The following is a 71,211-nucleotide window of genomic DNA, read 5'->3' as shown; positions in this document are numbered from 1 at the left end:
GGGAGATAGAGCTGCCACGAGACTCCCCAGGGCTTCAGGGTAGAGGGTAGGAGTCAGTTTTGTGGGTCCCTAGTGTACCCAATGATGACTCTGGCCAGTGTCTCGAATGCTTCTTTGGGCGATTGGTCACCAGGTGGCAGTACAGCTGCCTTGTCCTCTTTAAGTCTGGGTTGGGATAATCTCACCTTCAGAGGTAAAGGAGGAGGGCTTTCTTTTTTTCCATCCACTTAACTCTAATTATATTCTTAATGCAGATTGAAAGGAGGGGAAATGGGTAACCCTATCATCTGGTGCAGCTCACTGTCGCCTATAGAAAATTAACATTCTGTGTGGGTACAGTAGGATGCTTTAGAGTGGGTACCTTGGAATGGAACTGGCATCACCTGGACCCAGCTGTGGGGCTACATCCCCAGACTGAAACTTCTCCCTGATTTCTAACTGTAAAATCAAGTGATGTGAACCTTCTCAGCTCTGCCCCCTGTCGAGCAACCCCAAGCTTCACTCTTTTCCTTTTTGACTCGCTGTGGGATGGACCATGTGTTGTATTAGGGGGTGAGGAGAGCATTTCAGGATAACAGCCATGCTTAAGGAGGAATGACTGTGAGGTGCTTCCACACCCCTCTTTTGCTTTATCAGCCCTTTAGTTAGAGCCTATTTCTCTGTTGCCTTGGTAACTAGCTTGGCAAGAAGAAACCCAAGCTCAGCAAAGCCCCTAGCTTTCAGCACCTTCCGAGTGTGGTGTCTCAGCAAAAAGAATTGAGGGGATTTGTGGATGGTCAGTTAGCCTTAGGTAATCATGTCCAAACTCCTTTGGGAAATCTAAGGGCTGAGCCTTTAGGTATGGTAATTTGGGGATTTGGCATATCCTAGGAATGTACCTCCTTGAAACCATTTTGTCACTACTATCAAGTGAGGGGCAGGCTGCCCATTTGGGCTAGGCTATTCCTAGAGTTAGGAGTAAGAGGGATCCATTTTCTCCAGGTTATAGAATTGTCCTATTCTCCAGGCTCTCTGCCTTTCCTAAACCAATTTCTATCCCTATCCTTTGCCCTCCGCAGCTGACAGCCCCAAATCCTGCCCGGGGACGTTGTCAAGGCAACTAGATTAATCTGGTAACAGCCTCATGTGAAGGGAGGAGCTCTCCCTCACTTTGCTTACACAGAGCTGCTGCCTCCAGAGCTTCAGCCCACTCCAGCTGCCCCATTGCAGCCATTGTCCTTGGGTGTTCTGGTGTCCTATGGAAGGGATCCAGGAGACCAACCTGCACATTGCTGCTGGAGCTCCTTGACCACAGATGCTCACTTCTACTCTCCTCCCTCAAAAATTCACTTAACACATGGTTGTGCATGACTGTGTTTGTGTGAACACATTCTACCACCACTCCTTGCTTTTCCCCAGCCCCACCCTAGACCATGGCACAGTAAACAGGGGTGGGGCGTTGCCTCTCCCACAGAGCACAACCTAGGAATGCCCATCCCCACACTTTACCCTGTGCACAACCCAAGTCTACCGTTCATAATTTACCTTAGGGGCAGAATTTCAGTTTGGGCATCAGGTCTCTAGTGTGTAGAAGACTTATGGAACCAATCAGAGTGCAAGACTGCAGTGTCCAGACAGCCCTTTCTGCCTGATAACTAATGGGTGTTCCAAATCCTGTGCCCTCAGCTGCTGTTGCCAGCTACAGACAGGTAACTCTTGAATACTCACCGATATTCGGGATCCCAGCTTCTGTTGCCAGCTGGGCCCAGGTGCCTTTGAGCTGTTGGTCTGTTCCACCTGGCTGCTGCTGCTCCTTACCCAGCCCAACCTGCCAAAACTTGTTCATCTGCTCATACCTGCCCTAGAGAGGGCAACCAGGCACTACCTTATTGTGTCCTGTCAGGCTTATGAGAGCAAGCAGGCACCACCCCACTGTACTGCTGCTGGACAGCACCAACATAGCCAAGAGATTATTGCACAGAGATCTCAGGAGGGTGTGGAGTGGTGATAGAACCTGCCCATGCCATTTTTCCTAAGGTGCATACTCTTGGAAGTAGAAAATAGTGACGGAGACGATAATATCCAGTCAGTTATCTGCTCTGGACGGATAGAGTGAGACGAGAGTTGGATAGATGTCTGCCACAGATTACCCTTGAAATGAAGTCTGACTAGGCTCACGGGTCAAGGTTGGGAAAGAGACAAATTCTGGCCTCTGTAGTGTACCTTGCCACCCCCACTCCATTTATTTCTGAACATCTTTTCTTGTCCGCATTGACCCCGCTTCAGTCCCAGATCTCTCCTAGGGGCTACATCTTGGCCCCGCGCAGCCCGTGGGCGGGTCCAAGGATGGGGGCCGAACCTGGGAGGGAACAGGGGTGGGTCTCTGCCCGAAGGGGCGTGGCCTCAACTCTGCCACCTTCCCGGGGGCCGGGAGCGCAGCCGTCGCCGCCTCCTCTTTGGTGTCCTCGGCTCTTGCTATCCGCCTGCCGCCTCTGCTGCAACAGCCGGGCCCCGGGCCCATGAGCTAAGCGGCACCGGATCTGCACCCGGGCCACCCGCCTGGGCCCGACACCGTTTGAAGAGGCATGGGGGGCTGCTGAGAGCTTGTCTCTCTTCCTGCTGGCATCTCCTGGGGGCACTGGACATTGGATTCAAGCCAGCTGCCAACCAGCCGCGGGTACTACTACTCCCTGGTCTCGGCGCCTGACACAACCCTTCGATCTGCCCTATTTCGGTTCTAAGCATCCCTGCGCTACCCCCCGCCCGTGGCCCGGACACCTGGGTCCTCCCGGCGGTCCCGGCGGGGGCGGGGGGGTTGGGGTATGAAGCCGCTGGAAAAATTTTTGAAGAAGCAGACGTCGCAGCTGGCTGGGCGGGCTGTAGGAACAGGACCCGGAGGGGGTACTGGGGGGTGTGGCGGACCTGGGGGCGGAGGGGGAGGAGGGCCTGCGGGAGGTAGTGGCCCAGTGGGGGGACCCCGACAGCTGCAGAGACGCCAAAGTGTATCTCGCTTGCTGCTCCCTTCTTTTCTCCGGGAACCCCCGGCCGAACCCGAGCTGGAGCCGCCTACGGAGGAGGAAGAGGGAGAACCTGGCAGGACCGCTGGGGAGCCAGTTGGAGGGGCACCCTGCTGGTTGCAGCTGGATGAAGCACCGGCGCCCGGCCCACTTGGAGTAGGGGGGGCCTCTTCGCTCCCCTTCCTCCTACTCATCGGACGAGCTGTCCCCAGGGGAGCCCCTCACTCCACCTCCCTGGCTGCCCCTGGGGGCCCTCGACCAGCCGGAGCATCTACTGAACCGAATCCTAGAGCGGCTGGCTGGAGGGGCTCCAAGGGACAGTGGGACCTCAGGTAAGCAACTGGCCAAGGCTGCTGCACCAGTCCTGAGGCAGGAGAAAAGAAGGGAGAATGTGTGTGCTTCTCTTCTTTGGCTGGGGGTGGAGGGTGGGGGGGGGAGGTGAGGAACATCCGTAGTGAGAATGAAGCCTCAGGATGGATCATGAATGGGGGTATGAGGGTATAGGTTACTATAGGCATGTTGTGTCTTCTGGGAGGCTTGTGTTAATAGGAAGATTGTATAGTGTGTTCCTGGACAAGAGAAGTTGGCATGCCTCTACCTGTATCCCTTCACGAATGGTCTACTCCAGTTATTAAAGATAAGGGTCTGATACCATCCTACCTGGCTATCACCCCAATGCCATTCAGAATTTAGCCTTCCTCTTCCACTGAGGCATTCCATCTGCAGAGCCTTAGGAGTCCTTGATTTTGAGTCACCCCCACCCCCACCCCAGAGCTAGGGCCTAGCATCTAAAAATGCCGTTTAGGATGGGACTTAGTGAGAATCAGGCCAATGCAACCCCCAGAGGAGAAAATAAAGACCCCCTTGAAAGTGAACTTCACAGAAGAATTCATAGCTCAGTCTAGCAATTCCCAAAACTGATGCCTAGGGCTGTGCCTTTGGATGGTCACTGTCAGATGGCCATAAGTGATGGCCAAGCTGCCTGAAAGGTCCCTGATGGAGAGAGGTATCCTCATTGATGCATATAAGAAGTGGTGGGGATGGACTTGCTTATGGACATAGGTGGTATGTAAGTGGGAGGCTTGGAGTGTCAAATAGACCTCTCCACTTGATTCCACTCCCCCCCAAGTCCCAGGCCTCCGCATAAAGCCTCATTAATATAAATATACCCAAGGAAGTCTTTATTTGACTAATTATGGTGTTCTTCCTACCACCCCTACCTCTAATAACAGTTTAGGAAACTGAGGCCCCAGAAACAATAAGGTGTTAGGTCACTGGGGTGTAAAACCCAGGGTGGCATTGGGTTAAGTAAGGAAGCCTTCTGGCAGGCAAAGGAAGTCCAGAAAATGAGGAAGGGAATCAGGAATATGGGAAAAGGAATGAAGAAGCATCAGTCTCCTCCTTTCCTTCATCCTTTCCCAGGGGACCCCAAGTAGGGGGAATGTAATTCCTTTCCTAGATTTCCTGGACACCTAAGTCCCCTCCTTTTGGCTCAGGTTGTAGATGCCCCGGGGAGCTGACACCTTTTTGATTTAATTAGAAAAATATCAGAGAGACACACAGCTCCCCTAACTGCAACTTCTCGCTTACACCACACACCCTGTATGCATGTATATGACACATCCCCTTTTGCAGACAGACAGCAATCTATAGCCCCTACCCCACGTATACGCTCTTCTCTATTTCTCTCTCCCTGGTTCCCTTACAAATTCAACAGTCTGGATGGACTGTTATGCTGTTCTTGGTATCTGTCCTAGGGAAGCCCAAGGAATTCCCTTTTCCTTCGTTTTTCTCCCGGAGTTCAGCAGAGTAGCTGGGGCCACTGAGATAGGAAAGGAAGGAGATGCCGACTTTTTTTTTTTTCCTACACCTGAGCTTGGTCAACAGACACTGTATCGGGTCTGTACCCTTTGACTTTGGGCCTCCTGTCAAGCTAATTCCTCTGAGTATGTATGTGTTGGAGGTGAGAAGACAGTAAAATAGCAAGGGATCATGGCAGCCAAGCATGAGCTCTGCAGATCTATAGGAGGGAGGGAGTTGGGCAAAGATGAATCAGTATGTCATGGAGGGGTGGCTGCTGTAGCAGCCTTAACATAATGACAGAAAGGGGAGGTGTAGAGGACCCCCGACCTGATGTACAACTGTCTTGGGTTCTTTAGCCCTTAGTGCTATAACCATCCTGGGTTATTTGGGGGGGGGGCAGCAATGAGGCGAGCACCTCTGTAAATCAACAGAAACTTCCTAGTCCTCAGGCTCTTTGAGGGGTCATTATCCAGCTTAATGAAATTCTGGGAGTGCAGTAGAGAAAACACTACTGAAGTTAAGAGACCTCTTTCCACTCCTGGCTCTTTTACTAACTAGCTGTGGAGCTTTAGGCAGTTAAAAAAAAGGGGGGGGGGGAGTTTTAGGCTCTCTGAGCCTCTCTTTCTATCCTCAGAACACAGCACAGTGCCAGAAAGACAATAGGAATTTAATAAATGTTTCTTGGATTAAAATGAGGGCATTAGACTAGATCTTTACAGTCCCTTACAGCTTTGATTCTATGACTCTACTTGTCCTAGGAACTGTGACCCAGCAGCACAAATGACCCAGGGCCCCTGTGTGGGTATTCCAGGAGCCATCTTATGGGTTGATTTCTCCCTGGAGCAATGTCTGAAGACCCACCCTGAACCTGCCCCAGCTAGGACACTTGGCTCCCTCCCTGCTTCCTGTCAGTGTGCCAAGTGGCCCTGCCCTATCACCAAACTGGCTGCAAGTCAGGGCGACCTTGTACCTGGTTGACTGGCTGAGCCAGGCCTAGGATGGGGAGGAAGAAGGGCCACTCCTCCTCCCCTCCCTCATTAACCCTTCCCTCCTGTGGCACCCAGAGGCAATGGGACTTCTACTCAGTGCTTTGGGATCAAAGAGGCCAGACAGGCTCCTGCTTCTGCCTTTTGTACAGGGCTGGTCCTGGCCTGCCTGACTGTGACTGGAATATGTTTTTAAAGTATGGGAAGGGGAGAAAGGATAGAAGGAGATAGAAGAGAAAGACAATGAGTTGGTATTTTAAAGAAGCTAGCTGGTACAATGGATGGAATGCTATACTTCAAGCCAAAAAGACCTGAGTTCAAATTCTGCCTCAAACACTTATTAGTTGTATGACCTCAAACAGATCACTTCACCTTTCTTTGCCTCAGTTTCTCCAGCTGTAAAATGGAGATAATAGTAGCATCTACTTCACAAGGTTGTTAGGATCAGTGAAAGAAAGCACCACATAACTGCTAGCTGGTTATTTTGTCCCCTCTCTTTTCACTATGGGGTCTCTCTGGTCCAGAGATTTCCTTTCTTGGTACTGGTGGGGGTTTCTATGGCTTAAAGAAGGTTAGATTATATTTCATTCCTAGGACCCTCTCTGATTTCTCATTCCCCTCTCAGGCTTGATTTCCATCAATGAGTGGAAGAGTTAGTTGGGAAATGTTCTATAGGAGAAGTAAATGAAAGTGCCATAGCCCCTCCCCCCCTTCCTCCCCCAGCCACTGCAGTGATTACTAACCCAGGCAATAGTGTTCATACATGTGACTTGGTGTGCCCAACATGTTCAGGCAGGTGGCTGGGACTCTGACCTAGAGTGGGAGGGGGGATATAGAGAGGGAGAACTTGGCCCCCTGGCAGGTGGGGCAGCACTGAGCTGGTAGCATTCTCAGTCTGGGGCATTCCTGGGCCAGGCGGTGCCTTTCTGACACCTGCCCTGCCAATCTCTGTACAGACATTCTGCTGGATGATTTTGTCCTCACTCACTCGCTCTTCCTCCCTACTGAGCGCTTCCTGCAGGAGCTCTACCAGTAATATCCTTTCTTTGGGAGTTTTGGGGAGGGTCTGGAAGCAGTTCCCAGCCAGCCAGGGGTAGACGTGCTGCCTAACATTGGGCACTTCCCCAACACCAAGAAGTCACTACAGTTAATATCAGGCCACCTGCTGGGTTATTGTGAGGTTTGCTATAAATATTGGACCACCTGGTATGTCATTTTAGGGTCTGCTATAAGCAATGAGACACCAACTAGCCTGTTGGAGATTTTGTCACCAGGAGCTGGGCTGTCAGAGTCTAACCCAGGGGTTTTCCCTGAGGCAACCCAAAGATTCTGGGGACAGAGTTCCCTGAAAAAAATTGCTTCTTTATTTTGAATTATCATGTAACTGAAATCTAACATTTCCTTCAGTTATTGAAAACCATTGTTCTGAGAAAAAGCCAAAGACTTCACTAGACCTCCAAAGGAGTCTATGCCATAAAACAGGGGAAGAGCCCCTGATCTAAGTGAATTCCTAAGTGAGGTGGGTAGAGTCAGGGTAGCCTGCAGTGGAACTCAAATTGGTAGTGACTGGATGGTGTAAAAACTTAGAATGCCCCCCCCCACCCCGAGCAAGTTGCTGAGGCTAGGGAAGGGATGATATCCTGGCCCCAAGTGAAGGGAACCTCTTCTGACCCTCTTTCTCTCCCACCCACCAAGACCCAAGGTAAGGTGCAGGAGGACTGTGAAGTTAATTATCTATCCTCTTCTCCCCAATAACCTAGTTCATTGAAGGGTGGGCAAAGAATCTAAGACAGAAAGGAGTAGAACCCCTGGGTCTGGTCTCGTAGTACTATTTTCCTTAACTTTAGGGTCAGCTTTGTTCAATCAGACGGTACTGAGGGGGCTGAGGGGCTAGGCCGGAAACAGGCATGCTTAGCTGTGCTCCTCCACTTTCTGGAGACATATCAAGGACTACTGCAGGAGGAAGAGTGCGCTGGTCGAATCATTAAGGTGGGTGCCACCCCACTTAGAAGTATAGTAAAGGAGACTGGGTTTAGGAGGCTCCAGGGTCTCTGAGGAAGGGAGACTATTCCTATTGAAGAAATATCCTCTGAGCTGAGGACTCAGGGAAAAAAAAATACTTGGGGAAAAAAGTGCTCATATTCATGAGCTTAGAACAGTCATGTAACTTGAGAAGACATAGAACCCCTTCACCCAGAGACAAACACCTTCGGTACACGCACTCTGCTAAAGCCTTTCACTCTGTCTCCACAGCCTTCTCCCTCCCCAGTCACTTGTGTGTGAGATAGGGCTGGTTCAATTTAGGAAAAAAGGTTGGGCTTAGGCATGGTGGTCCTAGCTCATCCCTGAAGCGTTGAATTCCCCTTTACCCCAGGATCTATATCTGCTGATCATGAAAGATGAGTCTCTCTACCAGGATCTCCGAGAGGACACCCTGAGACTACACCAGCTGGTGGAGACAGTAGAACTCAAGTGAGGTTTGGAGTAGGGGAGAGGGAGAAAATGGGTATCACTCCAGTTTCCCTGAGGGGGAATTTTTTTCCTATACCCAGGATTATTTCCTTCCTATTCTCCATATATATCAGTTTTGGACACAACGAATATTTATTGAGCAAATTCTTACTGAATACCTGTTGTGTTCAGGGCCTGTGAATGTTGATGGGGTGAGGGTCAGGGGATATACAAAGATGAACACAATACTTCTCCTGCCCTCAAGGAGCTTACATTCTAGTTGGGGAAAAATAAGACATGTACGTAAACTACCAGGTGGTACATTGAAAAGTGCTGTAAGATAGAGGTACTAATGGGAAGAGCTACAGAATTTCAGAGACTAGCACAATCAGAGAAGACCTGATGACCAGGAGAAGGTAGCATTTATCTTGGCCCTTAAATGACAGGTCAATATTTATTTGGAATAGTGACCCAAGATGCCTGGCATTATCAGTTATACCAGCACCACTTCCTTCACCTCCTCATCCCACTTAGAAGGGTATAGCCTTCTTCCTCAAAGCAGTTTCAGAGCCTGGTGCCTATTTGGCCACAGCCCCCTAGATTGGGGTCTCTGCTGGCTGATGTTTGGTGTACCCTCTCTTGGGGCAGTGCCCACTAATGCCTGCTATACCTGGTGCCAGGATTCCAGAAGACAGTCAACCACCCAGCAAGCAAGTGAAGCCACTCTTTCGTCACTTCCGCCGAATAGACTCCTGTCTGCAAACTCGGGTGGCTTTCCGGGGCTCAGATGAGAGTAAGTGCTATGGGTGTGTGGGAGAGGTGGGGAGGTTGTATGTTCCACACCTAGGATCTCCACTGGGTTTCTCTGGGGTCCTTCTGAGGAGTCACTTTAGGTCTTGGAGCCTACTAACAGGGTTTCTTTGGGCCCAGTAATTCCCCAGGGGAATATCTCAGATTCCATACCTATACTTTTCCCTCTGTCCTAATCACCCTCTCCCTTACATCTACCCTCATATCACACCTCAGTCTTACTCATACATACAGTGGAATAGTTACCAATGGAAGGTGATAAAATGGACTTGCCTTTTGCCATGGTACCATTGTACCTTTCCCTTTCCTCAGCTGCCAAAGATGTAATGCCCAGGTGGCAAAGGGTTGAGGAGATGGTGAGAGTTGGATGTGGTCACAGTTTTCCCCTCTAACCAGCCCCCCTTCTCTGCCTCCTCCTTTCAGTCTTCTGCAGAGTCTACATGCCTGATCACTCATATGTGACAATCCGAAGCCGCCTATCAGCCTCAGTGCAAGACATCCTAGGTTCAGTGTCAGAGAAGCTGCAGTATTCAGAGGAGTCAGCCGGGCGGGAGGACCCCCTCATCCTTGTGGCTGTGGCATCCTCAGGAGGTGAGTGAGGCACCAGGGTGAGATGGAGTTGCAGGAATGTTGCTGGGGATTCTAGATAGGAAAAGTATCATTGCAGAGATAGATTTGGCTGTCTAGAACAGAAGTGAATATATTCATAGGGCTTATTAGAGTCAGAAGACCTGGGGTCCAGCTCCACCTCATTCTCTGAGTTACCTTAGGCAGGTTGCTTTCTGTCTGGGTATTTAGGGAGTTCTTTGTCTTTGAGGCTGAAGCCACAGGAAGGGGCCCCTATGTCTAGGGTAGTAACAACACATTAAGCCTGCTGTATCTTCATAGCCTCAACTTTTCTGTCCGTAACATGGGAAGAATAATCTTCACTCTCCCTCACCCCACTTCCTTGAAAAGGTACTCAAAGTATAAAAATGAGAAAAGTGCTTTGAGGGAAAAAAAAGGGAAAAGGGTGCTACAAGTGCAAAATGGATTATTATTGTTATTTTAGAAACTCAGATAAGTCTGATATAAACCCATATGCCTAGTACATCCCAGGCCAGAGGGTGTCCTAGGTAGCCACAACATTCCTGAGTGCCTCCAAATCAGACTGAAATGTAGTTGGGAAATATTTAAGATAAATAAAAAATACAATAGAATATAGATAATGTTACTATGTGCTTCTCTTTTTTCTTTCTTTTTTTAAGTAAATAATATTTTGTTTTTTCTAATTACATGTAAAGATAGTTTTCAATATTCATTTTTTATAAAATTTTAAATTCCAAATTTTTCTCTCTTCCTCCTTTCTCTCCCCTCTCCACAAGTAGGCGAGCAATCTGATTTGATTATACACTGTGGTTTTCTTTTTTTCTTTTTTTTTAAAGTGAGGCAATCAGGGTTAAGTGGCTTGCCAGGGTCACACAGCTAGTAAGGTCTGAGGTCGGATTTGAACTTAGGTCCTCCTGACTCCAAGGCCTCAGCTCTATCTACTTTGCCACCTAGCTGCCCCTACACTGTGGTTTTCTAAGTCAATATGCAACAATGAGAATCCTTAAGTATGGTTTAGTGGTCTCCATTTTTATTTGAGCTTGATGCCACTGGTCTAGACCACATACTTGAGTTGAGAGTCTTCCAGTGGTATGACAGGGGTCTAGAAGTTCTGATGGAATTTTTGCTGCTAACATATGATAAATCCCCACATCCAAAAGACATTTGACTAGTTATTTTAGAATTTTAGGATCTGAAAGTAGCTAACCATCTAAGATATAATTTAGTTCAACTCCCATCCTCTTCCAGAGGAAGAAATTGAGTCAATGTGAATTCAGTTCAATCCACTTGACCAAGCATTTATTAATATAGGATTTCCTTCTGAGGGAAGAAATACAGGGGAAAATCTGGGCAATGTAAAAAAATTAAAAAGCTAGCATTTATATATTATGTTAAGATTTGCACAGTACTTTTTGCACAGTACTAAAATGTTATCTCATTTTAACCTCACAATAACCTTGGGAGGTTTGTATTATCCCCATTTTATAGATGAGGAAACTGAGACTGAGAGAGGTTAACTGACTTGCTCAGGGTCACGCGGCTAATGTTTGAGACAGGATTTGAACTCAGGTCTTCCAAACTTCAGGTTTCATTGTGTCATCTAGCTGCCTCTATAAAAACAAAAGATGTCAAAAATTATTTAAACAAATGGACAAGCATTTGCCAGGTGCCTGCTATGTGCCAGGAACAGTGCTAGGTACTAGATATACAAAGTCAATCTCAACCTACCCCTCCAATAGTTACTGACCTCAAGTTATTGCTAGTTTTATTTATTATTTTCCTTGAGTCTGAGAGAGGGAGAGCTCTGTAAAAGGTGTTACCAATGTGGACTTGGTCCCAATGTACTTGAAGCAGGGGGGGGGGGGGGGGGCTTCAATGATGTGAGGAAGAGGAACCAGAAATCCTGAGATCCTAGACCATGGATTGAAGGACTGGGTTTTGGGTTTTGCCTACAGAGAAGGTCCTGCTACAGCCCAGTGAAGATTGTGTCTTTACCACCCTGGGCATCAATAGCCACTTGTTTGCCTGTACCCGGGACTGCTATGAAGCACTGGTAAGACTTCCCCACCCTCATCCCCACCCCAGCCCCCCACCTCCAGCTTCAATATGCTGCTTGGCTAAGCAAGGGGAAAGGGAGACCCATGTACATGAGATCATGACCCTGAGTATCTTCCCTGAGGACACCCTTGTACTCCTTACCCCCAGGTGCCCCTCCCTGAGGAGATCCAGGTATCCCCTGGGGACACAGAGATTCACCGAGTGGAGCCAGAGGATATTGCCAATCACCTCACTGCCTTCCACTGGGAGCTGTTCAGATGCGTGCATGAGGTGGGATGGGTGGTGGAAAGTGGGGGAAGAGAAGAGGGCTAGGTGGAAGAGATGGCTGAGGGGAGAAAGGGGACCAAGGCTGGGAAATAAATTGGGAGAGGACCAGTAGACCTCCAACCAATGTTATTTTTGTCTTCCCCCATCCCTTTTATACTGACTCCCCTTTGCCCTCAACTCCATGTCTCTGCTTTCATCTTTTATCTCCTTTCCCTTGGATGGCCTGTCACACCCACCCCAACCTCTGTCTCCCCCAACTCTGTTGTCTTTCCATCTGTCTTTTCTACACTCTTCTCCATGCTGCCTGTCTTCCCTCACCTGTGAACTGACCGGTGGCTTAGCTGGAGTTCGTGGACTACGTGTTCCATGGGGAGAGGGGCCGACGAGAGACTGCCAACTTGGAGCTTTTGCTTCAGCGGTGCAGCGAGGTCACCCACTGGGTGGCCACGGAGGTTCTGCTCTGTGAACCTCTCGGGAAGCGAGCACAGCTGCTCAAGAAGTTCATCAAGATTGCAGCCATGTGAGCCCCAAATCTGACTGGGAAGGCAGGGAAGGGGGGCGCTATGGTTGGGAAAGGTCTGGGTCCCTGAAACCTACTCACCATTCCCCCAACCCTTACTCTAAACAGCTGTAAACAGAATCAGGACCTGTTGTCTTTCTATGCTGTGATTATGGGGCTGGATAATGCTGCTGTCAGTCGCCTCCGGCTCACCTGGGAGGTGAGGGAATATCCCCTGCCCTCTAGGATTCTCCCTCCTTTCTCAACTCCCTTCTACCTTGGGTTCCAGCCTTTCTTCCGTCTTAAGATTCTAGCTTCCATATTCCCAACAACTCTCCCTGTGCCATTATTAACTCCTAAATGAAGCTGGAATCTCCTTGTCCCTTTCTTTGCCATCCCTTTAACCTATATTCTGGGCAAACTGGTCATTCCCCCTCCACCCACCACCTCCCCACGCCATGAATGGATTAGCTAAAGCCATCCTAAAACCAGTGCCTTCTCTATGAACATTTCCTTTCCTTTCTTCAAACTTTTTTTTCAGAAACTTCCTGGGAAATTCAAGAACTTGTTTCGAAAATTTGAGAATTTGACAGTGAGTTTGGTTCCTTTCTCTTCCCTCCTCCCACACATGCATACAAATATGCTCATCTCCCTGGGATTCCAGGGACCCTCTTGCTACTTGACCAACCTAGGCTTTTAGCAGATGGAAAAGGATGTAAGAATGTGTATGTGTATTTGTGTATTATTTGTGAGGAGCTGGAAGAGCAGTTATCACACCCCCCTCATTCCCCTGTGCCCAAAACCAGCCATGTGGTCAGGGAGGGAAGTAACTGAGGCAGGAAGGTTAGAAAGGGAGTGGGAGCACTCACTAGCAGTAATGTCAGATCCTACTTTGATCCCTGGTCAACTGATAGGAGAGTGGTTACAGAGATAGACTTGGAGGCGGGGCTCAGATTCTGCTTCTTACGTTGACTTAGCTTGTGACTGAGGGATGGTTACTTTTAATGAGCCTCAGTTTCCTCATTTGCAGTATCATTTAGTGGATAGTAGTGGCCTCAGATTTAGGAAGACCTGAGTTCAAGTCTCACCTCTGATACCTGCTGGCCACGAGGCCCTGGACAAGTCATTTAGTGTCTGAAGCAACTCTGATGCTTTGAATTGAAGACAATATGTTGATTGAAAAGGAAAATTCCTCTCTTTGAGCCCCCCGTGCTGATGAAATCACAGGAATGGCCAACAAAATTTTTACCTATCTCAGTAGGGCTACTGTGAGGTTTAAATGAGGTAATGTTCAAAACAGTCTGCAAATCTGAAAGCCATGTACAAATACCAGCCATTATTCTTATTCTCTAGGACCCCTGCAGGAACCACAAAAGTTACAGAGAGGTTGTATCTAAGATGAAGCCACCAGTGATCCCCTTCGTGCCTCTGATCCTCAAAGGTGAAGAGCCCTGACCTTCAAACATGACACTTCATGACCCTTTATCAATGCTCCAACCCCTAAGGTTATCCCCTGAACCTGAAACCAGGGCTTCTGAACCTTTTTGTGTGTCCTATATCCCTTTGGCAGTCTGGTGAAGCCTATGGACCCCTTCTCCAAAGAATGTTTGTAAATGAATAAAATAAAATACAAAGGATGACAAAACAAATCAATTAAACCGATATACAGATAGAGTGGGTTTTTTTTTTTTTTTTAACCGTTGAAGTTCTCTTACTCCCTGGAATCTACCCATGGACCCCCAAGAAGTCTGTGGACACCAAGTTAAGGAACCTTGCCTTAAATCCTGATTCTAAATCCCAAATTTGAAGTCTTCCAGGCCAGAGAGTACTATAGAATGTTGTATGGTTGTGTAGAGAAACCCTAAATTGCTGCAACCCTCCACTGCAGTGATTTTCCAAGGGTTTTCTTTGGCTCCCCTGTCCATACCTGATTCACTCTTCCTCCTTCCCCCTATAGATTTGACATTCCTGCATGAAGGCAGCAAGACTCTCCTGGATGGGTTAGTCAACATTGAGAAGCTGGTGAGTGAACCATTCATTCATGTGCCCTTCCTAATGGACCAGAGGTTGGGCTTTCACCTTCTCTTCTTAGCTCATAGTGCACTGTGCCTCGCCTGCCATGCCTGTCAGACAACATCCTTCCTTGCAGTGCCCAAGCTTGTCAGGCAGATTCCAAGTCAATCTCTAAGGCAGTATTACCGTGGCAACCCTCCCACACGTGACAGACCTGACACCCAGTTACTAGGATTCTCAGGCTAACTCTGGGCACTGAAGCCCAGCCATTCACGCACTGTCCACTCTCATTTGGGAGAATCTAGCACAGCATAGTGGGATTTGGAATCAGAGAAGCTGGCTCTGCTGGCTATTATCAATCAGCCAATCAACAAGCATTTTTTAATCATCCGTTATGCTGCAGCACTGTGCTAGGCACTAGAGATGGAAAGACAAAAAAAAAGTCCCTGTCCTCAATGAACTTACTTGTGTGTGTGTGTGTGTGTGTGTGTGTGTGTGTGTGTGTGTAACAACATGCATGCATGCATGTGGATACAAAATATATACAAAATAAAAATAAATAAATAAATAAAAAATTAGAGGGCAGAGATGCACTGGCTAGTGCAAGGGCCAGTGGCCATGGAGGTGGAACTTAAGTTGGGCTTTGGAGGAAGCTACTAAGGATTCTAAGAGGAGTTAAGGAAGAAGTACATTTCAGGCTTAGGAGATAACTGCCCATGCAAAGATCTGGAGATGGGAAATGGAATGTTGTGGATGAGGGACAGATAGTAAGGTGGATTGTAGGGTATGTGAAGGAAAAGACAGTGATCAGTGAGCTTGGAAAGACAATGTGAAGGGCTTTCAATTCCCAACAGGAGTTTATATTTGATCCTACTGGCTTTAGTGATCAGAACCATATTATTTACCTTCTATAGGCTTCAGTTTCCTCCTTTGTAAAATGAGGAAGTTGGAGCTGTTATCTCTAAGGTATCTTTTCACTGTAAAGTCAAGGATCCTGTGTGTTTTCTTTGAGCTGTTTGGAGACTAGAAATATGGGGGCAGGTTGCACCTTGGATGGGAGGGGACTCAGGCCTTGGAGGTAGGGGAATGAAGGGGATAAAAGGAGGAAGGGTATATGTGTTTGCTTTTTTCCTCATTGTGCTTCCTTCTGGTTTTCCCCTCACCCTCATTCCTCAGCATTCAGTGGCAGAAAAAGTGAGAACAATCCGGAAATACAGGAGCCGGCCCCTCTGTGAGTATGGTGACAGCAGGGTTGGATGGGTCCTGGGATGTGTGCATGTGTGAGTAAGAGTGCTTTGTCTATGGTGGCAACACCAAACCCTCTCCCACCCCAACTTTCCCTGGCTCTCCATCCTTAACGAATTTACCTTCTAAATATGTAGGCCCTGTTTTTCTCCTCCTCAGTGAAGCTACCCTTCCATCCCTCAGCTCCAGGTGCTATGGGTGTATGTGTGTGGGGAGGGGTAGTGGTGGTGGTGATGGTGACAGGAGTGACTTCCCCCTTGATGTTCCCATAGGTCTGGATATGGAAGCATCACCTCACCACCTGCAGACAAAGGCCTATGTGCGCCAGTTCCAGGTCATTGACAACCAGAATCTGCTCTTTGAGCTCTCCTACAAGCTGGAGGCCAATAGTCAGTGAGGGTGGTAGTGGTGTTGGGGGTACCAGTCCAGTTACTTCTCCGGGAGCTCCTGGTACCCACACCTGGCACTCAAGCACTTTGCACGTGTGTCCCTCTCCTCTTCCCACCTCCTCCTTGCTCTGACAGATCTCCTTCCTCTCTGGAGGGTTGGTTAGAAATCAGCTTTGTTGCACTGAGATCTTATGCCTGTCCCTTCCAGGCTACCTAAATTTTTATTTTCTAGATTCCTCTTCTCCTTCTGCCTCTATTCCTAGCCAAAATTGTACCCTCCCATCTCACCACCACCACACCCCCCCCCCCCCCAAGACAGTGAGAAGAGGTGGAAGTTTCCTCTTCTGTCCCCTTCCTGTAGCAGGATCAGTCTGGGGATGGAATTTCCAGTCCCCACCTCCTCAGGTAGGAAGGAACACTGCAGGTTAGGGTAGGAAAGGAATTGTGGAGGGAAAACCAGCAGCCTCCATATTTGCCATACCTCTTAGCTTCTTCTCTTGTGGTCCTGGGACCCCTCTTTGCTGTGAAGGGAGAGGGACTCCCCCCACCCCAAATCTTTATCTTACCCCTTGGTACAGCTCTCCCTTTCCCAGGGTTAGTTGGGGGAGTTGTTGTGAGAAAGGAATAGGATCTCCAGCTAGCAAAATGGGGGTGCATTGTACAAAGTGATCTCTGCTGTTTGGTGCTACCCTTGTCTGCCTTGGCCCTGGGAGGGGCCTGGGTGTTTTCTTTATTCTCTCTTCTCCACCAACCCCTTCCCTGTTTCTACTCCTACTCTGCTCCCCAGGTGCTGCCCTACATGCCCAGGCTTGTGGGTGAAGCTCTCCCTGGGGGCAGGGAGCAGCAGCAGGTGGGAGGTGTACCCATGAGCCCCTGCGCAATTCCCTCTGTCCTTCCCTCTCCCCCATTTCCCAAATATCCCTGGGTGGGGGTGAGAGGGCAGCAGATGCTCAGGGAAACATAGACTTAAGCTGCCTAGTGTACTCATCCCTCTTCTCCTGGGAGGTATAGAAGAGGGAAGTGAGGCACAGAGTCAGGAGTTAAGGGTCCTTGCTGACAAATGCCACCTTTATCCTATTTTATTTGCTTTGGGGTATCTAGTCACTGAAATGGGAATTTTCTCTTTCCCTGCTCCACTCCCTACCCTACCCCCAAATCTCCTTCTGTTCCCAGAACCTGGCACATAGAAGATGGGAAGATGGATATCTGTGCCTCTCCCTCTGTTTCTATTCTTTCCTTTCTCCCAGTCAGGGTTAGGGTGGGTCTGGCTTCTCATTCCTTGGGCAGGGGACCCTCTTCCCCCAAGAAGAGGAGGCTCTAAAGGCAGAGAATGGACCTTGTGTGGCAATGCCTTTGCTACCTCTCTCTCTGTCTCTCCCACTGTGGGCCTCCCAGGTTGGGAGTCAAGGGGGTGTAGGTACAGAGGCCCCAGGCAGCTACTGGGCATGGTTTCTTGGCACTACCCTGCCCTCTTACCTGGCTCCTCCTCCCCCTTTTTGTGGCAGCTGTTGCTGCTTCTTTTCCTTTGAGAATGTATATATTTTTTACCAAATGCTCTTTAATTGTAAATTTATTTTTTAAAACAAAAAGAGGGAAAGAGCCTTGTATAATATGTAATGCTGTATCATAAGTAACATGTACAGTCCCTTTTATATGGCCCATCTGTCTTGTTCTTGCTACAAAATGTCCCTACACCCACACGCAGACACTACCATAAACTCCCACTCTACATATTCCCTGTTCCCGACTCATCTCCCAATCCCATCCCATCTGTGCAATTTCCTTCTTAATCCCCCGTATCTTCTTTCCCCAATGCCACTGAAAAAAAAAAATATAGCTTTTTTGCCATGCTCAGACCTCCTAACTCTCCCTCTCTCTTACCTGTTGTAGTATCCTCCTGCCCTTCCCTGCTCCCACGTAAACTTATACAAGTGTGTATGAGCGTCTTAACACACTTGTAAACGCAATCACTTTTGGTCACACTGGCTTCCCTCCAATCTCCTCACCCCCTCCTTCCTTATTCTCACCCATGTATCCACTGCCTCTCACTGCCTGCCTCTGTTCTCACCTCCCAAACCCAATCCCTGTCCCCTCCCCAGACAACGTTAACTGAATGAATGGTGTGTACTGTGTAGTTTTGGTTGTTGGGCGGAAAAAGGCCAATAAAGTCTCTAAACTAACATGTCTGCTACTCTCCTTTGTTGTATTTGTCTTTTTTATTTTTAATTGAGTCTGAGGAGAAAATAGGGTGGGGAGTAAGGGAGCCAGTGCTGTGTATCCCAAGCCTCTCTCAGGAGCTGATTTGGTAACTGAAGACCAGTTTGGTCACTGCCATGCATGGGGTAAAAACACTGGGGCTTTGAAAAAGTGAAGGTTTAACTCAATACCTTTATTGAATTCCTTTTGTGTGCAAAAGAACAATGAGAAAGACATAGATGAATGTCAAGTTCCTACCTGGAAGCAGTTTACAAAAAAACAGGGGACGTTAAATATCTACCCAGAGGATGGCATTATCAGGAAGTATAAGATGAGTGCTTCGAGAGGGCCTATAGGAATTCAGAAACACAGAGGGAATATTTCTGGGTGGTGTGATCAGGGAAAACTTCTTGGGGGGAGGTGGTATTTAAAGTGAGCGATAGGTAGAAATTCCAGATGGAGATAAAAGTGTGTAAGGGGAAAGACCTTCACAGAAAACTTAAAAAAAAAAAAAAAGCCATCTCCCTTTCCCCTACGATAGCTGTTTGTAACACCAAACATTGTCTTTGAGGTCAAAAAATTTGACCTGTTCAGATCTAAAAGATTTACAGGGTAGGGTAAGAACAAAGACCATTCTTAGCCATTTTGCCTAATGACCAAGTCCAGGCACCAGACTTCACAAGGAGATCACTGAGGGGAACACAAAATTCTGAAATGGACAAAGAAGCAGAAGTTTTAGAGAGCCCTCACCAGGACTTTGGGTACTCTCAAAGTCTGTGGCTAAATATCCTGGGCATTGTTTAGAGGTTGTAGGGGTTCCGGTGGTTACTATTGCTGTAGCTCTTCACCCTCCCAGGAAACTGAAGGAGACTCCCTCCCAGCACCCCTAGAGAACAGACTTTTTTCTTTTCTTTCCTACGGGCAACTTATTCTCTCAAAATGGCAAAGAAGGTTGAGAAGAGGAGAAATATTAGGGTTGCTATAATATCAGGGTTGTAAATATCATGGTTGCTTGGCTGTAGCTTTAGAGACAATTCCTCCCAGAGCTATTGCCTTATAAGAACAAATGATTAACTTGGACATTTCAAACTAGATGTTCTGTAGACATCCTAAATTCAACATGTCCAAAACAGAGCTAATTATTTGCTGGAGTTCATGTGTGCTCGAACACACACACACACACACACACACACACACACCCCATTTCCCTCCCAATCTGCCTCTCTACCAAACTTCTCTGTTTCTGTCAAAGGCACAGTCAGGTTTTTAATCTTGGCATGGCATTATTCTTGACTTAATACTCCCTCATGTCACTTATCCAATCAATTGCCAAATCTTATAATTTCTACATCTTAAATTCTACCGCCATTTATCTAGTCACATAGCTGCTGCTTGGTGGTCATCATCTCTCACCTAGACTATTGTAATGGCCAACTCAGTGGTTCCTACCTCAAGTTTCTCATACCTTCAATACATCTTCCAGCAGCCAAAGTGATTTTTCCTTAAGCACAGACTTGATCGTGTCACTTTCCTACTGGAAGTCCAGTGGCCTCCTAATGCTTCTAAGATCAAATACAAACTCCTCTGTTGTCTTTTAAAGCCCTTCATAAACTGATTTTCCAGCCTCATGATACCTTCCTACACTCTTTGGTCCAGCCAAAGTGGACCTCTCTCCTCTTGATGTGTGATATTCCATCTCCCATCTCTGTCACTCAGACAAGTATTTATTAAGAGCCAAAGTAATACCTTTAAAAAAATTAGCTTATTAGGGAACACCAAGCTTATTAGCTTATAGGGAACAATGTAATGGTCTTTAAGGTCCACTTGTTTTCCTTCTCTTTGGCTTTTGGGAATTTTATTTTAGGTGAAAAGTTCTGAGTTCAGTCATAGTTGTTCCACGCCTCCAGTTTTGAAATTTCTCAACATTTAGGCAGAGGTTGGATTCTGTGCAGAAACACACACACACACACACACACACACACACACACACACAGCCTGTGGTCACTTTGTGGAAGAGGCAAAATTTGTTTTACAGGAAACAGGTAAAGCAACAGCAGATTATATTATAGTGTCTGTGGATACACAAACATCTATGGGGAAGCTGAGGAAAGAGCAGACTTTTTCTTGGGACTTCCCTCAGCCTTGGTCCTCTTCTCTGAGAATTCCTTTAGAGCCAATGACTCTCCTTTCCCTGCCACAGCTCAGTCCTCCCTGTGCTTCTCAAATGAGTGCTGGAAATGCCATACTTGCTCTAACTTTTCATATCCAGATATTTAGAATTTCTCCCTCTAATTCTGAGATAGCTGCTTCCTCTTACGTAAATTATGTAGGGAATGCCCCAGTATTTCACATTTTGACTTTGACTGATTCATGGAGGTATACAGGTCCTATCTGCACTCAGTTATGATGTTTGATTCAATCAAAAAAATGTTCATGCCTATTCAGTCAGTCAATAAACATTTATTAAGTGTCTATTATGTGCCAGGCACTGTACTAAGTGCTGGGGATACAAAGAGAGCCAGAAGGCAGTCCCTGATTTCAAGAAGCTCACAATCTGTTGGGAGGGAGACAATACGCAAACAACTATTTAAACAAGCTAAATACAGGATACATTGGAGATAATAAATAGAAGGGAGGCAGTAGCTTGTTAAGGTATCAAAGCTGAAATGAGGTGGTTTCAATCTAAATCTTACACGTGACACTGGGAGTACACAGAAAGGCAGGAAAAAAACAAACAGTCCCTGCCCTCAAAGAGCATAAATTCTAATTGGGAGATAACATTTATATTTTCACTAGCAAATTGTACCTTTGTACTAGCCACCCCCATTCATGGAATGTACTGCTTATTTACCTCTGCTTCACATTATTCCTCACTTCCTTTCATGACTCAGCTCAAGTATCACCTCTACACAAAACCTTTCCTGATCTCCCCAAATGCTAGGTCCTTCCCTTCTTACTCTGTCATTTATTCATACATACACATATATGTATGTGTCATATATACATATATGTATATACATGTATACACACACACATATATATAGTCTCCCTGATAGAAAGTAAGCTCCTTGAGAATAGAGATTATTTACTTTTTTTGTATTTCTATTCCTAGCACCCAGCACAGGGCCTGCCAATGAGGCCTTAATAAATGCTACATTGATTGAATAACTCAAATTTTTTTTGAGGGGAGGGTTTCTCTTCAGAGTTTCTCCTTTTTTTTGTTTATTAATTTATTTTTATTTATCAACCATCACTTCCATAAGCTTTTGAGTTTTAAATTTTTCTCCCCTTCCCTTTCCACCTCCCTCCCCAAGACAGAGTACAATCTGATATAGGCTATACATATACATTCCTATTAAACATATTTTCACATTAGTGATGTTGTAAGGAAGAATTAGAACCAATAGGAGGAACCACAAGAAAGAGAAAACAAAACAGAAGAAAAAAAATAGCAAATAGTATGCTTCGATCTGCATTCAAATTCCATAGTTCTTTCTTTGGATGTGTATAGCAGTTTCCATCATGAGACCTTTGGAGATGTCTTAGATCCTTGCATTGCTGAGAACGGCTAAGTTTATCAACATTAGTCATAGCACAACGAGGCTGTTACTGTGTACAGCGTTCTCCTGGTTCTGCTCACTTCACTCAGCATCAGTGGGGTTTCTCCTTTTTAAGAGAGTATAAGAGGTGGTAAGGCAATGGTTATAACCTTAACTACCACCAGGCAAATAATTTTTCCTCCAGGGTGCCAACACGGGTGAGGAGGCCCCTCTTCTCCATAGACCACAGTACTGTATCTCACTTTGCAGAGCTGGAAGCCTATACTTAGGCATTCCCAGAGTCCTGTTGCTTGGGTTGCCCCTCTCTTGGACCAACATCCTTTTCCCAATGTGACTATACCCATGTTCTTTTTCTTACCCTGTCCCCCCTCCCCTTTAAATTATTTTTGTCCCATCTGGAAAAATGTCTAGTTGTGGCTTCAGTGGAGGTAGAGAATGAGATTTTCTTCAATTATAAAATGTGGGAAAATACTTCTACCTCACAGGGTTGTTGTAAGGAAAGTGCTTTGTTAATCTCAAAGCGCATAAAAAAGTGAGCATTGTTTTAGTGACATAGCAGATTTGTCCCTCAACTGTGTGTATTTGCTAGTTGAAAACTTCCGTCAACTCATTTCTGGTAGGAAGAGGAGACAAAGTAAAGTGAAGGCACATTCAGGTTGTACACATTAAGTCCACTAGGTGTCACTACTACTGTTCTCATTAAAGTAACTAGTCATCTGACTTAGGGGGATATTGGGGTAAAGGAGAAGGGGATGAAGGATTGATGGGGAACAGAGTTATGGAATCTTGGAGGAGCTAATTTCCCAAACTGGTGCTAGGAGTTTAACTATCATCAAAAGGAAATTAAGTCACTAACTTCCAGTTTTTTTTTTCTTCAATTTTTTTCCTTTTAAATGTCTCAAGATAAAGGAGTTTGATGGAGCGGGATTGAAACAGTTTCTAAGGTCAGGATGATAAGCAACTCTTCTTGCTTTTTTTTCCTTGCCCCAGGCATCAAACCAAGGCCTTCGGGTTTTATTGAAAAAAAGGTGTTTTTGTTTTTTGTTTTTTAATGCCTGGTGGTGCCCTCATATCAAATAAATAAAATGAATAACTAACTGTAGCTTATCAAGTAAAGATGAAATCTTAAGAAATATGCTTATACTCAGCCTCCTGGTCTACCTTTCATAGTAACCCAACCTTCCTTTCTACCTAGCAGCATTCAATTTAACATGTATTTACTGGCTCTCAATCTGGTTCTGGTTGTGCTTCTAGGAACCATCAGGTTGTCCTTCTGTTACCCTAATCATTGATAAGGCCCTACATGGCATCTCTAAGTTCAGTTCTAGAGGTTCCAACATCTGAAGGAGAAGGAAGACATGTGGAGGGAACAAAAAAGGGAGAAGGCTAAAGGTTATAGGAGTCTAGAGAAGAAGAACAAGCTGAATGAGGAATTGTAATATATTCTGAAAGGTTGACCTGGTGGTATCAGGTACCACTCAGGTCAGAGCAAGAGGATCAAGGTTTAAAGGGCTACAGTAAGAGAGACAATGGATAAATCTAAGAAAGGTCTTCCTGAGAACATAGTGGGGGAAAGATTGGAATAGAATTGAATTGAGCCATGGGAGAGAAGTCAATTAAGAAATAAGGACATGTTTTGAGCTCAGCTAGGGCAGCTAAGTGGCACAGTGGATAGAGTGCCCTGGCCAGGCGTCAGGAAGACTTCTCTTCCTAAGTTCAAATCTAGCCTCAGACACTTATTAGCTGTCTGACCCTGACCAAGTCATTTAACCCTGTTTGCTTCAGTTTCCTCATCTGTAAAATGAGATGGGTCATGAAGAGTTGGACCTGACTGAGCTGAGCGCCCTCTACAAATGGAGCATTTGGAGTTCATGGTCCTACTCTCCAATCAGAGGGGTAGGGTGTAGTGATGAAGTAGAATACTCAGGTTTGTGGAATCTTGTAGAATGATAAGGTTTTCCCAATAATGAGTTTCCTGGGGTGTTGTAGAGAAGTCATAGAAGTCCCAAAGTAGGTGAGAAATGAAGAGGACTCAAGAAATCATTTTGGATTCAAGAAATCAACTGTGTAAGTACAGGTTGAGGGAAAGTGTAGATGACAATTTATATACAAAAAGATCTGCAAGTTTGATGACTAGCTCAATATGAATCCATTGTGTGACATAGCAGTAAAAAACAAAAAACAAAACAAAACAAAAAAACACACCAACAACCAACTAATACAATATTAGGCTGCACTGAAAATCTTGGGACTATGAATGACATGATAGCAGTCTTCAAGTATTTGTAAAGAGCTGTCATGTGGAAGAGAGGAATCCTTTGAGTCAGAAGATCTGGATTCATGTCTTGCTTCTGACACATACTGACACTATGTCAGACTTAACTAGAATTTAAGTCACTTAATTTCTCAGTGCCCTAAGCAATTCTGTAAGTTACAGGGGCAGCTAGGTGGCGCAGTGGATAGAGCAATGGCCCTGAAGTCAGGAAGGACCTGAGTTCAAATTCGATATCAGACACATAACACTTAGCAGCTGTGTCACCCTGGGCAAAAAAAAAAAAAAAAAGGAAAAGAAGACTATAAGCTACAGAAAAAAATAGTTGCCCATTTGTCTTGGTGGAGGGGCTTTAGGTTCCAGGCTGTGGCACATAGTACAGGCTTAGTGTTGATTGCTTGATTGATTGTTACCTATACTTCTGGATTACAAAAATAATAATAATAATAATAATAATTAAAGAGAAGAGGGATTACACTTAATCTACTTGGCTCCGTGGGCAGAACATAAAGCAGTGGTTGGAAGTGGTAGAAAGGAAGATTTAGACTCAAAGTTAGGAAAAACTTCACAACAAGCAAACAATCTTCAAAAGTAGAATGGGCTGCCTAGAAGGAGTAGGTTTCCCTTTACTGGAAACCTTCAGGCCAAGGTTGGACGACCACTTGTTGGGAATATTGTAGCAAGGATTCTTGCTCAGGTACGAGCTGGACTGCATGGCCTCTAGGGTCCCTCCCAACTCTGAGATTCTCTGATTGTCTAGAACATCGCGATCCTGGCAGGAGCCATCATCTCTGTCGTCATGACAATAGGAGGTTGGCCACAAAGTGTCTGCCGTGTTAGGCCGCAGCCCAGTTCTTTTACTCTTTAGTTCGCGAGAGAAATTGGTTGGAGTTGGCAGTGAGAGGGTAGACGAGTGGGCGGTGAGAGAGAGGGGAATGCATCCTCACACACCCTCCTCTTCCCGCTCCTACTTCCTCTTCTTAGGGAGGGAACCCGCGACTTCCCCAACATGGTGGCCGCGTCCCCTCCACCTTCGTCATTCCGCAAGGAGGCGTGACCTCTGTAGGAGAGCATGCGTTCAATACCCCTCGGCTCCATTCCCTCCTCCTTCTTTCCCCTAACTCCATTTTGTTCGCGGATGCTGTGGAGGGTGGGAGTGGATCCATTTCCGGGTTGGCAAAAGGGGCGGTGGCGGCGAGAAAGGGTGAGGGTGAGAGAGAGAGAGAGAGAGACAGAGAGAGAGAGAGAGACAGAGAGAGAGAGAGAGACAGAGACAGAGACAGAGACAGAGAGACAGACAGAGACAGAGACAGAGAGATAGAGAGACACACACACACACACACACATACACATACACAGAGAGAGAGAGAGAGAGAGCGAGAGAGAGAGCTGGGAACTGAGAGGACGGGACGAGGCCGGAGCGACGGCAGCGGAGGAAGAGAGGAGAGGAGAGGAGAGGAGAGGCTCTCGGAGCGGCGGCGGCCTGAGTGCGGAGGGGCCGGGGCGGTCGGGCCCCGGAACTGAGGTGACCCGCGGAGCGCGGGGGGGGGGGGGGGGGGGGGGCGTGGGGGGGGGGGTCGAGGAGGGGGGGGGGGGGGGGGGGGCGGCAAGACTCTGTCCCGGGGGGGTGGGTGGGGGGGAGGGCTGGGAGAGTGCGGCACTGTATGGGGGGCGGGTAGGGAGCAGAGAGGAAGGAGACTGGGGTGGGGGGGAGATGTCCAGGAATGGGGGGAGCCTGAAGAGCGGGGTGATGGGGTAGGGAAGAGGGAACTAGGCTGGAGGATTGGGAAGGGCTTCTCCCCCTCTCTTTACAGACTCTTTCCCCCCCCCTTCGAGGGGTCCAAGGAGTCTGTGCCAAGTGACATCCCACAGGGTGGCAGGGAGACACTGGGGGCGAAAGTTGGCAGTTTGGGGGGAGGGCAGTGGGGAGGTAGCTGGAAGGGGTGTTGGAGAGAAGTCGCGCAGAGGGGGAGCGGGGTAGGGGGCAGTGATCTGCCTTGAGATTAAGGTTGATGTAGTTGGTAATGAAGGCAGATGAAGCTGGGGCATGATGTGGAGTGAGGGGAGTTGAGTTGGAAAGGGTAGGAGGAACAGGAGAACCCGAGGGTCAGCCCAGCTGGACTGTCCACTAGCATTAACATACTTGTACTATGTTGCCAGGTAGTCAGCCCGCAAGCACTTATTAAGCGCTTACTGAGCACTCACTGCTAAGAGGAAGGTTAAAAACAAAACAAAACAAAAAAACAAACCAGTGCTCTCCTGGAGCTCATGGTATAATGGAGGCAACATGCAAATAACTATGTCATATATATAGGATATATAGAGTGCAAATGGAAGGTCATCTTGGAGAGAAGGCACTGGTAGTGGGATTTGAGCAGTCTTGAAGGTAGCCAGGGAAGCTAGGAAGCCAAGCTAAGGAGGGAGAGCATTTCCAGGCAGGAGGGTCAGTCTGTGCACAGGGTGTTGTGAGATGGCCAGTGTTGTGTGAGGAATAACAAATAGGCCTGTTGTAGCTGTATTGTAGAGTTCCTGGAGGAGATTCAAGTGTAAGGTGGAAAGGGGCACTGTGTGAAGGGATAGGGATATAAAGAAAGGCAAAGGCAGCCCATTCCTTTAAGGAGCTTACAGTTCTAATGAGGGAGGCTCAGTAAGTTAACCAGGCATATACCTATAGAGTAGATGAGAAATTACCTTGTGGGGAAAGGAGGTGTTCCTGAGGTATGAAGGCACAACACTGGGAGGATTAGGAGGAATCGTATCTAACATTTATATAGAAGTTTGAGTGTATTGTCTCATTTGAGCTTCATAATACCGACTTTGTGAGGTTGGTCCTGTAAGTATTAGCTCCATTTTACAGATATGAAAAGTAAGGCTCAAAGAGATTAAATAAATTTATGTATGTCAGCCCAGTAGGCAAGCTCAGTTAGGGCAAGAACTATTTTATTTTTGTCGTTTTATCTCCAGTGCCTGGGTTGCCCAGTGACTGGTACATAAAAATTGGCATTTAATAAATGCTAGTTGATTTGTCCTTACATGGCTACTGAAGTGTCAGAAGTAGCATTTCTGCTGAGTTCTCCTAATACAACCCTCTAAACAACTTAAAATGACATATCAAACTGAATTCTGAGTTCGAAGCTCTGACAGCTATAATTCAAACCTGAGAGGAAACTAAATTGTGTTCCTGCGATGTCCCTCCCCTGCTTGTGTCCAGACTGCTCTTTTGCCTCCTGCATATCAAGGGTTTAGGGAATACCTGTTTCTGGAGGTCCACAAAAGGGTTCATGGATTTCCAAATTAGTTTCAAGCTTAATTTCTATTCCTAGTTCACCTTTGACTTTGAGGCAAGGCATGGAACTTCTAACTTCAGATTTTTCTATAGAACCCTTCCTTCATCCTGGTTCTGAGATGTTTAGGACATTAATTGGATTGCTTCAGGGAACAGGATCATGATAAAGCTATAGCATGAATCAAACTTTCTCCGGAAACCCTTCTTTCCATTCATGCTCCTTCATATCCTAGGGAAGAATCTGTTGGTATGGTCTGATGCATTTGTGTGTTTTTTTTTTAAACTTCCTAGTTTCAAGTGTCCAGTGTGCTAATTTTGGTGTTATTGATGTTGGTTGGCATTAGGCAACATTGTCAACAGTGGGACGAGAGGAGGATGCACTGAATTCTTTACGTTGTCTAGCCATCAGAAGGTCTTGCTTGCTCTTAGCCATTTAAAACATCTTAACATTTATAGTTGTCTAATAATTTCCTCTTGACTTCTTTGAGAGACAATTAAGGAAAAATGATGTTTTTGAGGTATTGGTCCTGTTGTCCAGAAATCATAAAATTGGCTTACCTGCCTTCTGATGGGTCTTATGGTACCCTGTGGACAAATTTAACTTCTTGATTTTCTCCTTTAGAAACTTTGACTTCCTTGCTTTTCTTTTGTCTTCCTATTTGAGCACTATCCCATTGGTGAGCCGTAGAAGATGGGTTCCTGAAAACCATCTGTACCCTTAAGCTTACTTATTTTTTGTGTGATATCAGAGCATTGTTTACCTCAGTGGTTTTCTGGCACTGATGAAGAATGGGATGGCCACGTAAAGAACAGTGAAATTAGCAAGATAATTAAAAAACAGAATTTATGTGTGTTGGGAAGGGAAAATGTGATGTTGTCATTCTCAGCTTCCAGGAGACTCTATGATCTTTGCTTAAGTCAGTCTTCCTTCCTTCCTCTGTTTGCTTGAATATTCCTCATGAGTTAGCCCATGGAGGCAAGATGGACTGTTTTTTAATTTTCCTTTTGTTTTTCCTTTGTGTTTGGTTGGCAGAGTGACCTGGTGCACTTGAGGGTCTCTTTTCCTAGCGTTCTGAAGCCATCCTGAACTTGATGGACTGGAGGTTCTAGGTGTTTCAGCAGCCCCAGACTTCACTGACATCCTGGTGAGCTGGAGGTTATGAAGAGAGAACACAGTTATTTGGAGGTAAAAATAGTTCTACTCTTAACCGTGCTTTCATTTCACCTGTAGCTTATCTTTTCTCTTTATCAAGCACAATCTCAGAATATCCCAGTCAATTTCTGACAGAGTGAATTCACCTTATTCCCTGTCACATTTCCCTGTTCCTCTGCTGAGGGGGAATAGCTGTGGCAGCAAATTACATGGTAGTAGCCTTCTATATTTTAGTCTCCTGGGGACACCTTCTCTGTGACTTGGTTTGATACCACAAGGCTGAAAAGAACTGCCCCAAATGGGAATGGAAACAGAAGCTGAGCTGGTTTCCCTCAGCTCAGAGAATGGGTGTTGTCAAAGAAAGAATAGCTGCTGACATGCAAGCAGAGACCTCAAAGCAGGGACTAACTGTTTGGCACAATGCATCCCTTGGCCAAATAATTTCTTTTCATCCCCTGTCATGACTGGTGATCTCCTCAAAGTAGGCTCTTGTTGCGGCTGTTCTTCACACAGCTTCCCAGCAGAACTTGGCTGACTTGGGTGGACTGCCTGGCTTTTGAAGGGGAATGCCTGGGGGAGGGGGAGGGGGAGGAGGAGTTGATGTCGGAAGTGAGACTTGTTAGCAGCTTTGAGGGCTGCTTTGAAGGAAGGGAGCAGTGTTCTGTCCTAGGATCCTTGACTTCTTTACTAAAAGCTGACCTTATTTATATAATGGCTTAAGTACAGATTGATTACCTTGAACTTAATAGAGAAGTGTTTTGGAAGAAGCCTGATAGAAGCTGCGTTTTAATCTCCTAATTTTGGAGCTGTTTTGAGTGATTACAAGTTCCAGTTATACTTCTGAGATTTTAGAAAAGTGATATTGAAAAGAACGTTATTCTAGAAAACCAGAGTTAATAGGAAAAAAATCAGGTGGGGGAATATATACATTTGTTATTCTTGGTGTGGAAGTTACATATCTACCAATATTTAGAATTTGTATGGAGGATTGGCAAATTGTAAAACAAATAGAGTTGGCTTCTCCTTTTTCATTTATGTAGGAATATACATCTCAGCAAAAAGATTGAGCAGATGCAATATAACAATTTGTTCCATTCGACTTTTCTTTTTCTGTGTAAAATTAAAGAAGATTCCTAAAGGTGCTGGAATGATTCTATCAAAAACTTAATTTCTGGGAATCTTGAATTTTAGTAATTTCTGATGGAGAGGTCATTGCTCTTTGTATAATTGTTGATAAGCTTAGCTTCAAATATCTCCTGTTCTGCTTGTTAGAGTGGCTTGTTACTCTTTCTCCTTCTTTTTCAGAATCTGAGGTTCTGCTGCCAACTCAGACTTTAGTAAGAACATTCATTGAGGTTACTGAGTTAGTGGCTTGGTGTGTAAAACAGTGTATTCTTTCTATTCTCTTGCCCAAAGAATATTTTGAATGTCTTGTGTTTGATAAATCTATGTAACTAAGCAATATATTTGGATTTTCTGTAGTATTGATCAATTTGCGGTAACCTATTCTCAAAGCTAGTTGGGTATTTTAGTCAGTTTCTTTAGAAAGTCTTGTGTTCTATCAGGGTAAAAATTAAGCCCCTTTGAATTTTGGAACTATCCTATGAAAAGTCTCTGTTTTCACACTTTTTGTGATAACAGTTGAGTATACAAGTTCATTAGCCAACTCTGTTTTTGTAGCAGTGGCTGAATCTAACTCACTAAATGTGAAGCAGAGCCCAGATTACTCAGATTGAAGTAGTTCATTTATTTATTTTTTAAAGTTGATTAATTTTTAGTTTTCAACATTCACTTTTTTGATTTTCAGTTTGAGATTTTGAGTTCTAAATTCCCCCCCCCCCACCCTCTATCCCCTTCCCAAGATGGCATGCAATCTGATATAGGCTATACATGTACAGTCATATTAAACATACTTCCACATTAGTGAAAGAAGAATCAGAACAAAAGGGGAAAACCACGAGAAAGGAAAACAAAAGAGAGAAAATAGTATGCTTTGATCTGCATTCAGACTCTGTAGTTCTTTCTCTGGATATGGATAGCATTTTCCATCTTGAGAAAGTAGTTCATTTAAATTGATGTGATTTCCTTCTGTAATTATGCATACTAATATAGAGCAAATTATATGAAGATTTATGGCTAAGTGACAGGTTTCTTTCTCCTCAGGATGCAACAGGAATTACCTCTACTGCTTCTGTTTGCTCTGTACTTCATTTTTAGGGTGTTGGTCTGAGATCTAAATGCAATACGTTGAAATTTCTTCTGCCACTGTTTTGAAATGTAGACAGATTAGAATCAATTTATGTTTTTTTATTTAACTAAAATAATTTATTTTAAAATTTAACATAAACCATCATGAAAAATTCCATTATTACAACTTTTTAAAAATGAACATGGTCTTCATTTTCTCAGTGATATTCATTATTCTGTTATATATTTTCCTTCAGTATGAAATTTTTTTGGGGTCTCGTTCTAACCATATTTTATTCTTCAGGCTTTACTTTGCATTTTATACATCTTACCATGTACTTCTGTACTTTTGGTCTATGAGCTATTGGCTTTCTAACATTATTTGGGTTTGTTGTTTAGTCATTTCAGTCATATCTGACCTTTTGTGATCCTGTTTGGAGTTTTCTTGCCAAAGATACTGGAGTGGTTTGCCATTTCCTTCTCTAGCTCATTGATGAAGAAACTGAGGCAAACAGGGTTAAGTGACTTGCCTAAGGTCATGCAGCTAGTAGGAGTCTGAGGTACTATTTAAACCCATGAGGATGAGTCTTCCTGATTCCATGACCAGTACTCTATCCACTGCATTGCCTAGTTGCCCAGCATTATTTGTGTGCCACTATAGGATTCAGGCTGTCTCATGATGTTCATACATGACTGAGCCACCTCTTTTTCTGAACTTAGATCTCCTGGATAATGTACTTTATGCTTCCTGGTCATTGTTGGTAATATGCCTGTTTTACTTACCATGTGGTGTTTCATTATTGCCCAACGGGTCACCTGATGTTTGGGTCTTTGGATGTTATAACGTTCCATGATTTATATCCATAACATTACCAGAAGAATATCGGTATCAAAATGATGAATTTTTGTTTTAGCAGTTTAAGATTGTTGAACTCTGTTGTGTCAAATGTCATGCAGTCTGCTCCTTTTCCCCCTGTTTTCTTCTTTCTATTCAATTCTGAGCCCAACCCTCTGTCTGCAGTGTCTTCGATATATGTGTATATATAGTGGTGGACCAACTTGATGGGTTGGCCATCCAACTGAAAATCAGTTGGACAATAGGCATTTTTCATCCACTTGATTGTTCCTTTGTGGATTGTTAGATCAAACTCTTTTGTGTTATTGTGGATATCATTTAAAAAAAGAAAGAAGGAAAGAAGAAAAGAAAGAAGGAAAGAAACAAGCATTTATTTAAGTGCCTGCTATGTGGCGGGCACTGTACTAAGGACTTTATAAATATCTCATTTGATCTTACAACAACATAGATACTAATTATTATGTTTTACATTTGAAGAAACTGAAGCAAACAGGTTAAATGACTTGCCCAAGATCACACAGCTAGTGTCTGAGGCTAGATTTGGACTCAGGTCTCCTGACTCCAGGCCTGGACTCTATCTACCTTGCCACCTTGATGTAATCAGCACTATGTCATCTACAAACTGGTGTGTCTGGAGGGCCTTCCCATATATAGGGAATTTATTTTCCATTTGGATTCTGTTCAATAAATATTGTCCAATTTAGTAGCAAATACCTTTCTGTTTTAGGCCTTGATATTAAGAGAGGAGCCCCTTCAAGAGTTATCTGAAGAGAAAAGCATTCTTCTATTAACAAAAGGCATGCAGAGGGAGGTATTTGCAACTAAACTGGACAGTATTTAGTGGACAGAGTCCAAATGGAAAATGTATACATTGGAGGTAGCTTGTTGGAGAGCTTTAAAAGTTGCATTTCTACTGAGTTAAATGCTTTTTTTTTTATAATTAACGAATACAATAAGATCTTATGTCCTTTGTATTTTTAGTCTGTGAAAATGTGGCCTGCTACATAGAGAATTTTTTGGAAACCTTGCCTGTTTCTTCTTGTTTACATCAAGATACTCTGGATATTTTTGTAGATCATACTCATAAGATTTTATAGAGAATAGAAAGTAGGCACATGGTTGAGTTGAGTTCTTCCCCGATTTTAAAATCAGCTTTTTTTGGTGTGTTTATGTGAGGGTATTAAAATCATTCTTGTTTGTCATTCTAGGATGTATTTTTTAAGGTCTGGGATCTGTTTTTATCCCCTTCAGTGCCTGGAACAGTGCTTTTCATCCAGTAGGCACTTGATAAATGTTTATTCAACTGAATTAAGTTGAAATTTTGATACTGTTCTTAGGGTATATTTCCCTGTGGTGTTTTTGAGGTTGATAAATTGAATATCAGGCAGTTCAATGATTATTAGTTTAGAGTGTTGCAGAAAAAAACAACATTAATACTAATATTTAATATTTAGGCTTAAGTCTGTCAGAAACCACTTAATATTAATACTCAAGGATTTCTAGCTTGGAGAGATGTCCATACTGGCATAGTTCCTCATGCCCTCCAACATAATTTTCTGCCTCAAGATGATGTCAGGTAATATTTATAGGATTCTTGTACCAGAAAAAGATCACAATATGTAAAAATGTAGTTTGAGTGAATATTCCAGAATATTTGAGTACCAATCCCATTGTTTCTTGGCCCACTCCTTCCTGAAATAAACCCAGGGACCTCTGGGACCATCTCCCTTTTAGGGATATCTCAGTCCATCTCCATGGAGGAGAGGCGACTGACCTCAGATGGGTACATAACCCAATGTTTCTGGTGTAGGGAAGGCAGTGATATAAACAAGACAAGATTTACGTTTTGTTAAAAGGTTAGGTTACCACCCTAGATGAGAGAAGGACTTTAGTTTTTGTACTACCCACTTCCTAAAGGGAATAGTCTAAAAGAGGTTTAGGCTGGAAAATAGTGTAAGTTTTGTAAAAGTGAGGTTTTTAATATGTTGCCACAGGAATTTTACAGATTTTGAGATTTTCCTAATCTGCCTTTCACAGTTTACCTTGGGTTTATTGCTATAGAAATATGACAGCAGGAGATTTTCTTATCTCAGGGTTATATGTAACTTTGCAAAAACTTGAAATAGTCTAAATGTGTAACAAAATAGGCAGTCGTTAAATTGGAGTAACTTAATGTAATGGTATGCTATAATTAAGATTGGCAAGTATGAGGAATACAGAGAAATCTGGAATAACTTTTATTAAGAAACTTTTTGGTCTAGAGCTCTGATTTCATTGATGTAGTGAACTCCCCGTGTGGAAATTCTTTCTACCGATGTAGATGAATAGCCGTTTTGTAGGTTATATTCTTAGAGAGATGCCTAGGACACTGAGAGATTGTTACTTACCCAGGGTTCATATTGTCCACTATGTGTCAGAGGTTGGACTTGAACACAGGTCTCTTGATTCCAGGGCCAGCCAGTGCTTTATCTACTAGGTTGAAGTGCCTCTTATAATGAAGTAATGCAAAGTAGGAAAACAAAAAGCCAGAACTGGAGAAATGGAGTTATACATTAAGATCATATGAGGAAATTAAGTGAGAATGAATGGACAAAGAATTCTGATGGTGAATTGGAGTAACTAAAATAGTATTATAATGTTTTATGCATTGAAATGAATTAAATTTAGTTTGTATTACCATTCAGTATTAAAGTTTTTAATAAAGCATTTTGAAAAAAATATAGTACTGTCAGGATGTTTTAATTTCAAAATCTCCCCTTATGAAGAGTCTTTTATTTTTAATCATGCTTTGACTTCTTTCAGTCCTTTTATGCTACTAACATGGTAGGTTTAAACCAGGAAAATTAAGGGCTTGAAAATTTGACTTAGGATCAGTGACACTTAAGAAACACGTTTTCTTGGGATTTTGGGACTGCTAATTTGTCATCTCCTGCTGGTTAAGGAACAGAAAATCTGTTTGCTTCTAGGGAGTGTTCGTTGTTTATTTGTATTCTTCATGAGGCTAGCAAGAGCGCAGATGTTAATGTTATGAATTGGTGGATACGGTATTTTATCATAGGCCAAGTATCTTGTAACACATGTTTTAACTACATGTTGGCATGCAAAAGAATGAGCAAGCAACTCAGAACATTATTATTCAGAATACATAAAAACACTTTTTCTGCGAATGTATTACCTTTTGTTAAGTAACTGTCATTGTTTTTCAAAGTCCCGATGTGTTGGCTTGATTTCCTACCTTTTTTTAAAATTGTGCCTTTTGCTTTTTGACAAGGAAAGGCATAGCTGTGTTATTTGATTTTCTGTTTTAACTGATTTGAGTCTTAATACTGAGATAACGTATAACAGTTCTTTCTGTGTGAGGTTTGAGGCAGCTTCCTTCCTCATCAACATATACTCTGGTTTGTTTTTCTTTTGTCAAGGCTTTATCATAAAGGAGGCTGTCGTTAACCAGTTTGCATCCGCATCTAGCTGACTTTCATAGGCATTCTTAACACTGATCTTTGGACGTGACAGTGAAAGAAGAAACATTTATTTGGGGGCTGAGGAGTCAAGATATTTCTAGATTGGAGTCATAGCAATCCTCTATAAATGATTTGGGATTCACCTGCTTTGTGACAGCAGTTTTCTATCCAATCAACACAATTTCTTGGATCCTCAACAGATGTTGGCTGTTGGAACACACTATATAAATATAAAGTGAATGAGCACAGTAAAATAGTGTTTGATAAAACCAAAGATCCCAGCTATTGGGGCAAGAATTTACTATTTGATGAAAACTGCTGGGAAAACTAGAAAGTAGTCTGGCAGAAATTAGGCATAGACCAACATTTCACCCTGATGACTGAGATAAGCTCAAAATGGGTACATCATTTAGACATAAAGGGTGATAGAAGCAAAGTAGGGGAACATGAAAGAAATTACCTGTCAGCTCTATGGATAGGGGAAAAATTTATAACCAAACAAGAGATAGGTTCTTGAGAGGTAAAATGAATAATTTTTATTACATAAAATTAAGTTTTGCATAAACAAAACTAATGTAGCCAAAATTAGAAGAAAATAAGGAAACTGGGAAAAAAAATTTTTATGAGTTTCTCTGATAAAAGTCTCATCTCTCAAGTATGTAGGGAATAAAGCCAAATATAGAAAAATAAAAGTCTAATTGATAATCACTCAGAGGATGTGAACAAACAGTTTTCAGAGGAAGATATCAAAGCTATCAATAGTCATATGAAAAAAATGTTCAAATTCAGTAATAATTAGTGAAATGTAAATTAAAACAACCCTGAGGTACATGACAAATATGAGGAATATGACAAATGCTGGAGGGGATGTGGGAAAATAGGTATTCCATCTAATTCACTATTGGTAGAACTGGGAACTAGTCTAACCATTCTGGACAGTAATTTGGAACTGTGCCCAAAAGGGTATATAAAACTGTGCATACCCTTTGACCAAGCAATACTGCTGCTAGATCCATACTCCAAGGAAGTCAGAGAAAAGGGAAAAGGACATATGTGTACAAAAATATTTATAGCAGCTGTTTTTGTGGCAACAAAGAATTGGAAATTGAGGGGATATCCATTAATTGGGAAGTGGCTGAAGAAGTTGTGTTATATGATTGTGATGGAATACTATTGTGTTAAAAGAAATGTTGAAGGGATTGGTTTCAGAAAAACCTAGGAAGACTTGTATGAGCTGATGCAAAGTGAAGTGAACAGAATTAGGAGAAAAATGTACATAGTAAGAGCAATATTGTTGATAATCAGCAATGAAGGACCTAGCTACTTGGATCATATAATAATCTGTCATCATTCCAAAGGATTTGTGATGGAAAATGTTGTCTATCTCCAGATAGAGAACTGATGGTCTCAGGGTGCAAATTGAAGCACTTTTTTTTTTTTTTTTTTTGCTTTCTTTATTTTTCTTGCTTGGGGGGGTGATGGTAGGTCATAGCTAATGTGGAAATGTTTTGCATGACTTCATATGTGTAATGAGTATCATTTCTTGCCTTCTCAATAAGTAAAGGAGGGGTAGATGGAGAGGAAATTTGGAACTGAAAATTTAAAAAAAATGTAATTAGGGAGGAAAACTACATGTGAAAGTAAAGAACAATTTAAAATTTAATTAAACTGTTCTAATTGGCACTAAAGAAAAATCTTGGCTGTTTTTGTTTTTCAACCAGCTATGTTCAATTGAAGATAAGGCCTAAAAGAGAGATCTGTTATTTTCTGCCAAACATATGATCAGTTTTCCTAGTAGTTTTTGTTAAATAAGGAGGGTCATGGTTTTAACAGTAGGTACTGAATGGATGACTAGCATCAACTTTAAAAGTTGATTATCAGAGTGGTGTTAAGAAATTCATAAGAGGCCAGCTAGGTATAGAAGTAGATAGAGCTCTGGCCTTGGAGTCAGGAGGACCTGAATTCAAATGCAACCTCAGACACTTGACATTTACTAGCTGTGTAATCCTGGGCAAGTCACTTGACCCCAATTGCTTCACCAAAAAAAAAAAAATATTCATAAGGTGGAATTGAAGCAACTCATTCTGCAGGTGAGAAAAGAAGTAGAGCTGTGATTCTCAAAAAAAAAAAAAAAGTATGAGGCAACAATGGGCCTGTATCATAAGACCTAGAAAGAAAGGTACCTTCTGGTATTGGGAGTTTGGTCTTAAAAATGAAATGGTTTTGGAAAAATTATAATGCTTGATGTCCAGTTTCAAGTAGCATGCTTTCCACATCAAGCCTGCTGTTCTCAGCATAGGGCTGATACAACCACATAGATAAATAGCTTAAAATGAGATTCTGGTTCTTGGCATGGGTGAGCTCTTCAACAATGATGCATTTGAAGAGTATTTCCTTCTTGTACATTTCTGAAAGCTTAAGGGAAACTTCATAGAAGTAGGTTGTGGGCCATGTATGGAAAAGGGGTGTTTGACAATTTCCATTTCCACTGTGGTAATTTTCTAGGTTACATATTTCTTTAGTGGTTGATGTTGACTTTTCCATTTTCGCCTGTAACTTAGCCAAGTTTTCCAAGGTTTTATGAAGTTCCTTGCATAACATCTCAAGTTTCTGAATGTATTTTGGATGTACCTTTTGAGAATGAAAGCCAGAAGCAATGCTGTTGCATTCTAGTTCTACCTTGTCTTCAGTAAGTGCAAGTGATTTTGATGTTTCCTATTTTGGTTGCAACAGAAAACCCTGTATTGTTGAGAGTCTCCCATTTTGATAATACATTATGCCAATCTGCAGCATTGTTCTTAATTTTTTTTTAAAGATTCATTCATTTATTTACTTTTAGTTTTCAGTATTCACTTCCACATGATTTTGACTTCCAAATTTTCTCCCCATCTTGTCCCTCCCCCACCCCAAGCTAGTATGCATTCTAAATACCCCTTCCCCTAATCTGCCCTCCCTTTTATCCCCCCCCACCCCTTGTCCCCTTCCTCTTCTATTTTCCTGTAGGGCAGGATAGATTTCTATACCCCATTGCCTGTAAATCTTATTTCCCAGTTGCATGTGAAAACAATTTTTTAACATTTGTTTTTAAAACTTTGAGTTCCAGATTTTCTCCCCTCTTCCCTCCCCACCCACCCTCATTGAGAAGGCAAGCAACTCAATACAGGTTATACTTGTGTAGTCATGCAAAACACTTCCATAGTACTCATGTTGTGGAAAACTAACTATATTTCCCTTCATCCTGTCCCGCCACCCATTTATTCTATTCTCTCTTTTGACCCTGTCCCTCCTCAGAAGTGTTTGCTTCTGATTACCACCTCACCTAATCTGCCCTCCCTTCTATCATACCCCAGCTTTTTTATCCCCTGCCCCCACCCCCAATTTTCCTGTAGAGTAAGATAACTTTCCATACCCAATTGAGTGTGTCTGCTATTCCCTCCTTAAACCAAATTTGATGAGAATAAGATTCACTCATTTCCTCTCACCTTCCCCCACTTCCCCTCCACTGTAAAAGCCTTTTCCTGTCTATTTTATGTGAGATAATTTACCCCATTCTACCTCTCCCTTTCTCCTTCTCCCAGTATAATCCTCTCCCACATCTTAATTTTATTCTCCAGATATCACCCATTCATCTTCAAGTCACCCTGTGTCCTCAGTCTATCTATGTATACATATATTTTTCCCCTTTGACTACTCTAATACAAAGGTCTCATAAGTTACAAATATCATCTTTCCATATAAGAGTGTAAACAGTTCAGCCTTAATAAGTCCCTTATGATTTCTCTTTCCTGTTTACCTCTTCATGCTTCTCTTGAGTTGTGTATTTGAAAGTCGAATTTTCTATTCAGCTCTGGCCTTTTCATCAGGAATGCTTGAAAGTCCTCTATTTCACTGAATGTCCATTTTTTCCCCTGAAGGATTATACTCAGTTTTGCTGGGTAGGTAATTCTTGACTGTAATCCTATCTCCTTTGCTCTCTGAAATATCATATTGCAAGCCCTCCAGTCCCTTAATGTAGAAGCTGCTAAATCTTGTGTTATCCTCTTTGTGTTTCCACAATACTTGAATTGTTTCTTTCTGGCTGCTTGCAATATTTCTCCTTGACCTGGGAACTTTGGAATTTGGCTACAATATTCCTAGGAGTTTTCCTTTGGGGATCTCTTTCAGGAGGCGATTGGTGGAGTCTTTCCATTTCTATTTTACCCTCGGGTTCTAGAATATCAGGGCAGTTTTCCTTGATAATTTCTTGAAAGATGATGTCTAGGCTCTTTTTTTGATCATGGCTGTCAGATAGTCCAATGATTTTTAAATTATCTCTCCTGGATCTGTTTTCCAGTCAGTTGTTTTTCCAATGAGATATTTCACATTGTCTTCTATTTTTTTCATTCTTTTGGTTTTGTTTTACGATGTCTTGATTTCTCATAAAGTCACTAGCTTCCAATTGCTCCATTCTAATTTTTAAGGAGTTCTTTTCTTTTCTTTTTTTTTTTTTTTGGTAAGACAATTGGGGTTAAGTGACTTGCCCAACGTCACACAGCTGGTATGTGTCAAGTGTTTGGTCTGAGGCCAAATTTGAACTCAGGTCCTGCTGTCTTCAGGGCCAGTGCTGTATTTACTGTGCCACCTAGCTGCCCCATGGAATCATTTTCTTCAGTGAGCTTTTGGACTTCATTTTCCATTTGGCCAATTCTGCTTTTGAAGGCGTTCTTCTCCTTGTTGGCTTTTTGGACCTCTTTTGCCATTTGGGTTAGTCTATTTTTTAAGGTGTTATTTTCTTCAGTATTTTTTTGTTTCTCCTTTTGGGTTGTCCTTAATTTTTCTTGCACTGACAGATAAGATGGTTCTTTTGGGAGTAACCATCCCAGAGTTCTTCACGTCTATGACTTTAGCACCCAAGATTCAGCCCGGCATGGACCAAAGGAAGTTCTCTTCATTTGATTTTAACTGACTTTTCAGTGGTCTAGAAGTCGCTTTCCTGTTTGCCTTGTGCTAGAGTAGGTTCTTGGGAGGCATATGAGCTCTAGTTATATCAGGTGTGCAGCAAATGCCACCTTGGACAGCCACTTCTATTTTTTTTTCTTTCTAAATGTTTTATTGAAGCTACTTTTAAAAATTGCAGTTACTACCTAGTGACTCTGCCCCTCACTTCTTAACTCCATTAGAAGAATATGCTTTGTTGTGATAAATAGATCAATGAACCAGTCAACAACTGTTTATTAAGTACTTATATGCCAGACACTGTGCTAAGTAGGCATTGGGCTTACAAAGAAAAGCAAAAACCAAAAATAGAGTTGAGCAAAACAAAACAACACATTGACTGTGTCAGAAAGTATGTACCTAATTGCCTACTTCTGTTAAATCTGAACTGCAGCTGGTGGAATGAGGACTGTGTACCGTATCCTTTTCATGTTTCTGATTTCTTTGGGGTCTTTTCTGCCCTTTATGACTCAGCTGGCAATAAGTCTAGAATTGCCCATAATTTCTAAACTTTGGTCTGTTTGAAACTCAGGTCTACAAAAATAATCTCATGACTATACTGAAGTATTAGCTTCTCTTTCTGGAGAATTCTTCTCAAAGCCATTTAATACCTATTTAATTTTGTTTCTAGTAACCTGGAATGGAGAATGAGGGAGACCTTTGGGCCCAGGCCACATGGTGATTATCCAGATCTGAAATGTATGCCTAATTTAGATTAGGTGTCTTTTTATATTTTTTTAACTATTTCTTGGTGTATATGGGTACAGAGGAAGTTTTGTTTATGTACAGGGAACATTTTTTTTTTTTTTTTTTTGGTGGGGCAGTTTGGGTTAAGCGACTGGTCACACAGATAGTAAGTGTCAAGTGTCTGGTCTGAGACCGGATTTGAGCTCAGGTCCTTCTGACTCCAGGGCTGGTGCTCTATCCACTGCGCCACCTAGCTGCCCCAGGGAACACCTTTTAATTCATTCCACTGTCAACATTCAAAAGCTGAGTGTCCTGATGACAGAAATTGGACCCTGGCTTCACAAACAGATATACTAATAACTGCCTTGTATTTATGCAAGATATTTCTGTGGGATAGTGGAAGCTTGGTTTAAAAAAAATTAATATATTTGTTCCATCTCCATTTGAAATTAAGAATGGGTTAATTTTTTTTGTCATAAAGCTATGGAATCTAAGGCTCAGTTAAGGAAAGAGGCTTGTTGTCCAGTCTTTCAGGAGGTAGTTCCTACTACCCCTAGGGTCCTTTTCTTCTGCTTCTGGGGAATCAGACTGTTAAGGTTACAAGTGTGGCTAGTTTTGTTTTTTCTTCTGAACTCAAGAGTAGCTGAAGGTGGTATGTGTTTTCTGTTCTAAGGAATATATAAGGCAAGGGTTCAGTTCTAACTTTTTTTAAATTTGTATCAGGTACCCTTTTGACAATCTTATGAAACCTGTGGTTCCCTTCTCAGAATGATGTTTTTAAATGCATAAAATAAAATACATAGAATTATAAAAATTCGACAATTATATTAAAATAAAGGTATAATTTTCCCTATCCAAGTTCATGAACCTTTTGAAATCTTAAGAACCACTGGTCTAGGAGAACCGTCTATTCTTTGGCACAAGACCTGATTGACCTGGGGCATACAGTGTATTTGTGCTAATTATCCAATTCTATGAAAATAGTTTTATTTTTAATTTTTTAAAATTATTTTGAATTATCAGCAATCATTTCCATAAGCTTTTCAGTTTTAATTTTTTCTCCCCCTCCCTCCCCAAGACAGCATGAAATCTGATATAGGCTATACATATATATTCCTATTAAACATATTTTCACATTAGTGATGTTGTAAGTAAGAATTAGAACCAATAAGAGGAACCACCAGAAAGAGGAAACAAAACACAACAGAAGAAAAAAATAGCAAATAGTATGCTTCGATCTGCATTCAAATTCCGTAGCTCGTTCTTCTTTGTGGATAGCATTTTCCATCATGAGGCCTTTGGAGATATCTTAGATTCTTATATTGTGAGAAGGGTGGAAATAGTTTTAGCTAGTGCAGTTACCATAAAATTCTTAGCCAGAAACTTTATAGTTTCATTTGATTATTAATTGATCATTGATTTTGCCTTCAAGCATACTTTGAGACTTCTTGATTAGTTGCAGCTGATAATACTAGTAAGTACCTTTGAAAACCCCATTGTGCGGTTACAGGGTCATCTGGCTTGCAGTTTTCTCTTTGCTTAAACTTTAGAGGTGATGCTCTGGGGCCAGTCAGTGGACCTTGCTGGATGGTATTCAGAAATGATTTAATTTTCAAATTGCATTTTCAATAGTTACTCCTAGTCTTGCCCTGCTTGAGACCACCCTTTCGAGCTGTGGTTTGTGTGTGTGTGTGTGTGTGGTTTATCTAATTGATAAAAGTGGACCTCTTATTGATCTATAATCATTTTAAATGAGAGTACTTGGCTTTTAGGCTACCCTCTGTAGTCTGATATATACCATCTAAAGTGACTACTTTGAAGGAGGATCCTGGTAATGAGATGCCTCAGCTACTTCTAGCACATTCATTTACCTCAAGGTTTTTCTGTGGAAGAAAAAAGATGGAAGTGGCAGAATGATTTCTTAAGCATTCTTATACTACAATTTTGTGTTTATTAAAGGAGAAATATATATATAAATTCTATGTAATATTTTTCTTCCTTCTGCTTCTTTGTTTCTTTCAGTGAGCCAAAAACACCTAGTAAGCACCTTCTATGTTCTAGACACTGGGGTGACAAGTACAAAAAATTAAACTTCCCTCTTTAAAAAGAGCTCACATTCTAATGGGAAAGACAAGTATATAAATAAGTATATGCACCATAATTGTAAAGTGCTTCTTCATGTGTTTTCTCTAGGACTTTGAATTGGTTTTTAGTTATTTAGAGCTCAACTTTCTTTTGTTGTTATTGTCTTGTATATTCTTTTGGTTCTGTTCATTTTGCTCTTCATTGATTCTTAGCAATCTTTCTACATTTCTCTGATTTCCTAATTTACAGCACAGTAATATCTCATATTTATATACTATAGTTTTTTCATGTGTTCACCCATTGATGGGCACCCTCTTTGTTTCTGTTTTTGCCTTCTGATGTCTATGTTTTGTGTGGTAGGATCACTGGGTCGAAGGTCAAAGGGACAGTTTAGGCACTTTTCTCAAATAATTCCAAATCAGTATCCAGAATGGTTGGACCAAATTAGAGTTACACCAATGGTGTATTAGTGTTCCTGTCTTCCAGCTGCTCCTCTGGCATTGACTATTCTCATTTTTGTTATCTTTGCTTAATAAATGAAACCTCAGAAATGTTTTTGTTATCATCTTACTTATGCTATTAGTGTTGTGGAGCATGTTTTCATATAGTCATTTAAAATTTACATTTCTTTTGAAAACTTCACATAATATCCTTTGATCACTTATATTTTAGAGAATGACTCTTGGTGTTATTTGTGTATATATGTGTGACTTAGATAACAGATATATATTTCTTAGATACTACACTTTTTATCGATGATATTTAATGCAAACATTTTTTCAGCTCTAGTTTGTTATATTAAATTTTCATTGGTTTATGTAAAAACTTTTAAATTTTGTGTTGTCATAATTGTCTGTTTTATCTTTTATGAACTGCATACCTTGTTTGGTTAAGAATCACCACATGTTCATAATATTGTTTCCATGATGCAAAATGCCTTTTACTACAAAAAAGTTTGTTTTCTTTCATCAAGTAGTTTTAGAGCTTGAATTAAACCCACCTCACCTATGAAACAGAGATTTGTCCACCAAAGTTCTGTGATTAGGTTATATTGTAGGAAGGATTTCCTGTGAGCATCAAATATAACATCAGGTAAAGTACATGACATCAAGGCCCTATTTCTTTCTTTAAAAAATTTTTTTAAATTAATTTTTTGTTTTTAACATCACTTTTTTTTAATATGGCCCTTCCATTCTTTCCCTACCCAGAAAGCTAGGCCCAGTTTAAAAGACTCCTAACATAGTTATGTATTATCATAAAAGCATGATACTTTTCATAAAACTGGTAATATGAATAGTTATTCCATCTTTTCCCCTTAGGATCCTAGGTAAATTACTTTAATGGAAATTGGACCCCTGTTTGACAAACTCTGAAATCATATTCTGCCTTAGCACAGTTGAAGGGGTGTTTTGGATATGTTATCTATAAATTCTTCCACCTAGATATAGAAACTTGTTTGGTCCTTTGCACTGATTAGTGTTTTGGTCTTCTGAAATGGTCTGTGGACACTCCTAAGTAGCTGCTGCCTTATTATGGGCTCATTTCCCACACTGGGATCCTTTGAACCGGGATTGGCTATCATGTCACTATGACTAATGCTAAGCTTCAACCTCCTAGTGTAGTAGCTTTTTAGTAGTAGAAAGAAATATTGTAAAGAGGACAAGTCAAATGACCTTAAGGTTGGATATCTGACTCTTTTAACTTAAGTGTGATGGGGCTTCCTTTGCCTTGTTGGGGGTCTTTATCTTGTATCAGCCTTGAAAGGATTTCAGGTGAATTCAGCTATTATTTATAGAATACTCATGTGTATAGTGCTGTGTTTTCCCTTGTCACTCTATTCCTCTTGAGGTATTTGTAAGCTTTTTTGTATTATAGACTTTAGTAGCTTGGTGAAGTCTATGTACCCTTTCCCAGATTAATGTTTTTAAGTGCATAAAATAAAATACTTAGGACTTCATAGAACTCCAATTATGTTGATATACATTTAAAAAACCAAGTTGTAGACCTCACTTTAAGAATACCTACTCTAGGGCAGCTAGGCGCAGTGGATAAAGTCCCGGCCTTGGAGTCAGGAGGACCTGCTTTCAAATCTGGCCTCAGACACTTGACACTTACTAGCTGTGTGACCCTGATTGCCTCACCAAAAAGCAAAACAAAAAAACAAACAAAAAAGTACCTTCTGTAAAGCCTCTTCCCTCTGTCTTCTCTGTCTGAACTTTCCTCTGCTTTTTTCTTAGAAGTGGTTGATGTTTCTGGTGCTGCTATTGCATGATATGTTGGATTGTTAGTTGGTCTTGGAGGTAAGAAAGCTCATTTTGAATCTTACGTCTGACACTGAGTTGTACAACGAGGAACAAGTTACTTAGCCTTAGTTTCTTCTGTAAAATGGAAACAGTGATGGCATTCACATTAAAATTGTGTTAATCAGAGAGCATTTATTAAATACCTACTCTATGACAAGTACTTTGCTAGGCATTGGGGATACACAGTCAAAAATTAAATAGTCCTTGCCCTTGAGACAGTTACATTTCTTTGAGAGGAAAAAACCCATAAGTAGACAGAAAATATACAAAGGTAAAATATGAATTAATTTCTTAGGAGAGACATTAACAGCTAGAGGGATTAAGAAAAGACTGGGGAGGTAAGGCTTGAACTGAACTTTGCAAAAACTTGGAAGCGGGAGTGCAAAGTAGGCATGAGAATGTTTCATGCAGAGGCCATCATAGGAGAACAACAAAACTGGGCAGGTTGTAGTAAGCCAGGTTGTGAAGGACTTTATTTTTTTTAATAGATTTTTATTGATAACTTGTTTTTTTATTTCATTTTTACATTGTACCTTATAATGTAATATTATATTAAATTCCATCTGTAGTCCTCCCTCACCTTGAAATATATCCCTTATAAATTTTTTTTTAAAGAAGAGGAAAAAATGATCAAAACCAATCATCATATGGAAAAATCTGATGGATATGCAACATTCTACACAAGTGAAACCTCTGCCTCTGCAGAGTAGGGAGAGGTGTCTTCTCATTTATTCCTTAGGACTAATCTTTGTCCTTTATAATTTTGTAATTTTTTTTTAAAACTTGTTTTATATTGTCGTAGTCATTGTATGTATTTTTTTCCTCTGACTCTTCTTACTTCCCCTTGCATCAGTTTGTGAAAGTCTTTCAAATACTTATCTGTATTCATATTTGTCATTTCTTATAGCATAGTAATATATTCCTTTACATTAACGTGCCACAGTTTGTTTAGCCATTCCACAATTGATGGACATGTACTTTGTTTCCAGGTCTTTGGTACCACAAAAAAATGCTATTATAAATATTTTTGGTATACATAGAACCTTTCTTTTTATCATTGGCTTCTTTGGGATATATACTTAACAGTGGGATCTCTGGGTCAGAGGGTATGGACATTTTAGCCACTTTATTTGCGTAATTTCAAATTGCTTTCCAGAATGTTTGTATTAATTGTGAAGGATGGAGGAGTTGGTATTTGATCATGGTGCACAAAAATTTTTACAGGCCGTTCTGTTGCTGAGTACTGCCCTAGTTGTGGACAGGAACTTGAAGCCTATGTCCATATCAAATCATTTAGAGATGCAGGGCATTCTGGGGTGGCTATAGTTTCTTTCTGGACAGAGATCAAATGAGATGATAATAGTAATAAGAATATGTATAGTGCAAACATTAAAGCACTATTAAATGTGAACTGGTATCTGGGGATAGAAAAAGGGGCAGTAATTCAACTGAGTTGGTAACATTGTAGATTTTGAATTTGGAATTAAACTTTTTTTTTTGTTGCTAGGCAGTGGGGTTAAGTGACTTGTCCAGGGTCACACAGCTAGTGAGTGTTATGTGTCTGAGTCCGCATTTGAACTCAGGTCCTCTTGATTCCAGAGCCAGTGCTCTATCCACTGCACCACCTAGCTGTCCCTGGAATTAAATTCTTAACATCCTAGTGAGTCAGTTTTCACGTATATTCATTTTGTTGTAGTGACACTTGATTTCTTAATTGGAATAAATATTTCTGGGTGGGAACTATGGAAAATGGCCATCTCCTATCAATCAGATGCCGGTGGGAAATGCTTGGTGTAGTGCTTAGCATACTCATCTGTAAGTACACCTGCCAGTGAATTGTTTTGTGCCCATGGTGGGTAAATTTTGCCACCCCTTCTTAAGTGGGTCAATGAAGCCGTGCCAGGAAGACCTTCAGCTACTTACAGGGCTAGATTTAAACACTAAACAAAAACCTCATTCTTCATTGTGTCACTTTTTCTCTCCAAGAGCAACTGGCTTGCTTTTTCTACTAAACATCTCCCAGTCACTGGACACTGTTAAAGGTTTGCTTAGGACTTTGGGATCAGAAGATTTTCATCTTGGGAACATTTAGAACCGTTTTTTTCTGTAAAGAAACAATTCAGCTCTACTCTTGATTTGCTTCATACGCATCAGTCTTAGATCTTAGTAGTTGGTGAAAAACGATCAGGAGATTCTTGCTGTGCTCTCTTGTTTTTCTTATGTTGGAAAGAAGTTGGATAGGATATTAAATAATTTGGTGTATGTTAATTAGGAGAGCTGAAATGTAACAAGTCAGTAGTTTTCCAGAATTCCTCTGCTTCAAAAATTGATTGTTGCAAAACTTAGGAACCTCTTTCCTAAGGTTTTGAAATAAGAACAGCCTAGTTTTTGAGGTCAGGTTCTTCACACCCTGCCCCTTGCCTCCCCCCCCCCACCCTTGACAGGAGCCTAATACGGGTCAGGGCACTTTTTTTTTTTTTTTTTGTTTAAATAAAGGCCTCCTGATGAATTAACAAAGTAGAGATCACAACTAACATAGTTCAACTAAGGACTACTAGTAAGTATAAGAAGATAGTTCTGGGGTGTTAGGATTTTGAATTTATCTGGATTTTATCTTTTAATTAACTTTATAAGCTATAGGCTCGAATTTTATAGACATATTACTTAATTAGAAGCTCAAAATTGACTATGGCATCTAAAGTGCTTTCTAGTCTATTTTGGTTAGTTTAAAATAAATCAGGTTCTCAGTTTTTTAAATACATTGTCAGGTTAGTGCCTTTGTGCTGAGAAGTCTTCTGTGTTTGAGAAGTATAGGAAAAAACCCATCTATGTTCTGAGAAATGAATTTGTGTCAGGAATATTTGGAGCAAAATATTAGGAAGTTGAATTGAAGAAATAGATTTGGTAATGGGGAAGCATTTATTAAGCACCTACTAGGTACTAGGGCAGCTAAATGGCACAGTGCATAGAGTGATCTGGAATAGTAAGACTCATCTTCTTGAGTTCAAGTCTGACCTCTGATACTTACTAGCTGTGTGACTCTAGGCAAGTCACTTAACCCTGTTTGCCTCAGTTTCCTCATCTGGAAAAGAGCTAGAGAAGGAAGTGGCAAACCGTTCCATTATCTTTCCCAAGAAAACCTCAAATGGGGTCATGAAAAGTCAGACATGACTGAAACGACTGAACGTGTGCTGGGCACTACCAGGTGCCCAGGAATACAAACCAGGAATACAGAGACAAATATGAATAGTCCCTGTCCTTAAGTAACTTACATTCTGTCAGGACATTTGATCTTCTGAGGTGCAGAGAAACACTTTTAAAGGAAGAAGGTTATTGATTTAGATCTAAAGGAGAATGTTAGGAGAAATCTAGTCCTACCTTCTCTCTCTCTTTTTTTTTTTTTAAGGCAATTGGGGTTAAGTGACTTGCCCAGGGTCACACAGCTAGTAAGCGTCAAGTGTATGGTCTGAGGCTGCATTTGAACTCAGGTCCTCCTGACTTCAGGGCCAGGTCTCTATCCACTGTGCCTAGCTGCTCCCTACCTTCTTATTTTATAAGTGAGGAAATTGAAGTCTAGACAGCTTAAGAGACTTGTCCTAGGTCATCCAGATAGGTTGGAAGGTTGAGGATTCAAATCAAAGTCCTCTGACTCAGAGTCCAGTGGGATATGTTTCTCTTCAATGTGTATACCATTCTGGCTATAAGATTTATAAACGCATGTCACAGATCAGTTTTAGTAGAGTAGAAGGAAGAAGCACAGCCCAGCTTCCCCCATAGTTCCCACAAAGATCTCAGAAGATTGCTAGACTGAACAGTGATTGGACAGCTAAGGAGAAACCACTGTGGGTCATCTTTCCAGCTCAAGATCACAAATTTCACCTGTAGGTAAGTGATTAGAGCAGGAACTGCGGACAGGGGTGGCCCAGGGTCTCAGAGCCAGACACTGGTAGAAGAAAGGGTTGTGGTACTGTCCCTCTAAAACCCAAAGAGGAGAGGACTGCATTATGCAGTTCTCTGAATCTGCAGACTTTTACGTGGTTGACAGGGGATAGGGCCAGCAGTTGGCTATTGGAGCTCCACTCAGGGTCAAGTCTGTAGCAGTTGTTCCTTTATTAGAACTAGAGTTGAGAGCCTTGAAAGCTCAGTAGGTTAAAGATCAGATAGACTTCTTAATCAGTCTGCTTAGGATCTGTTCAAAGTTTTCAGCATCCCAGCCTGAGTCCCTTGTGATCTTTAAAGAACACAGTATGCAGTGCTTGGGGAACACAGTGAAAGGACACCAGTAGGACAAGCCAGGACCAAACAAGGACACACAGTCCCCTAGAAATGTAGAGTCTATGCCTAATACAAAGCCCTAATTTGAGAAGTAAGTGAGTGAATGAGTGAACAAAAAAAGATAAAGAACTGTCATAATTCTGGGAATGTCTAGGACACAAATGCAAAAAAAGGAGGAAAACTCCAAAACCACCTACAAGCAAAGCTTCAAAGAAAAACAAATCTTGTCTATAATATCAGTTATATTTCCTAGAAGAGATGAAGCAGAGACACATGCCTATATTCTGTCACTATTAGAAGAATTTGGATTAATGCCTTCTGCTTTTCATTTCAAAATCATTCTCAGGGTTGGGAAAAGCTTATAGCTTGATTTAAGGTGGAGCAGTGAAAGCAGCAACATTGTTGAACTGGAAGAGGGCAATCTTCAGATCCTATCTGAGTGGTATGATTAGGCATCTAAGGAACACAGATGCTGAGTTTTGCCATTTTACTTTTAATAGATCAAAAAGTACTAGCTTTAAAATTCTTTAGAAGACTCTTACTTTCTTCCCTTATTTCCTCCAGCATTGTATATTAAGAAGGTATTTTCAAGAGAAGAAACCTAAGAGCCAGTGTAGGGAAGAATAGCAAAGAGCATTTAGGTGAAGATCAGAAATTATTTTGTGGTCAGATTATACTGTAGACCACTGAAACAGATAAAGGAAATAGTTAAGTTCAGGAAATAGATCACAACCTGGCACAGAGGCTTGATGTAGTAGTAATGGGAGACTTCAATTACACAGACATCTAATGGTACTCTCTCTCTGCTATAACTTGTCTTGCCTTAATGATAATTCGATCCTTCAAAAGGCAGAGGACCAACAAAGGGAAATTTTATCCTGCATCTGATTCTCACTAACTCGTTGCCAGAGTGGAAACGATAGAAAGCCTCCCTCCTAGAATCTGTGATAGAGGAGAGGAAAGCTGAGCACAGTGTTGCATGTACCCTTTATTTTTGATAAGTGTATTTCAAAGAGTTTGAAGAAGTGATAGGATGCCGTGAACTAAAATTCTGCAGTCGAAGTCTTGAGAATGAAATTTAACTGAGAAACTTAAGAATGAAATTCTGAAGTCACAAAGGAAAAAATTGGATGAGAAAGAAAAATGGGAATTGTCTGAAGAGACTGGTGGAGAGAAGTGCAGGGGAATTCATGTCTACCCCACTCCCAATTTAGATTTCAGAAAAATGGAAGCAAGGACAGAGGACAAATATGAATGTGCCATGGACCTATAAAAGTAGTGTTGAATACTAAAGCTCAGAGCTGAGGCTGGCAAGATAAGCTAAAAGTAACAAAAGAAGTGCTTTGTTTTGTTTTTAAGCTATATTGTGGGGTGGGAAGAAGAAGGATAGAATCCAAGTAAAATGAGGGTGGATCAGAGTAAAAGACTTAAGTTGATGGGATGATAACTGACCGCAGAGAAGAAAGAACTTCTCTTATTTTACTTCTGTTTTCTTTGCCAAGGAAAATGTCCTTTTTTGACTGAAGAACAAAAATAGCAATAGCGAGATTATACCCAAGATAAATAAGGAGATGGTCAGAGAGCATCTCTTCAGGATTTATTGACCATTTTTGTGTAATGGACCCTTTTACTAGCTGGGTGAAGCCTATGGACCCTTTCTCAGAATAATGATTTGTTACTTATCTTTATAATTGAAAGAAATGTTGAATTTTAATTAGAAGTTAGTTAAAATAAAGATAAAATGTTATTCCTATCCATGCTTTTAGACCTCCTGAAATCTATCCATGGAACTCTTAGATTAAGAATCCCTGATTTAGTTGCTCTTGATGAATTAATTGTCCCAAATGAACTACTGATGGATGTGATTACTGATCCATAGTCAGTGATATTTGAAAGGCTGAAGAATTTGATAGGTACCACAGTACTGAAGAAGGGTACCACAGTACTTTTGAAAGGAAGAGAGACTGCAAACTAGTCTCAGAGCTTGACTTCAGTTCAACAACAGGCATTTATTAAGTGCTTACTATGTGCCAGTGTACTAAGCACTGAGAATACAAATTCAAACGAAAAGAAAGACAGTTCAGCCATCCTTCATTTTTTGTACTTGACCACCATAAGTCAGCTGCTTTCTTCCCTTCTTCCACTTCTGAATTCCTCCTGGAACCTCCATTTTGAGAAAAACCCAGACCATCCATCCTTCATTTTCCAGATTACACCTAACTACTATTCCCTTGCCAGTCGACCAGATATCTCTCCCCTTTTCCCTTTTCAGTTACCTTTTATGTGTTATCTCTTTGCATTCTTTGAGGGCAGGGACTGCCTGTCTTTTTACTTGTATTTATTTCCCCATTGTTTAGTACGATGCTTGGCACTTAGTAAGTACTTAATGAATACTTATTGACTTAACAGTCTCTGGCCTCTTTTTTTTTAATAGATTATATGTGTACAGTCATGCAAAACATATTTCTCTATTAGTCATGTTGTAAAAGAAAACATGTAAAACATGTAAAAAAAAAAGGGCAGCTAGGTGGTCCAGTGGATAGAGCACTGGCCTTGGAGTCAGGAGGTCCTGAGTTCAAATCTAGCCTCAGACACTTTGACACTTACTAGCAGTGTGGCCCTGGGCAAGTCACTTAATCCCAATTGCCTCACCAAAAATAAAAAAAAAAAGGTAAAAAACAAACCCCAAAACAAGAGAAATAAAGTTTTAAAAAGCATGCTTCAGTCTACATTCAGAATCCATCAGTTCTTTCTCTGGAAGTGGATAGCATTTTTCATCATGAGTCCTTCAGAATTGTCTTAGATCATTGTATTGCTGGGAATAGCTAAGTCATTCACAGTTGATCATCATATAATATTGCTGTTACTGTGTATGGTGTTCTCCTGGTTTTGCTCACTTCACTTTGCATCAGTTCATGTAAGTCTTCCAGGTTTTTCTGAAAGTACCTTGCTTGTCATTTCTTGTATCTCAATAGTGTTAGGAGCTTATGTTCTAATGGAAGAAGGTAATACATAAAAGGGAGAAGAAAAGGGTGGGAAAGAGAGAAGGTGCCCTCCAGAAGGCATAGAAGACAAGTTAGGAGAGTCAGGGGCAGATCAAGAGAGTACTAAAGGAGTGAGCATGGTTTAGCCCAGGTGCTTTCTCAAAATGGAGGTTCTGGGAAAAACTCACCTATTGGAGGAACAGACTGCTAGTGCCTGGAGGAGAGGGCAATTCCTGGGAAATTTTAGAATGTTTATAAATGTCTAGAAAGGGGAAAATAGTTAATACAGAGAGCTAGTATGGCTTCCTCAAGGACAGGTCAAACCCGACCAACCTCTTTCCTTTTTTTTGACAAGTTTAATAAATTATTAATCTAGAGAGGAATACTGTAGATAAGTTTGCCTAGATTTTATTTTATTTTATTTTATTTTATTTTGCCTTTTTTAAGATTTTATTTATTTATTTATTTATTTATTTTTATTTATTTATTTTATATTTATTTATATTATTTTATTAAAAAAAATTTTTTTTTTAACATCCTTGCCACTTCCACATGACATCTCCCCCTTTCTCCCAATGTAATTCTCTCTTGTAACAAATAAGGATAGTCAAACAAAACATCATCATGTTGGCCATATCTGAAAATAAATGTTTCATTTCATACTTACAGACCATTACCGCTTTTCTAAAAATCAAGAGTTAGGCTTCGCTATCAGTCCTCTGAGATTGTGTTAGGATATTAGATTTATCAGCATTCTGAAACCTTTCAGCTTTACCTAGCTTTTTAGCAAAGCACTTGATAAAGTATCTCATTATTGTTGTAGGAGAGATATGGATTATATCATAATTAGAAGGATTCAGGACTGATTAGATGACTGCATGCGGACTGTTCATTAATGATTCAGTCTCAAGAGATTGCCAAGTCAAGTAAGCAAGCATTTATTAAGGCTAACTATGTGCTAAACACTAGGAATACAAATATAAGCAGAAAGACAAACTCTGTCCTCGAGGAGCTTCTGTTCTAATGAGGGAAAACACCACTTAAAAGGAAGCTGCAAAACAGGGAAAGGGGAAAGGCAAGGGTATACCTTCCATTTTTGGTGGAAGAGGGCATGGTATAAAGAACATCCAGAGAATTAGGAGAGCAGCCTGAAGAGGAATGAAGACATGGCTGGCCTACATATCCTCCTAAAAATCGAGGTTCTGGGAAAAACCGGCCAGAGGAAGAAGCTACAAGGGTGGAATTGGAGTGCCCCAAGAATGCTGGACCTTCTCGAATCTCTCAGTCAGATTTGTAGATAAAACTGATAGATGCTAGGATACAAAAAGATATTGAAAGACTTGAACATTGGGTTGAATCCACTAAGGTGAACTTCATGTAAGAATGTAAGCTCTTTGAGGACAAGTATGTTTCCAGTGCTTATAGCAGTGTTTGGCACACAGTAGGAAATTTACTAAATTAAAATATATGAATGTAAAGGAATATTATTGTGCTGTGAGAAATGAAGAAAGGATAAAGTCAAAGAAATTTTGGAGTACTTAAGTGAGCTGATACAGGCTGAAGTGAGCAGAACCAGGAAAATTTATGCAATGACTATAACATGGGAAAGGAGAACAGCTTTGAAAGACTTAAGAATTATAATAAGTACAGTGACCCATCATAACTCCAGAGGACTTATGTGTGAATCTGTTCTCTCCCAAACACATTGCTTACTTTATTCTTGGGTTTCTGCCCTTCTCAGAAGAAAGGAGGAATTCTCTGTCTTTTTAGATACAGAAAAGCCCCTAGCTCCAAGGGCAGTAGAAAACTCTTGGGGATTTTATATCTTTACATAGACTCTAATATCCAGTGCTAGGCCAATATACTTATAGGGATCATTACATGAGAGGGTTTTTATTTTTTGTCAGGAAGTGGGGCGATATAGGGAGGAATGGAAGGGGTAATGGTAGTGATACAAAAAAAGGAAGGAAAAAAGCATCAGTGACTTAAATAAATAGAAATGAGCAGTAGTAATTTCAGAAGGGAACACAGGTAGGCAGGGTTGTGGTGGAAATACCATGTTAAATTTTAAATATGCAAAAAATCAAGCTCTACTTAGGGGAAGATTTACTGCTTCATATACTGTCCTCTTTTTTTATTCTTTGTGTGGCTGAATATTCATATTGGTTGATATTAAGTTTATAATAATAAAAAGTAAAAATTTATTTTTCAAAAGTGAGTTCAAAAAGTATCCCTTTAGCTTGGGAAGAATTTTAATATTCTTATTATTAAAGGTACCTTAATTATCCATATGAAGCCTCACCATTTGTATAACACAACTTATTTTCTCTGACTAGGAGTGAGCTTTCATTCCAGTATGTAGAGTTTGATTCTCTGTTAAAGTTTTGTAGTGCTTGGAATGGAATTAACTGATTGGGGGGGGGGGATTTTTCAGTTTTTATATAGTTGGTCTTGGCATCTTTTCTTGGGGACTCTGTTCCCCACTTATGACATTGTGGATGAATGTTTTGCTTGTAATTGGTACTTTAGCTTTTGAGCTTTGTGTTATAGTTTCTGATTGCAACTCACTGGTATTAAGAAAACAGAGTGGAAAACAAGATATTCTTCTCTCCCCCACCCATCTTCTTGAAGAGCCAGTTCTTGCAGAAGGAGTTGCTGTTTTCAGGGTTAGAATTTTGAGTTGGCTGTGACCTCATTATTGCCAAATCCAGTGACCTTTTAAAATTCTCTGACACTTGAGGTAAGTCATGATTACTTCTGAGCCTGTGATTTCTTAGCTGTGAAATGGGGTTCATAATTTCCCTAGTACTTTCCTTCTAGGATTATTAGAACAATGAGAGAAAAAAGTCTTTCAGGCACTTGGCAAACTCTAAAAGACTGTAGAAATCAGTTGTTATTCTTGACTGTCCTGAACTGTTTTATACTCACTGCCTTCTGGATGGTTCTTCTTTTCTTTGCTGCCAAGGTAGGACACTTTACTTAGTTTCTTCCTGCTTGTCTATTTCTTCCCTGTCTTCTACTATTTTCATTGTGTATTGGTGTAAGGGTGGGGATGGAGGCCTGTTTGTTCATAGAGAGAATCATAATTTGAGAAATCTCACTTGCTCCCACATCTTCAGCTATCAACTCTTAGCAGATGATCCCCAAATCTGAATCTTGAGCCCAGACCTCTCTCTGAATTACAGATTAAAGATCCAGAAAAGTCTTCACAGACTGCTATGAATTTAATAAGATAAAATTTAATAGTTTCTACATTTGGGTTAAAAACAATCAACTTGAAGAAGTATAGGATTGGGGATTCCTGGCTAGATAACAGGTCTTGTGAAGGATTGATTTTTGTGGATTTAAATTTAAATTTAAATCAACAGTATGAAATGGCATTCAAAAAAGCCAGTGTGATTTAAAAAAAAATTAATAAATGAACATTTTTAGGCACTTGCTACTTGCCAGACATTATGTTAGGTGGTAATGATAAAAAGACAAATAGTGAAATAGTCCCTAGTCTTTAAGAAGCATATATTCTTTGGGGGAGATCTTTCATGTATAAATAGATACAGAGTAAATCCAAATTAAATACGAAGTAGTTATGGTGGGAGGGCCCTTGGAGTTAGGGAGATCAGGAAAGGTTTCATGAAGAAGGTGGTGCTTTAGCTGAGTCTTGAAGTAAGGAATAATACTAAGCCAAAGATTTTAGAGTATGTCAAGACACCTGGTGTTCATAAATAGGGAGATGATTTTTTTACTGTACTCTCCCCAGGTCAGACCATATCTCAAATCCTTTCTTCAGTTTTTGGTACCGTGTTTTAGAAAGGACTTGACAACCTGAAGAAAGTGCCAGAGGAGAGTGTTAGATTGAGGAGACGATGCCATAGGATTGGTTGAAAGAATTGGAGATGGTTAACCTGGAGAAGAGAATACAAGTCATAGGAGAGCAATGATAACTACCTCAAAGGGCTGGTATGTGGAAGAAGGAATATACTTGTTCTACTTGACTCCAAGGAGAACTAAGATAGATGGAAGCTGCCGAGAGGTAGATTTCAGCTCATTGAAATGAAAAGCTTATAATGGAAACTGTCCAAAAGTGGAGTGAACTTCTTTGGGAAATAGTTATTTCCTCCTCATCTGGGTTCTTTCAGAAGATGCTGCATAATCACTTATTGAGGATAATGTAGATGGGTTTCCTTGCTGTACTACACAGGCCATAAAAATATTTGTAACTTCTATATGTATCTCATACTGAGTAACTCACTAGCCTGCCAGAACTACCTGTTGAGAATGACAATTACTACCAATTATAATAATAGATTTAGAACTGGAAGGAAAGGAGGAAGAGAGGAGAATAAGTATTTATTAAGTGTCTACTATGTGCCAGGAACCATGCCAAGTGCTTTACAAATATCTAATTTGATCCTCACAACAACCCTTGGAGGTAGGTGCTATTATTAACCCCATTTTATAGTTGAGGAAACTGAGGCAAACAAGTTAAGTGATTTGCCTAAGGTCACAGAGATATTAAGCATTTGAGGTAAAATTTGCACTTAAGACTTCCTGACACCAGCACCAGTGCTTTGTCTACTACACCACCTACCTGCCAAGAGACTTTAGAGTTCATCTATTTATCTGGTTGGGTGAGGAAACCCAGGGTAAAAATTTTTGTCTTCTGATTTCAAATCCAGCCTTCCTTACATGTCACAGACTCCTCAGCCTGGCTTTTATGGCCCTCCGTAGTTTGGCATCACCATGTCTTTCCAGTCTTATCTTTTACTTTTCAACTATACATCTCTGTGTTCCAGCCATACTAGATGTCTTATTGTTCCTGCCTGTTACTTTCCCAACTTCTCAGACTTTACTTCATGCTCTTTCCTATGTCTGCTTTACCCTCTTTTCTTTACCACCTTTTGCATTCCTGGTCATCTGCTCTCCTGTAGTAAAAACAAACAAAATTCCCCAAAACATTTCCCCCCTTTCTCACACACCATACATAACCTTTAGTTAATATGAGGCATTCACAAATAAATTTTGAGCCTCATTGATTTGATAGATTCCTCAAATGATTCATATCACAACCCATACCTGCCTGTCCTATGATTCATCCATATTTTCCCAAAAGTTCACTACAGGGAATTAGTCCACTGTACCAATGAATAGAGGAGGTTTTCCTCTATTCCCTCTAACATCATGAGGTTTCCAATGGGTCGGTCTGGCTGTTCACTTGTCATCCCTTGCTCTTGTCCTATGACCCACTCATCTTTTTCTCTCCTACAGTTCTTTGATGACATCCTTTATGCCTCCTCTTAATAGTTCCTCATTGCTTGTATGTGGCAACCTGTTGACACCCATCATATGCCTCTCTATTGCTTTCTATGTGATATTCTTGATTTCTTCAGTGGCAATGGTAGTCTGACTGCTCTGTAACAATACCAATGAAATGTTAATATTGGAAAAGTGATCTTTTATTTAATGAGAAGCTTGAGGTTACTGAAAGAACTTTGCCATTTCCTTGAAAGCAGTGCAGTTTGCTTTTCTCCAGCTCTTCCACTCTGGGCTCAGTTCATCTGCATCGTTTCCTTCTGATATACGTACTGTTGGACAGGCTCTGTAGAGTGTTCTTCCAAATGCATGTTAGAATCCAGGCAATAGAAACTCTTCACCTACTTGTTTTGTTTTTTTTTCCTGTATATGGATAGGCCAAATTCCTTTGAGTGATTTTAAGACTCTTGCAAGTGCCTTTGTGGTTCTGGAGTCTTCTTCAATCAGTACAGTGTCATCAGCAAATAAGGATACACCTCTTCAGCCATACGGAATCCCTTTTTAACCTGGACTCTGTGCTGGCTCCCCTCTATTTCTCCATTTCTCCCCAAGCACAGTGGTAAATACCTTTGGTGAGCAAACATCTCCCTATTGCATGCTTTGCTTGCATGATATGTATTATCACAGGGTCATTGAAAAAAAGGTGACTGAGAGAAAATCATTAACTACTGACCTATATGCCTCTTTTTCCATCTATACAGAATCTTTGTGAGTCATCCATATACAAATCAAGGGCAGGCCTTTTTTTCCCCCTAAAATTATTATTTATTTTTAACATTGTTTTTGAATTTTGAATTCCAGATTCTTTCTTTCCCTCCACCCCTCCCCCACCCACAAAAAGGCAGACAATATGCTATCAGTTATACATGTGAAACATATTTTCATATTAGCTGTATCACAAAAAAAAATAATAATAAATTGAGAAAATTGTACTTCAGCTTGCAGAATTCATCAGTTCTCTCTCTGGAGGTGGATATCATTTTTTCATCATGCGTCCTTTGGAATTGTCTTGAAGCCAAGTCTTTCACAGTTGATCATCATTACAACATTGCTGTTACTAGCACAATGATCTCTTGGTTCTTTGTACTCCATTTTGCATCAGTTCATATAGGTCTTGCCATGTTTTCTTTTTTTTCTGAAATTATCCTTCTCATCATTTTCCACAGCACAATAGTATTCCATCACAGTCATATATTACAACTTGTTTCAGCCATTCCTTAATTGATGAGCATCCCCTCAATTTCCAATTCTTTGCCACTTCTAAAAGAGCTACTAGAAAAATTTTTGTACATATAGTTCTTTTCCTTCTTCTTTGATATCTTTAGGATACACTCCTAATAGTGATATAGCAAGGTCAAAGGCTATGCACAGCTTTATAGCCCTTTGGGCCTAGTTCCAGGTTTTTCTCCATAATGTTTGGACGAGTTCACTACTGTACCAGCAATTCATTAATGCACCTATTTTCCCTCATCCCTTCCAGCAATTGTCATTTCTGATAGGTGTGAGGTAGTAATTCAGAGTTGTTTTAATTTGCTTTTTTCTAATCAATAGTGATTTAGATAATTTTTTCATATTTTTTCATATGACTGTAGATAGCTTTGATTTCTTTTTCTGAAAACTGCCTGTTCATGTCCTTTGACCATTTATTAATTGGGAATGGCTCTTATTTTTATAAATTTGACTCAGTTCTCTACTCAGTATATGTTTGAGAAATGAATCCTTTGTCAGAGAAACTTGCTGTAAAAATTTTTTATATTACTTCATTGTCTGTGGTACCTTTAAGCAAAATGTAGTTTCCCTGATTACCTCTTTCAAATAAGATCTGTTTTTGCTTTTGATTTGTCTGAGATCGTGATTGCCACCCTAATGGGCGATCTTTTTGCAAGCAGTATTTAACAGCAAATCATGTTGGTGAAGACTATCTCTGGCTAATACCATTGTCAGACAAATTATTGTTTCTATCAGGAGGTGACTGAGGTAGAAGAAACCCTTAAAGCAGTTTCAGAGTCAAAGGGAGTAAAGAAATTACTATGATCAGTGCAGAAGATATCTCATCAAAAACATCACTGACAACTACACTGTAGTAATGCCAATGGCCTTTACAGCTTCATCCTGAAGACCTGGGTGTATAACATTGACCCACTCCCCCTCACCCTCAGACATTCCTCCAAATTCACTTGAAGAAAAATGAGACCTTGGTGCTCCAGATAAAGATTATTTTCTTATGGTGGTCAAGAATCCAAGAGAATAATTTATTTTCGTGGTACCAGTTTTCCCCACTCAATTTAATTGCCCCATGTAAAAGAAAGCATTAATGTTAATTCTCTTTTGCCACCAAATATTTGTGTGGAAAACAAGACTACTTCCAACCATATTTGCAGAGATAATGTGACTCAAGGTGAATTTTCTTATCCTTTCATTTACTATCTTGAATCTTCAGTGGCTGGAACTGGAACCTTCAGCTATCGGTAAGACTCTTCTTTGATGGACTGGGAATGTGCCAGAGGAGATCTGACAGTCCTGTGCCTCGCACATACCTCAGTTCCCTTTTACCAGGCGAGTCCTACTTTGCTCTATTGCCCTAATCAGGAATCCAGGTGCACATGAAACCCCAAACAGTGCTTTTGACTTCTTGTTTAAATCTTTTTCTTTTTTTTTTTTTACTTTGGAAGCCTGTCTTAACTTTAGTTAGATTAAAGGAAACAAACAAAAATGAATTATCTTTTTTAAAATGAATCGTATCTTTACCATGCCCCAATTAAGTGAAAGGTATAGTAAATATAAAATGTCATTGTGGTTATTGTTTGTTGATTACAAAATTTTGTTTGTATAATGAGATTGTGCTTTATATAGGTTCCTTTATTTAATCTTAGGGAAAAAATTATTCTGAACTTAAGCTTCAAAAAAAGTGAACATTTCCATGTACACAGCAGAACACAAAAATGATTCTTTATGACACTGAAAATCTTTTCAGAACACTTTTAAAAAGTACGTAATAATTTCTACATGTTATTTTAAAAACTATCCTGCTTCTCCATGCTTCCTTCTGCTTTCTTTTGTGAAGCATTTAAAAAATGTTAATGATGGCCTTTTTTTTTTCTTTTGGTAAGACTATTGCTAACCCACCCTATACCCTGACTAATACCTTCCATGCCCATTAAAAACCTGAAGGAAGAAAGAAGGGGAAAAAACCCCTTGCAACAAGGAAAGTCAGGCAAAATAAACCTTTTCAGTGGCTCTGTCCAAAAATAAAGGCCTCTGCTTTTGTATTCATCACTTTGTCAGGAGGGTGAGTAACATGTTTTATCAGAGGTCCTCTGGAGACTTGTTTGGTTGTGACATTGATGAGAGTCCTCAAGTCTTTCAAAGAAACCATCGATTGGGAGAAAATCTTTGTTATCACATAGGTCTAATGAAGTCCCCAATATCCAAAATATGTGGCTAATTAACACAGATATGCAAGAGCTATTGCCCATTGGATACGTGATCAGAGGGCAGGAACAAATATTTTAGTCAAAATTGTCTCTAGTACCTGTAAGGATGCTGGGGGTAGAAAATTAAAACAATGAAAATAGTTGCAGTCTTTAAGTAGCTTAAGTTCTCTCTGGGGAAGTAACGAGTGTATGTAAGTATTTTATTCATATGTATCATATGTGTCTGTGTGTGTGTGTATGCACATACACATATATACAAAGTAAATAGTAAGAAATGTCAGGTGAAGCACTTAAAACTAGAGGGATCAGGAAAGGCTTCATGTTGCAGCTTTTGTTGCTTGAGCTGAGCTTTGAAGGATGATAAGAATTCTAAGATGATGAGAAGAGAAAGTTCTTTAAAGAATTGTAAACTATTAACCACATTAAAGATTGCTTGAATTACTGGCAAATTAAAACAGGTTTTACCTCACACCCAACAAATTAGGAAAGATGACAAAGGCTGTAAATAGTTAACAAGTACTAAGGGAAGGCAAGCATACTTACACAGGTGTACGATACTCTGTTGGTAGAGCTCAGAATTGGTCCAACCATTCTGGAAAGCAATTTGGAATTGTGAAAAAAGTGACCAAATTATCTATACTCTTTGATCCAAAGATCCCACTGCTAAACACATAATTTAAGCTTAATATATAATCCAAAACAAACAAACAAAAGGTCACATGTACATAAAAATGATCATAGCAACAGTTTCTGTGATAGCAAAGAAATGGAAATAAAGTAGATGCCCATAGATTGGGGAGTGGCCAAATTGTGGTACGCATGAGTTAACTGGAATATTATTGTACTCTAAGACTGAAGAATTCAGGGAAGCATGGGAAAACTTATTTAAGTTGATACAGAGTAAAATAAGCAGGAAAACAGTATACACAAAGATTGTAACAATGCAAAGTGAAAGAAATAAAAGACTCCTGAAACTGCAAACTACGTAATTTTAATGACAAATTTTGGCTCTGGAGACTCACTCTTGGGCTTTTTATCACACACAGGCCCCAACTGGCCACAGCATCTTGTAAATTTTTTTTAAATTAATGCCTTTTATTTTTGTATCATACTCATTTGTTAATATATGCTACCACACAACAGTATTTAAAAAGAAGAAAACTCCAGCAATTTGGCAAAACTAGCCCAAAAAAATCAACCAAATGACAGTATGTATAATATTCCACCTATCATCTCCCCACTGTTGCATTGATAGAAGGGAGATGGCATATATTTGGAAATGAATATGATATAAAAACAAAAGGTATCAACATAAAAGATTTTTAAAATGCAATGGCCATCTGGTAATCTGCTCTTGTATGTTATATGTGGTCCTGAAGTGAACTAATTTTCTTTGGGTCAGTATCTACTGTGTGGTGGCTGGTGTTAGAGTTGCTTGTCCTTTTATTTGGTGTTATAAGTCATTAGATGCTTGTTTGGATCTCTTTCCCAGTTCTCAAAATAGATTCTGAAGGTCTTTCCAGCTGAGCCTCTACAGATAACACTGGAGCTATAAGGTAGGCTAGTAGCAGAATTTCTGAGTGCTAACTGGAGCTAGTTAGAAATATGTCTAGGTAGGCTAACTTTTTTTTTTAAAAATTAGACTTTTTTTCCCCAATCAGTATTCTAACAGCCACTTTGATTAAGGATGAGAGGAATGGATGTGAAGAATAACACATATAAATGACTGAAGCATTTTATTGTCTGGGAATGTATAGAACAATTTTTCTCCTTTCCTTTTGAAAAAAAATTATTTTAGTGTTTTTTCTGCTGAAGGGTGCTTATCTTATAGGAATTTGCTGCTTTGTTTAGTTTTTTAAGTCCTGTTGTGCTAGGTCAGCTGGCAAAAACTGGTACTTGGCTTTGAAACTGGAAGCAGAAATTTTTCTCTCGCAGGTGACTTTGTTATTCTCTCTCTTTTTTTTTTAAAAGGCAGTTGGGGTTAAGTGACTTGCCCAGGGTCACACAGCTAGTAAGTATCAAGTGTTTGGTCTGAGGCCGAATTTGAACTCAGGTCCTCCTGACTTCAGGGCTGGTACTCTATCAGCTGCGCCACCTAGCTGCCCCAACTCTGTTGTTCTCTAGAGATGAGTTTGGACACTGCTTCTGCTGTTGGCATTACCCAATTCAAGTAGTCACCCCAACATTGTCATTTTCTTCATATAAGGCCAAGGGGAAACTTAGTTCTGTTTGATACACAGCCCCGTGAAGTACTGTACTGGAAGGGATTTGGCTTGGGTGGGCCATCTCAGTTGTATCTCTGATCCAACTCCATGCTCTGTGTTACTAAGACCTTTTCTTTTAACTATTCACAGGGTACTTAAAGAGAATTTTAGGTCTCCAAAGGGGGAAAAAACTTCATGGTTATCACACAGAAGTTCTGATCAGTTCTTTCTAAGGAGACTGGCAAACCTGATTTCTCCTTTCTGTTCTCTCTGGGACTGTCTTTGCTGTTTTGATCTTTGGAATTTGTCTTAATGCATATGATCTTCTAATCCTAATTGGGTACAACTTCTGGCTTTTCTCATGGACTAAGCTCATTAGACACTGAATTCTGTAATAATTTTATTTTTTAGCTAAACTAGTTTCTCTGACATTTGTGTGGTTTTGTTTGTTGCTTTGGTCATCAGTGGGGGTATCAGATTCATAATGGCTTATTAGTTCTTTATGGCTGAGTGTTAAGTAAGGGTTCTTGGTTCTAACTGTACTGGGTAACTTTGCATAAATCAATTTTCCTTCTTTCTCTCTGAAGTGGTGAAATGATGACTGCAGTGGAGCACAAAACTAGAGTTTTTTTCTAAAGCTCTCTGAGATCTTAATGATAACTAAAATAAAAAGGTAATGTTAATGCTGTGGTCAAGTATCTGAGAGGTGGATGTGTTGTGTGCACTGCTTCACCTGAAGTGGTATCTAACATAATAAGTAAATGGTTCTTTTAGCCACTGAATTCTAGTGTGAAGAAGTATTTTTATGCATGTTTTAATTTTATTTGCAGGTATATGAGTGGCCCAAGGCTTCCGACCATTAAAAGACAGCACCAACTGGGAGCAGGGCAAGGATGCCGATTCCGCCTCCTCCTCCTCCTCCACCTGGTCCACCTCCACCCCCCACTTTTAACCAGGTAGCATTCTGTCCACTAAAGCATTAGTCTCAAAATCAAAATGCTGTTTTAAGTGTCACTTATTAATCTGCTTGTACAGCTGCTAAGTATTTTGTTTCTCTTCACACATTCTTGTTAGTCATTTATTCATTCAGATCATTCCTTCAGAAATACTTATTAAGCACCTGTTCTATGAACACCTATTAGATCTGAGGTCTTTTCACTCATTGAGCTTTCAGTTTAGTAGAGGCATAAGACATAACTACAGATAATGATGACATATAGCGCTATGTGGTAAACATACTGGAGAATGGTAAACAAAGTATTATGTGAATTTAGAGGTCGAGTATCTTTATCAAGAAAAGCTTCATGTAGTAGGTGGCATTTGAGTTAAGCTTTAAACAATGGATAGAAATTTGACAGAAAAACAGAAGAGCCTAAGAGACCAACTAGTCCATCTTGTACCTGATCAGGAATCCTGACAGCATCCCTGTCAAAAGATCATCCACTTAGCTTTTCCTCGAAGACCTTTTGTGAAGAGGTGCCCACTACATCCTCCTGTGGCAGTCCATTGCACTTTCAGTTTGCTTTAATTGTATGGAAGTTTTTCCTTTTGCAACTCAAATATGTCTTTGTGCAACTTCTGTTACAACTTTTGCACATTGTTTGTAGTTCTTTGTTCTAGTGCCAAGCAGAATAAATCTAATCCTCCCACATGACAATCCTTCCGCTACTTGAAGACAGCTATTATGTTCTTCTAGATCAGGGGTGAGGAACCTGCAGCCTTGAGGTCACATGTGGCCTTTTGACTGAATCCAAGTTTTACAGAACAAATTCTTTTATTAAAGGGATTTGTTCTGTGAAGTTTGGATTCAGTTAAAAGGCTGTACTTGAGGACCTAGAGGGCCACATGTGGCCTCAGAGCTGCAGGTTCCCCACCCCTGTTCTAGATCTCTAGATTAAGTTATATTTCTCTGAACTGATCCTTATGTGGCATGATATTGGGGGCATTTACCATTCTGGTCACCCTCCTGTGAACATTTTTTAGGTTGTTTATGTCCTTCCTAAAATGTGGGGTCCAGTATACGATACTCCTGATATACTCCACCCTTGACAGACCACAGCAGGAGTATCCTGTCACTGTTTGTGGACATTTTGCCAATCTTGTTTCAATTGAACATTCACTTAGCTTATTTGATTGCCGTTTTACAATGTTGACTCATGTTGAACTTGTTCTACACTAAGATTCCTAGATTTTTTTTTAGATAGGATGGAGTAGGAGGAGGAACTATTGTTTCATTATAAAACTATTTGTCCTACAAATGTGAATGTGTCGCTCCTCTGTTCATCATGAAAAAGAGGATGGGCATTCCTACTACTTGCTAATTGTTCAGTGTACCTCTTCTCTCTTCTTACTCCCTGAGTCAATTCGTGTCAAAAGTAGAGCTAGACAAAACTGACATTCCCCAAATACAAAGAAAAGGGTAGGAAGCTTGTGGAATATATTGGTAAAAAGCATCCACAGCCTTGAAAATGGAGACAAAAAGGCTTAGGTTGTAAGCTCTTAAAGGATCCAAGACCATGGCTTTTATAACTCACTTTATGGAAGTATGGAATGTTACAGTTGGGTGTCATCTAGTCTCATTTCCTCATTTCTCAGATGAGTAAACCTAGAGAGCTTAAATAATTTGCTTGAAGTTACACAGCTACCTAATAGAATTTCCAAGATCAAAATCTAAGGCTTTAGCCTTGGAGTTCATGGTTCTGTCCATTATATACTATGCTGCTATAGCTAATATTTCCCAAACATTTTACACTATTAAAACTTAAAAGAGAGCTAAGATTTTTGGAACACCTTGTTTAGTGCTTTAAGGTTAGCAACATACTTTATGTGTATTACTTCATTTGATCCTAACAACCTTGTAAGGTAGATGCTGTTATTCCTGTTTTAGAGATGAGGAAACCGAGGATCAGTGAGGTTAAGTAACTTGCTCATGGACATACAGCTGAGGTAGAGTTTGAGAATGGGTTTTCCTGACCCAAGTTTAACACTCTATCTACCATGTCATGCTACTGTATACCAGGAAAGTTATGTTTGCCTTGGACATTGAAATTTTTGTCTCTACCCAGCTGCATAGCCCTGATCCAGCTACTGTCTGAATCATCTTGGGTTTGGCTATTGCCAAGGCAGTAGTACTGAACTCTTTTCTCCTATGTTCCTTTTTCCTCCTTTTCTTCCCTCTCCTTTTTGTGGAGCCCTAAACTTTAACCTGAGGTGATGGCCTACAGTGTCCTGACTAGACCATATAGAGGAGAAATGTGATTTTTTATTGGGGAAGGGTTTCTTTCTACTAGTTCATTAGAAGCTTCCAAAGATGAAGTTAGCTTTCCCCACATCTCTAGGCAACAGTCTGAGGGGAGATGAACTGAATTGAAAGTAAATTAAATTTAGGCTAGGTTTTAATAGGAGGAATTAGGGAAAGATTATCAGTACCAGGAGCCAAGAGACTGAAGAAGGCTATGGGATCTTCCCCAAGGTGGGTGTGTGGTCTTTAAAAGGAGAGATTAGAGTCTGTTCCATAATATGTAGGCCAGTACAACCTGTAGGAGGGCATGTAGCAATTATTTATGATGATGTTGACTTTCTGGTATGAACTCTTGTAGGCAAACACAGAACCACCCAAGCTGAGTCGAGATGAACAGCGGGGCCGAGGTGCCCTATTACAGGACATCTGCAAAGGGACACGGCTGAAAAAAGTGACTCATGTCAATGATCGGAGTGCTCCAGTCCTTGAGAGTAAGTGACAGGTTATATCTTCCTGTCTGTAAACTCCTGGCCTCCCAGGGCTGGTTCTGAAATTTGTCATTGCTGGCTTGTTTTTGCTTTAATTGCCGAAACCTGAGTTGACAAGTTTCCTTCCATTCGTTAGGAAAGTTTTTCTTCATCAGACTCCCATCTGCCATAGCTCTTGTGCTTGTATGTGTCAGGGACAGATCTTTATCTTTTTCCAGAAGAGATTCCTAAATCCCCATACATGTCTCAGGTTTCACAGATGTTTCCATGGGCCACCATTGTAGGCCTGTGGGCCAATCTTTCATACCTGAATCTCCTTATTCGTTGTACCCTTTGACATCAGGGACTTTTAAAAGTAGTGTTACTTTGAGTTGAGGGTGCAAGATTAGGGGAGAATCTCTTTAATGTTCTTGAGCTGGTGGGGAGCTCCTTGCCATAGTCAGGAATAGCTTTACTCCTTTTGAAAAGCTATGAAACAAGACCCACCCTCTGTTCCTTGAATGAGAAAAATGGACATATTCTTTCTCTTGCTAGGATGTTTGCTTATTGTGGTCAGGATTGAAGAAAAGGGATTCTTTCTGAGGACTACACCTGGATATCAAGGGAGCTTAGACTATGTAATAACTTGGAAGTGGTTGTATATTTTGCAGAACCCAAAGGAGGAAGTGGGGGTTATGGTTCTGGAATAAATGCCCTACAGCCCAAGGGAGGTCTCTTCCAAGGAGGAGTGCCAAAACTCAGACCTGTTGGAACAAAGGACATTTCAGGTATCTGGTCAGTTTTTTTTTTCTTCCCTAAACAAAGCATATGTGGGGAGGGGGCGTTGAAAGTAACAGAAAACAATATTATGCAATAAATTTGTTGATATTTCCAGACTGAATAAGAACCCTAAACTAAAATTTTCTTTCTTATTGTAAGGTCTAACTAATAACTCGCCATGAAACTGTTTTTGCTGATTCCATTATTTCTGGTTTCTTTGCAGAGAACCTAGCTGGCAAGACAGTTTTACAGGTCTCTGGTTCCCGAGCCACTGCCCCAAGGCCCCCAGTGTCCACAGGCAATAGCCGGCCCCAAGATGATTCAGACAGTAGCCGAGCTTCCCTCCCAGAACTGCCACGGATGCAGAGACCCTCTTTACCGGACCTATCCCGGCCCAATTCCACCAGCAGCACGGGCATGAAACATAGTTCTTCGGCTCCCCCACCACCACCCCCTGGGCGCCGTGCCAATGCACCCCCTGCACCTTTGCCTATGCACAGCAACAAAGCCCCATCCTACAACAGAGAGAAGCCTTTGCCGCCAACCCCTGGACAGAGGCCTCTCCCTGGCCGAGAAGGGCCTCCTGCACCACCTCCAATTAAGCCACCTCCTTCCCCTGTGAATATTAGGACAGGATCAACTGGGCATAACCAGTCTTTGGCTCCCCCTCCTCCACCTTACCGTCAGCCCCCTGGTGTCCCCAATGGGCCCTCAAGTCCTACTAAAGAGTCAGCCCCTGAGCTGCCACAGAGACACAATTCTTTACATAGGAAGACACCAGGGCTCGTTAGAGGCCTGGCACCTCCCCCACCCACCTCAGTCTCACCTTCTTTACAGAGTAGTAGACCACCTCCCCCTGCCCGAGAACCTCCCAGTCGGGGAGCAGGTAAGTGCTTTTTAAAGCTTCTTTCTCATTATTTTATTGTTTATACAGAATGTCTTGTCCAGTGCCTGAAAAATTGAGGAAATCTAGCTTAGCTTTTCTTCTTGACAGTTGATTGAGAATACTCTTTGTAGAGATGACTAAAGACAGATCCCCTCTAAGGATACCTCTAAGCAGGTTAGAAGTTGAGGGGTAGACTGGACGAGATGACTATTCCTGGGGCCTCTCTAGTTTAAGCAATTTAAATTCCCACATGTTGCTGTTGGACTTGTGCTTAGAGCTCTCTGTGTACCAGTTTTTAAAGGTATGGCTCATGAAAGTTGGCCAAGTAATTACTGGTCTTGTAAAGCACACCTTACAAAGTTAGAATTATTTTAGCTAGGTTGGGTTAGTAAAAAGAGTAAGATGCTTCCTTTTAGGAGCCTATAATTTCAGATAGGCACACTGTCTTAAAGCATGAAGCAGCCCTGTATGTTCTAGACCCTGTATCTATAGCTTAAATGTAAGTAGGGATTGATTTATATAGAAGACTTACCTACATTTAATCCCATGCTGAAGGGCTGAAATACCTGAGGAAGCCATGATGCATCTTGACCTAGAGCTTAGGTTTTTGTACCCTTTTTTCAGGTATACTTTAAAAAATTGTCTTTTTCATGAACTTAACAAATGTGAACAAAGCAAAAATTTTCATATACAAAGAACAGAAAAGGGAATTGAATATATATAACCATGAATTTCTGTTATGTACAGTTTTTAAAAAATTATATTAAATTTAACACACATTGATACCAACATCGTCCTGCTTGTCTCTGCCCCTTTCTGGATTTTTTTTTTTGCTCTCTTCTGTGTAATTTTTTAATGTTTTGTTAATGTTCTTTTTTTCACCCCAACACTATTGCTACCCCCCAACTTCCCCATCTCTCAAATTCAAGCCTTTTTTTGGAACCAGTAAGTATAGTCAGGCAAAACAGTTCAGTACACTGGCTCTGCCTATAAATGTATGTCTCACATCTAGCCCATGACATCTCTGTTAAGAAATGGAATCATCATCAATCTTGTAAAATCATAATTCAAAAAAAAAAAATAAAGTCATAATTCGTTCCTGCATGGATCAGAGCTTTGAAATCTTTTTATGTGATTTTCCTTACTATTATTGTGGTCATCGTGTTCTTTTTCTGCTTGCTTAACTCTGCATCACTTTATACAGGTCTTCCCAGATTTCTCTCAATCACCTGTAGTCATTGTTTTTTATGGTACAATAATAATCTATTCCCTTCATATCAGTTTTTTAGACATTCCTCAATTGATGAGCATCCCTTTTGCTGCAACAAAGAGTGATGTTATAAATGTTCTTGTACGTCTGGACCCCTTACCTCTGTCTTTGACTTTTAGGAAAGGGTTAGGTGCCTAACTAATGGTATCACTGGGTTAAAGTGACCTGGGGAATAGTTCCACATTGGTTCTAAAATAGGCAAATTCATAGCTCCACCAATAGTGAATTAGTGTGCCTTTCTTTCAGCAGCTCTTTTGATAGTTGTCATTTTCCTTTTCTCATCTTTGGATATGAGTAGAACTTCAGTTTTAATTTACATTTTTATTATTAGTGATTTGCAATATTTTTCATAAAATTTTTTTTCAAATATTTTTTTAAAAACTGCTTTTTAGTTTAGTTTTTTTTTAGTTTTTTTTTTATGAAGTGGCAAGCAGAAAGGTAGAGTTGGTCTGTGGGATCTTTTGTTTTACTATAGAATCTATTAGCTAAGAAGTTTGACAACCATTAATAGTATGAAGAAATCATCCTTTTTGCCAAAATATAATCTCCTTGCAAAACTGTCTACTTAAAGGATTTGTGTTTCCTAAATATTGCCATTGGAATAGGATTCTCTTTATTTAGAAAAGGAAAAACAATCCCAGTCCCACCTATTCTCTATGTCCCCTACTATGGGTAGCTCCTACCAGGCAAACGAGATTCTATTTCCTTCTATTTTCTGTTCTGCCTTTTGAAAAAGTCAGATGATTTTATTTTATTTTGTTTAGTTTTCTTTTGAGGCAGTTTAAAAGTGAGTTGGACAAAGTAGTGGGAAGCTGGGTTCTGTTCCCCTGTCAGTGTTCTAGCCCAGCTCTGCTTGTACTTGTGGGCTTGGGGATTCCATTGCATCTTGGTGATGGCCACAAAGTTCTGTGACATGCAGTTGGCAGTGGGTTTTTAAGTGAATAAGTAGAATATATGAAATGCCTACTGTCTGCCAGACAGTGGACATTGAGGATACAAATGACAAGCGTAAAACACTTCAACTCTCCAGTAGCCTTAGATTTTGGTGAGAAAGATAATGAATAAATCTGTCCTATACAGAATAAATAGAAGGTGACTAAATAAATGCAAAGGAATTAAATTCAGGCTAGTTTGAGATAGAGAGGGGGACTTAGCATTGGGGGGAGATGAAAAAAGGTTTCATGAAGAATGTGATTCTTGAGCTTCATCTTCAAGGAAGAGAGTTCTGTGAAGTG

General features: G+C 41.0%; 3 protein-coding genes across 4 annotated transcripts; 2 read left to right on the top strand and 1 right to left on the bottom strand.

Annotated features, from left to right (window-relative positions):
* Positions 1-2,445: 2,445 nt before the first annotated feature.
* On the top strand, positions 2,446-18,285 carry RAPGEFL1 (Rap guanine nucleotide exchange factor like 1). The gene is given in 16 exon segments (XM_027873164.1): positions 2,446-3,155; positions 3,157-3,328; positions 6,742-6,820; positions 7,639-7,774; positions 8,160-8,257; positions 8,917-9,029; positions 9,470-9,637; positions 11,590-11,687; positions 11,840-11,962; positions 12,301-12,479; positions 12,588-12,678; positions 13,000-13,050; positions 13,812-13,899; positions 14,416-14,480; positions 15,648-15,702; positions 15,989-18,285. Coding segments are annotated over 16 exon segments (1,995 nt in total). The 5' UTR covers positions 2,446-2,801; the 3' UTR covers positions 16,114-18,285.
* Positions 18,286-25,446: 7,161 nt separating this feature from the next.
* On the top strand, positions 25,447-69,369 carry WIPF2 (WAS/WASL interacting protein family member 2). 2 transcript variants are annotated; one of them, XM_027873060.1, is made up of 6 exons: positions 25,447-25,658; positions 28,453-28,605; positions 64,163-64,288; positions 66,932-67,064; positions 67,712-67,828; positions 68,044-69,368. In XM_027873060.1, exons 3-6 carry the CDS (start codon positions 64,226-64,228, stop codon positions 68,781-68,783), a joined length of 1,053 nt encoding a protein of 350 aa, XP_027728861.1. In that variant the 5' UTR covers positions 25,447-25,658; positions 28,453-28,605; positions 64,163-64,225; the 3' UTR covers positions 68,784-69,368. The 2 variants fall into 2 exon arrangements, with proteins under 2 accessions (XP_027728861.1, XP_027728862.1); XM_027873061.1 differs by lacking the exon at positions 28,453-28,605 and having other exon boundaries at positions 68,044-69,369.
* LOC114050896 (cyclin-dependent kinase 2-interacting protein-like) lies at positions 37,309-40,727 on the bottom strand. Its single transcript, XM_027872943.1, is given in 4 exon segments — positions 37,309-37,773; positions 37,775-37,872; positions 39,882-39,950; positions 40,709-40,727. Coding segments are annotated over 4 exon segments (651 nt in total).
* Positions 69,370-71,211: the final 1,842 nt, after the last annotated feature.

The sequence above is a fragment of the Vombatus ursinus genome, unplaced genomic scaffold, assembly GCF_900497805.2.
Source record: "Vombatus ursinus unplaced genomic scaffold, bare-nosed wombat genome assembly UNPS02014801.1, whole genome shotgun sequence".
Classification (NCBI taxonomy): domain Eukaryota; kingdom Metazoa; phylum Chordata; class Mammalia; order Diprotodontia; family Vombatidae; genus Vombatus; species Vombatus ursinus.
This window is presented reverse-complemented; position numbering and strand designations above follow the sequence as displayed.

What these genes read in the sequence shown, in the direction of transcription:
- WIPF2 (XM_027873061.1), top strand. Translation starts at nt 64,226, where the DNA reads ATGCCGATTCCGCCTCCTCCTCCTCCTCCACCTGGTCCACCTCCACCC. An exon ending in CACCCCCCACTTTTAACCAG is followed by an intron (nt 64,289 to 66,931) that starts GTAGCATTCTGT and finishes GAACTCTTGTAG; the next exon opens with GCAAACACAGAACCACCCAA. An exon ending in TGGAACAAAGGACATTTCAG is followed by an intron (nt 67,829 to 68,043) that starts GTATCTGGTCAG and finishes GTTTCTTTGCAG; the next exon opens with AGAACCTAGCTGGCAAGACA.